This window comes from Tamandua tetradactyla, chromosome 11, assembly GCF_023851605.1.
Source record: "Tamandua tetradactyla isolate mTamTet1 chromosome 11, mTamTet1.pri, whole genome shotgun sequence".
Lineage (NCBI taxonomy): Eukaryota > Metazoa > Chordata > Mammalia > Pilosa > Myrmecophagidae > Tamandua > Tamandua tetradactyla.
The window spans coordinates 45,919,727-45,991,815 of NC_135337.1; the positions used below are offsets into that span (position 1 = coordinate 45,919,727).

The window sequence follows — 72,089 nt, forward strand, 5'->3', positions numbered from 1 at the left end:
TCCAGACCACAAGAAGAGGCCAATCTTCTAATTTTCCTACATTCTCTGCATAAAAGCTATATATATATGTGTGTGTGTGCCTATTATAAGGAGAGAGGAATGTTACTTTTGAATCATTTGCCTGATCCTTTGCAACTGATTTGCCATGTTGGATGTGCTTTCTTTGAAGGAGATTTTTGGTCTTCCTCATTTAGATATTTCTTAATCTTAATATAGATATTTCTCTCACATATAACCTTGAGAATTCTCTTTGAGAGAGAGATCATGAATGTACACCTGCTTTCTTTCATGAAACTTTTTTTCCAGAATTTTTCTTGCTTCCAATTCAGACAACTTCCAGTATCATACTTTAGTGGGTGGGATTTTTATTTACATCATATCCTTAGTTCCCTCTACCAGACAGAATAAAACTGGCTATTAAAGCTGGACTCCATCAGAACCGGCTCTTGATGCATGAATAGGAGCTTAAAGAATTTAGAAAATCTTCTTCTCTGTCAGTAATATTCATACTTTCCAAGATATTGTCTCACAAGAGACTCAGAAAAACTTAATGATTTTAGTAATTTATTTGTCAAAACCTGTAATGATTTTACTGCTTTAATTGGTATATCCATCTTTCTTAGAATTAAGCTTCTTGGTTTGGCCTTAAGAGAAGTATGTAGGGAAAAATTAGCCATATAATTTAATCTATAAAGGTTAATATATTTAATGTTTTAATATATTTAATCTACTTAATATGATACCAAATATATAAGGTTAATAGTTTCCAAATATTATCACATTATGATATAAAAGAATTGACAATGATACCCAACTCCCATTGTGTAAAATTTATATTTTTTGTAAAAATATTGATGCTTAAGCTATTAAGAAAACCTTATATAATTTAAATTTGATATCCCTCATGTAATAGAGAATCACCTCTGTAAAAACAAACTCCCTTCCATTATTATTATAGACTAGGGGATTACAGAATGATAGTCTTACAATGTCTTAAATATACTTAGCCATATAAAACTACAGATTTCTATCCCCTTTAAAAAAAAAATGACAAGACAAGATAATTAACACTTGCATGGCATTTTTCATTTTAAGAGTACTTTAGAAATATTAATTGCATAACCTCTACAACACCCCACTTTATGGCTACATAAACTAAAGGAGAGGTTAAGTGATTGTTGAAAAGTAAACATGTCCTGCATAAAATTTAGCAACATGCCCCTGATGTCCCTGCCTTGACCTTAGACTAATAATTGATCTCTTCTCCCTTCTTGTATAGGATCAGGAAAACTGAGCATGGCATTAACATAATACTCTACTGCCAGGCCATGGTAATTATCAATAGACTACCAACTGACTCATATTCAGAAAGCAACTCATAAAATGGAAGAAAGGGATGAAATGAAAAATCAGCCAGCAAGATAATAAACTAAAAATCTGAGACGTCCACATCTTACCTCCAATTTGTAAGTAGAAGAGAAATTCTGAATAGATATAAATTGTCCTCTCAACTTAGTGAAACAGAGTACAATGGCTAGTCAATAGTAAGGGGGGAGGAAGAGAATATGGGTGAGGATGATACAGAATCTGAAGACATCACAGATTTGATTATATACTAAACGACAGGCAAAGCTGACAACAGTATCTCAGTTTATGTCATTCTGCAGAGGGTTATTGAGTGGCCGTACATTTGGAATTCATGTAGATATTATCGTTCCTTTGATACTACCTGAGGACAGTTATTTGGCCAATACAGAGCTTTTATGCAGAATTTGAGCCCTGAATTTTATGAGTTACTTTATGTGATTAGCTCATTTAATAAAATTAATAGAAGCCCATGAGAGAGCGGTGTGATTTTTGTCATGTGGTATAGGTAGATGTGTAAAAATAAATCAAAGGGTTTTTTTTTTTTTTAACACTTTGAATAAGGTTTTTCAAAAACTTTCTTAAGGACCTTTCCAAAAATTCCCAGTTAATATCTCAACAGCATAAATATTGACAATATAAGGAAAAAGAGTGCTCTTATTCAGTTAATTACAAGAATAATCTCAGTGGTAATATATGATGAGATTCAAACAAAGTAGGGCAGATAGTAGAAACAATGTCATAGCTAGGAATTTTATAAGTTGAATGGTGTTGGATTGGTGGAAAATGTTTTAAATTTTTTAAATAAAGCATATTTTATGCAATTAGGAAGTTTCTCTTAAAATAAAAATCTAATAGCGTCTTTATTATTTTAATCATAAATCATGGGAAATATATATTCAACATGTTGGAATTGTATATTTTCTTGTATCTTTTGACGTTAAAATCTGAGAGGTATCAATCTTTTAATAGACTATATAGATGACACTGTTTCTACCTGTATAGTAAAGTACCCAGGGTAGTTATGGAAACAAATAAAATGCTAAGGGAAAAAATAATCATCATATTTTTTAGCTAACGTGAAAAAAGAATGCACAGAAATCAGAAACAATGTCAAACAGGAAATGAGGATTTTAAACAAACCCCTAAATAACTTGAGCTTCCACTTCAAAAATCTCTGCCACTGACGTAGAAGACAGTCTAGGGCCCATGAATGTGGGGCAGGCTAATAGGAGACTCCCATCCAAAAGGTGAAACCTAAGTGGATAATACTTACAAAGAGAAAATAAAAATAAACCCACCATTCAGAATGGAAAATAAAGAAAACCTGCCTACTCTGAAACTATGTAACCCATATTCATGCCCCAAATAGTGTTGTGTTTAAAATTCACAAAAAAATAAGTGGTTTGAATAGCCTTTAACTGGTCCTAGTTATTAGGGTACCAAGGCAACTCTTAGGAGTAAATTCAAATCCTCTGTGGAAAAAACACATTTAATTTATACTGAAATAATTTCTTCAAAAAGCAAAATCCAAGAAAATTGAACAGTGCACAATCAACAACACAAAATTAAAACAAGGGTGAAACCATTGGACTGGACATGGATATGTGCCACCCAGAAATTCCTGCAAGCAAGGTCATGTTGCCCATCTGCAACAAATGAGACCAGCTTCCAGCCGTCAACTATTTCAGGGGCCACCTCAGTTATAGAAAGCAGCTTGGCAGTCATGCCCTTCCTAAAGCAGCTTACATCTGGAGAAAAAGCAAGGCAGAAAGCATGGCCCAGGAGAACTCCAGTGGGCAGTATTTACTCCAGAGTAACTCATCATGTTGACTGACATTTTTGTTGAGCCTGCATTGCAGTTCAAGTTCTCCCTCAGCTTAATCTTGTGCCCACACTTCCATTCACAGATGTTTATTATTAATCAATACCTTCGATCTCAGCAACTCTTTCCAGAGAACCCAGTCTATAACAGCTACAGAAAATGGAACCACACCTTCAAACACTGTAGATGCTAAAGTTATCGAAGGCAGTATATGTAACAAACCTATTTATTAGTTTTTATAAGATAAAAGATAAGCTTAAAATATGAACACTATATGAAAATGACTAAACCTATTTGAAAAAGAACCAAAAGAGTTTCTAGAGGTGAGCATTATTATAATAAGATAAAAAATTCAGTTGATGGATTAAACTTAAGAGAGAATTATTGAATGGGAAGATAGATTTGAATAAATTATTCAGAATGCAAACTTGAGAAGCAAAAAGATTAATGATATAAGAAAAGAGGGTTGAAACATGGAAGAGAATGAGACATATGTCTAAATCAAATTTCAAAAAATTAAAATAGACAAAATATAAAGAGGTATTAATCAAAGAGACAAAGGCTGAGAAGTTTACCAGAATTATGAAACACAACTGTCCTCAGATACCAAAACCCCAAGAATTCTTGATCCTTTCTCAATAAAAAGAAATTCACATATTTGCATAACACAGTGGCACTATATAACACTAAGCAAAGTTAAAACCTTTGAAGAAAGCAGAAAAAAAGATAGAACAGCAATTAAATAAAAAATAGAATGAACAATAGTGTTATGACATGGGCTAATAGAAAATAAATGTCACCTAGGATATTATACATAGTGATGTTATCTTTAAGCAATAATTGATAAATAAAAGCATTTTAAAATAAACAAAAATCAAATAGAATTTACCAACAACAGATCCACACCAAAGAATATTGCAAACATATTTCAGATGTATTGGAAATTATTCCTGATGAATGATCTAAGAAAAGTGAGCAAAAACGTTGGTAAATATTGAAATTAAAAAATCTAAATCTAAAGACTTATTAGAGTAAAACGAAAGTATCAGTGATGATGTCTAAGATAATGTTGAATAGCATAAAAATTTGGAGAAGTTGGATTAGGTTTAACTTTGTGTTTCTTACATTGTTGGGAGTTGGATTAAAACCTTTTACTCTCTAGACCTCATTCTTAAGTTTACATATTAAAAGTGCTAGGATAAATCCCAAGAAACTAAGCGGAGTCCAGATAGTGAACTAAATGTTAAAGTACTAAAATCTTGAACAAAATATTGGAAAATCTAAAATGAATATTAAATAATGAAGTCTAATGAAGTATTTTTTAAAAAGCCTTTAAGCACATCATGAACAGGTGTGTTTACTCCAGAAAGCTAAGATGATCTTATATTAAAAATTGCTGAATATAATTCATCACTTTTATCATAAACTACTGTTCTTCTCATAAACTATTGGGCAAATTATTTCAGTAGTTGTAGAAATAGTGATCAATGATAAAAGCTGTCAACAGGTTCTAAAATACAAATACATAAAAAGTTAAGCGAAATATATGTTTTTTGGAATATAAGGTATAAAGGTATAATTTGAACAAAATATAACAAAAAGTTGGGGGGAAGAAGGAGTGTTATAGGGACAGTAGTATGAATATGTTATTGAAATTAAGTTGGCCTCAAATAAAATATGATTGTCATTGATTTAGGATGTTAAATTTAAGCCCTTCGATAATCACAAGAAAGTATCTGAAAATATTTACAGAGGAAATCAGAAGAGACTCAGAATGGAGCACTACAGAAAAAAATGAAAGCAGGCATTAATGGAAACAACTGGGACAAAAAAAGTGTTTACAATTACTAAGACTGGAGGCGGGGCAAGATGGTGGCTTGGTGAGGTGTGGAATTTAGTTTGTCCTACAGAGTAGCTAGTAAATAGCCACGAACAGTGTAGAACAATTGTTGGGGGAACATCCGTGACTGAACACAGAGCATACGACAATCTGGAGCAGATGGAACAGCTGAGACTCCACACAGAGCTGTAAGTACCTCAAACCGATGGAAGCAGTACCCCTCCTCCACAGACACAGGCAGGCTGGTTCAAGGAGAGGAAGGGAAACAGACCTAACTAACAGCAAAGGCTTAGCTCAACCAAGCTTCAATTATGGAATTAATTAACAAATTCTGACTACTGAAAATAGACCCCTAGCACAGATAAAACTGAAATAAGCAATAAGGGTACTAGGGTTCTTTTCCCCCACAGAGAGGGGGCGGGGCTGATAAAACAAACAAATAACAACAACAGAAAAAAAACAGAGGCTTTTTGAGTCAGACAGCACAAAATACTGGTAAAGGGCTGAACCTCAAGAAAAGGAAGACACCTGGAGCCTGGAGATACATAGACCCATCAACCAACCTAAGCTCTTGATTGACATACCTGAGAAGCAGAGATGTGGCTCTGAAAGGACTTTTTTTTTCTGCTCCTAAACAGCTCATTAGCTAGAACTGAAAGCACACTCAGGCTCCAGCACTGTCCAAGGCAAGGACAAATTAAGCTTGTCTGAGAGATAAAGTAATTAGTCAGGTTAAAGAAGTTAATTCCTTAGAAGGCATATCTTCCCAAGAGAAAGATGGGGCCCAGATCAAATGGAATCCCCTCTTTAAGGAATGCAGGCCCCAGGGACTGGAAATTTGAAGTAATTAAAGACATTCTACACCTCACATCTGTCTCAAAAATGCTCTCCACAGGGAGAGTCTGCTGAAGTTAAAGGCGTCACATCACTTTAAGCTGGTGGGAAGCCACAGGCAGACAAGTGCCACATGCTGGCCAGGATAAGAGGAGCACAGAGTCTAGAGGTTTCATAGTAAAGTCTATCAACTTACTGGGTCTCACCCTCAGGGAAAACTGATGTTGGTGACACTTTCTTCCTGAAACATGGGCCTGTAGCATCAGGGAAAATCTGACTGGGGTCTATAATATCTGAGGAGACCCTCCTTAGGAAAAGAAGGTTCCATACAGGCAGGACAAGAAACAGAAAAACAAGAAATGAAAAACTATGACCAATTAAACAGAACCTGTGCTAGAGGTCTAGAATAAGTTGAATTGAATGTCAAAGAAGAGATAGAAAGCAAAGCCACCCAGTAAGAAAAAACTCCAGAATAAACTAATTAAGGAAATCAAATGCCTAGACACCAGCAAAAAATGAGTCATACCAGAAAAATCAAAGATATGGTCCAGTCAAAGGCACAAATGAATGCTTCAAGTGAGATACAGGAGTTGAAATAACTAATTCAGGATATTTGAAAAAACATGGAAAAATCTCATCAAAAATCAAATCAACAAGTTGAGGGAGGATATAAAGAAGACATTGGGAGAGCAAGAAGAACTCAAAAGTTTGAAAAAAAACAGAACTTATGGGAATGAAAGGCACAATAAATGAGATGAAAAATCAATGGAGATCTACAACAATAGATTTGAAGAGGTAAGAGAAAGGATTAGTGAACTAGAGGATTGGACATCTGAAATTGGACACACAAAAGAAAATATAGGGAAAATAATGGAAAAATATGACCAGGATCTCAGGAAACTGAATGATAACATGAAACACATGAATATATGTGTTATGGGTGTCTCAAAAAGAGAACAGGGGAAAAAGGAGAAAGATTAATGGAGGAAACAATGACAGAAAATTTCTCATCTCTTATGAAAGACCCCTCTCTCACCTGGAAGAGCACATGGCGAACACAGCATTGTCTGCTAGCTTCTTCTCCTGGCTTCCTGTTTTATGAAGCTTCCTGGAAGGCATTTTCCTTCTTCCTCTCCAAAGGTCACTGGCTGGTAGATTTTCTGCTTCTCATGGCTATGTCAGTCTCTGCTCTCTCAGAATCTCTCATTCTCCAAAATGTTTCGTCTTTTATAGAACTCCAGTAAAACAATCGAGACCCACCCAAATGGGTGGAGACACATCTCCCCGAATCCAGCTTAAAAACCACTCTTGATTGGATTACATCTCTAGGGAGATGATTTAATTACATACAGTATTGAAAAGGGATTGTTCTGCCTTTATAAGATGGAATTTTGATTAAAACATGGCTCTTCAAGGGTATATACATCTTTTCAAACCAGCACAAACACTATGTATTAATAAAAGGAACAACTCAACAAGAAAACATTACGATCATAAATAATGATGCACTGAGCTAAAATGCTCCAAAGTGCATGAAACAAACACTGGGACACTGAAGGGAGAGACAGACACTTTCACCAAAATAGCTGGAGACTTCAAGTTCCCCACTCTCATCAATATATTGAACATCTAGACAGAGGATCAATAAAGAAACAGAGAATTTGAATAATATGATAAATGAACTAGACTTGACAGATATTTACAGAATATTACACCCCACAACAGCAAGATACACATTTTTCTCAAGTGTTCAATGATCATTCTCAAGGATAAACTAGGTCACAAGGATACTAGGTCACAAAGCAAGTATCAAAAAATTTAAAAAGATTGAAATCAAGTGAAATGATTTCTTGGATTATAATGCACTGAAGTTGAAAATCAATAACAGGCAGAGGCTCATAAAATTCACAAATATATGGAGGGTAAACAACACACTCTTAACCAATGAGTCAAGGAAGAAATTACAAGAGAAATCAGTAAATGTCTTGAGGCAAATGAAAATGAAAACACAACATATCAAAGTTTATGAGATGCAACAAAGACAGTGTTAAAAGGGAAATTTGTTGCTTTAAATGCTTATATTAAAAAAGAAGAAAGAACAAAAATTGAGGAATTGACTGTTCACTTGGAAAAACTAGAGAAAGAACAGAAAAAAGGACCCCAAAGCAAATATAAGGAAAAAAATAACAAAGATTAAAGCATAAATAAATGAAATTGAGAACATGAAAACAATTGAGAAATCAACAAAACCAGAAGTTGGTTCTTTGAGAAAATTAATGAAATCGATGGACCCTTAACTAGATTATGAAAAAAAAAAAGAGAGAATACAAATAAAATAAAATCAGAAATGGAAGAGGAGACATAACCACTCTCACTACAAATATAAAGGAGCTGATGAGAGGATACTATGGTCAACTATATGCTAATAAACTAGACAACACAGATAAAATGGATAACTTCCTAGAAAGGCACAAACAGCCAATATTGACTTGAGAAGAAATAGATGACCTCAACAAATCAATCACAAGTAAAGAGCTCGAATCAGTCATCAAGAAGCTCGCAAAAAAAGAAAAATCCAGGACTAGATGGCTTCACCTGTGAATTCCACCAAGCATTCTAGAAGAATATCAATCCTCAAACTCTTCAAAAAAATTGAAGAGGAGGGAAAATTACCTAACTCAGTCTGTGAAACCAATATCACCCTAATACCAAAGACAGACAAAGATACTATAAGAAAATCTCATAGTGAATATAGATGCAAAAATCCTCAACAAAATGCTTTAAATTGAATTCAGCAGCACAGTAAAAGAATTATACACCATGACCAAGTGAGATTTATTCCAGTTATGCAAGGATGTTTCAATATAAGAAAAGGTATTAGTGTAATTCACCATATCAACAAATAAAAGCAGAAAAACCACATGATCATCTCAATTGGTGCAGAAAAAGCATTTGACAATTCAACATCCTTTCTTGATGAAAACACTTCAAAGGCTAGGAATAGAAGAGAACTTCCTTAACATGAAAAAGGAAATAAATGAAAAACCCACAGGTAACTCATCCTCAATGGGGAAAGACTTGAAACTTTCCCTCTAAGATCAGGAACAAGACAAGGGTACCCACTGTCACCATTATTATTCAACATTGTGCTGGAAGTTCTAGCCAGAGCAATTAGACAGAAAAAAAAAAAAAAAACAGAAATGAAAGGCATTCATATTGGACAGAAAAATATAAAACTCTCGCTGTTTGCAGTTGACATGATACTATATGTTGAAAATCCCAAGAAATCTACAATAAACCTACTAGAGCTAATAAATGAGTACAACAAATTGCCAAAGTACAAAATCAATACCAAAAAGTTAGTAGTGTTCCTATACACTATTAATGAGCAATATGAGTAGAAATAAAGAAAAAAAATCCATTTACAATAGCAACCAAAAGAATCATATATTTGGGAATAAATTTAACTAAGGATACCAAAAACCTATACACAGAAAACTACAAAAAAAAAATTGTGAAAAGAACATGGAAGACTTAAATAAATGGAAGTGCATACTGTACTCATGAATTGGAAGACTGAATATAGTTAAGATATCAATTCTACCCAAACTGATTTATAGATTCAAACAATACCAATTAAAATCCCATCAACTTACTTTTCAGGAAAAGAAAAACCAACAGCCAAATTTATTTGGAAGGGAAGTGTGCCATAAATAGCTAAAAATATCTTGAGAAAGAAAAATGAAGCAAAAAAAAAAAAAAAAACTGTAACAACAATTTTAAAATATATTGTGAAGCCACAGTAGTCAAGACAGCATGGTACTGTCATAAAGATAGATATACTGACCATTGGAATCAAATTTTGAGTGTTCAGAAATAGATCCTCTCATCTATGGTCAAGTGATATTTGACAAGGCAATAAAGCTAGTTCACCCAGGACAGAGCAGCCTTTTCAATGAATGGTGCTTGGAGAACTGGATATCCATATGCAAAAGAATAAAAAGGACCCATATCTTACACCCTATACAAAAATAACTCAAAATGGATCAAAGACCTAAACATTAGAGCTAAGACCATAAACCTTTTAGGAGAAAATGTAGGAAAATATCTTATAAAACTTGTAATATGGGCGGACCACCGTGACTCAGCAAGCAGAGTTCTCGCCTGCCATGCCAGAGACCCAGGTTAGGTTCCTGGTGCCTACCCATGTTAAAAAAAAAAAAAAAAAAAAAAAACTTGTAATATGAGGTGGCTTCCTAGACCTTATGCCCAAAGCATGAGCATTGAAAAAGAAATAGATAAATGGGAACTCTTCAAAATTAAACACTTTTGTGCATCAAAGAACTTGGTCAAGAAAGTCAAATGGGAGTCTATGCAATGGGAGACAATATTTGGAAACCATGTATCAGATAAGGATTTAATACCCTGATATATAAAGAGATTCTTTAACTCAATAATAAAAAGACAAACAACCCAATTTAAAAATGGGCTAAGGACAGGAACAGACACATCTCAGAAGAGGAAATACAAATGGCTAAAAGGCACATGAAAAGATGCTCAACTTCAATGGCTATTATGGAAATACAAATAAAAAGCACAATGAGATAGCATCTGACATCCACTAAAATGTCCATTATCAAAAAAACAGGAAATAACAAGTACTAGAGAGGATGTGGAGAAAGAGGCACACTTATCCATTGTTGGTGGGAATGTAAAATGGTACAATCACTCTGAAAGGCAGTTTGGCAGTTCCTCAGAAAGCTAAGTTTAGAATTGCCATATGATCCACCAATCCCATTACTAGGTATATATTCAAAGGACCTGAGGGCAAGGACTCAAATGGATATTTGCACACCAATGTTTATAACAGCATTATTTATGATTCCCAAGAGATGGAAATAACCCAAATGTCCAACAACAGATGAGTGGCTAAACAAGATGTGATATATACAAAAATGATGGAATACTATGCAGCTGTAAGACAGAATAAAGTCATGAAGCATATAACAATATGGATAAATCTTGAGGACATTGTGCTGAGTGAAATTACCCAGAAGTAAAAGGACTAATACTCTATGGTCTCACTAATATGAACTAATATTAATGACTGAACTTTGAGAACTGAAGCTAAGAACACAGGTTATTAGGAGATGGAAATAGAGTAGAGATTGGGCAATTGGTGCTGAAGGAATATAGAATGTGCAACAGGTCTGATTGTAAAAATTCAGAAATTGATAGCACAATACTACTGAACTGTAGCACAATAATATAATGCATGGAATGAATCAGAATGTGACTATGATTCAGGGAGAAGGGCTGGGGGCACATATGAAACTAAAAAGAAAGATAGAGAATAAAGACTGAGACAGTGTAATTTAGGAATGCCTAGAGTGGACAATGATGGTGATTAAATGTACAAATAAAAAAGTTTTTGCAAGAAGGATAGTAAATGAATGTCAACATTGCAGTGTGCTGAAAATAGATGGCATATGAGAAAAAGTACAGTCAATGCAAACTAGGGTCTATAGTCAACAGTAACATTGTATTAAATGTCAACACACAGGGGACAAGAGGAAGGGTGTGGATTCTTTGTGGAAGAAAAGAAAATGTCTTCATATAGGTTATGGTGGCTAAGGCATGTCCATACACTTAGGTTGGAAAATTGGCATAGAGATACAAGCGCTAGAGAAAATGCAGAGAAAGAGATGTACCTTTCACTGAGAGGAGCAGACCCTTGGAGGGTAGTGTGGTGGTTCCACAGGAGGCTAGGGGTGAGGTTGCCATATGATCCTATAACACCATTGTCAGTATATACGTGGAGAAACTGAATGTAGGGGCATGAATGGACATTTACACACTGGTGTTTCTGGTGGCAGTGTTCATGATCCAAAATGGATGAGCTGGTCTAAGGGTAAAATGACTGAGGAATGGAAGGGGGAACAATGATGTATACATTCAATGGACCACTGAGCGGGCACAAGAAGGAATGAAGTTGTGAGGCAGGCAACTGAGGTGTAAGAACTTTAGGGATCGTATGTTGAATGAAATGTCAGGAACAAAAGGACAAATCTTATCATGCCTCAATCAATTGGACTAATTATAATACAAAAACTTGGTAAACTGATGTCAAGAACATGGGTTATTAGGTTGGGGCCTAAGTAAATAATCCTAGATTGCAAGCTCTTAGAGCAATCACATATATTCAGGAGTTGTAACTATCATTTCTAAATTCTGAGACACTGAGCTGTTTATATAAACCCTGGTTGTTCCCAGAAACTTCGGGTATTTATGTGACACCTGAGACTCAGAGTTAGAGCTCTGAAGCTATGAAAGTCAACACTATCCAATATAGGAACTGTTTACAAAGTTGAAAAAGTGATCATACTTTAAGTAGACCTATGAATCAAGCTGATCTGACTAAGGTAAATCAGATTACAGGGAAAAGGATGATATGATCCATATTTTAAAACTGCAACTTCTGTGCGAGACCAAAGGGAAAGGTGTTTATTTGGTGGAAAAATTCTGTTTTGGGTAGCTCATTACCTAATTTAACTTGTATGGTCAGTTTAGTTGAACACCATAAGCACATGGAATCTTGGATAGGGTGTGAGATCACGTTGGTTTGTCCAGGTTAGTGTATTGCCCCAATATATCCCAGACTAATTTGGGCAGCGAACAAAGAAGTATTTGCAAAGTCCCTTTGGGGGACTGGGAAGAAAGGAGGAAATATTCAACTTTCCCATTTGGAGAATTTCTGATATTCTCACAAGCAGTGGAGACAGTCAAATCAATAGGGTAAGCCCTCGATCTTGGTGTTTGCCCTTATGAAACTTATTACTGCAAAGTATAGGCTAAGCCTACTTAAAATTATGCCCAAGGGTCACCCCCTAGAGACCGTCTCTAAGCCAATTAGGCAAATGAACTCATTGCCTGCCCTCCCCCCCTATATGGGACATAACTCCCAGTGGTGTAAATCTCCCTGTCAATGTGGGTCACAACTCCTGGGATTTGCTGAGACCAAGCATCATGGGGTTGCAAAAGCCTTCTTTACCAAAAGGGAGAAGAGAGAAATGAGAAGTATTTGCAAAGTCCCCTTGAGGGACTGAGGAGAAAGGAGGAAATATTCAACTTCCCCATTTGCCAAATGTTTGATATTCTCATAAGAAGTGGAGACAACCAAATCAATAGGCTGAGCCTTGGATCTTGGGGTTCACCCCATGAAAGTTATTCCTGCAAAAGATATGCTAAGCTTACTTATAATTATACCTAAGAGTCACCCTGAGAGAACCTCTTTTGTTGCTTGGATGTGGCCTCTCTCTCTCTAAGTAAACTTGGCAGGTGAACATACAGCCCTCCTTCTGATGACATGACTCTCAAGATGAAAATCTCCCTTGGCAACATGGGACAGAAATCTTGGGATTTGCCAGAACCTGGCATCAAGGGATTGAGAAACCCTTCTTGATCAAAAGGTAGAAAAGAGAAATAAGACAAAATAAAATTTCAGTGGCTGAGAGATTTCAAACAGAGTCAATAAGTTTTTCTGGAGGTTATTCTTAGGCATTATATAGATATCCATTTTAGTTTATAGTGGATTGGAGTGGCTAGAGGGAAGTACCTGAAACTGTTGAGCTGTGTTCCAGTAGCCTTGATTCTTGAAGATGATTTTATAAAGATATAACTTTTACAGTGGGATTGTGGGATTGTGACAATCTTGTATCTGTTGCTCCTTTTATCCAGGGTATGGACAGATGAGTAAAAAATATGGATAAAGAATAAATAAATAATAGGGGGGACAAAGAATAAAATAAATTGGTAGATGGAAATACTAGCGGTCAATGAGAGGGTGGGGAAAGGGGTATGGGATGCATGAGGTTTTTTCTTTTTCTTGTAATTTATTTTTCTGGATTATGCGAATTTTCTAAAAATGATCATGATGATGAATACACAACTATGTGATGATATTGCAAGTCACTGATTGTATACATGTATGGAATGTATGTATGTGAAGATTTATCCATATTTTTTAAAAGTAAAAGCTATGTAAATGGTTCCCAAATTTTTTAATAGTGCAGCCTTATCAGTAAAAACTTTTTGAAAAGCACCCTCAATATGTTTATATTTTTAGTTTAGAAATTATATTCAATTACTCTTGTGACAATTTCTTATATAATAATAAAGCATCTGCAAAAATAAAAAAAAATTGTTTAGTAATTCAATAAACACACACACATACACACAAAGATTACAAACACAAGTAAATAGTGGCAAAGGAAATTCCGACATTATTAATAGTTATTTTAAATGTGACTGGATTAAAATATCTAGTCAATAGACAGAGAATAGCAGAATGGCTAAAATATCATTAACCAACCATATACTACTTAAAGTGGACTTACCTGAAATGTGAAGACCCAACAAATTTGAAAGAATATATCCATGCTAATGTAACCAAAAGAGAGCTTGGATAGCTATACTAATATCAGATAAAATAGGCTTTAAGTTAAAAACTGTTATGAGGGACAAAAAACACTATATACTGATAAATGGGTCAATTCAACAAGAAGAGATAATAATTGTAGATATATATGCATCTAACAGCATAATGCCAAAATATATGAAACAAATATTGACAGAGTTGACAGAAGAAATAGATAGTTCTACATTAATAATAGGGGACTTCAATGCAACACTTTCCATAATAGATGGAACATTTATACAGAAGATCAATAAGGATGCAGAAGACTCGAACAATGCTGTAAAACTAGTAGACATAGACATATATAGACTACTTCCTCCAAGAGCAACTGAATACATATTCTTTTCTAGTGCATGTGGGTCATTGTCCAGGAGAGGCCATATGTTAAATCACAAAACTAGTCTCAATATATTTTAAAATATTGAATTCATGCAATGTATCTTCTTTGACAACAGAGAAATGAAGCTAGAAGTCAATAACAGAAGAAGAACTGGAAAATTTCACAAATATTTCAAAATTAAACAACATATTTTTAAACAGTCAGTGGGTCAAAGAAGAAATGTCAAGGTAAAGTAGAAAAATTCTTGAGGTACATGAAAAAACAAACAACTCAAAATACCAAAACTTGGGAGAGGCAGCAAAGGTAGCCCTAAGAGGGAAATTTGTAAGCCCTAAGAGGGCCTTAACTTCACAACTGAAAGAACTAGATAAAGAAGAGGAAACTATACTCAAAGTAAGTAGAAGGAAGGAAATAACAAAGATTAGAATGGCAATAAATGAAATGGAGAATTAAAAAATAATAAAATCACAAATTGAAGAGATGGTACTTTGAAAAAAAGCAACAAAATTGAGAAATCTTTAGCTAGGCTGATGAAGAAAAAAATGCAAAGGATGCAAATAACTAAAGTCCAAAATGAATAAGGTCATTAAAAAAAGGATTATATGAGAACACTATGAACAAATGTAAGCCAACAAATAAGATTACCTGGATGAAATGGAAAAATTCCTGGAAACATGCAAACTATATACACTAATTGAAGAAGAAATATAAGGTCTTGACAGACCAATAACAAGTAAAGACATTGAGTCACTGACCAAAACCTCCCAACAAAGAAAGCTCAGGCCCAGATGGATTCACAGGAGAAATTTGCCAAGTATTCAATGAATAATTATCACCAATTCTGCTCAAACACTTCCAAAAAATTGCAAATAAGCAAACACTTCCTAACTCAATATTTATGGGGCCAACATCAGCCAAATACCAAAACCAGATAAGGATACAAAAAAAAAGTTGCAGACAAATATCCTTCATGACTATAGAAGAAACAACAGAAAAAATACTAGTAAATTGAATCAAACAGCACATTAAAAGAAATATGCACCACAATCAAGAGAGATTTATCCCAGGTTTGCAAGGACGTTTCAACATAAGAAAATTAATTACTGTAAAATAGTGCATCAATAGAAGAAATGGAAAAAAGAAGATGATCACCTCAATTGACACAGAAAATGCATTTACAAAATCCAGGACAACTTTTTGATGGATGCATTCAGAAAACTTGGACAAAAAGGAAATTTGCTCAACTTGATAAAGGGGATATATGGAAAACTCACAGCTACAATTTAATCAATGATGAAGGGCTAAAAGCTTTTCCTCTGAATCAGGAACAAGAAAGACATAGATAGATGCTCACTGTTATCATTGAAGGGGAGATCAATAAAAAATTCCATTAAAAATAGTGACATAAGAATCAAATATCTAGGAATAATTTTAGCCTGATATAATGGTCTAATATATGGAAAACTGCAAAACATTGCTACAAGAAATTAAATAAGTTCTAAATAAATGGGAAGTTCATGGATTGGAAGACTAAATATTCTTAAGATGTCCATTCTACCCAAAGTGATTGAAGTATTCTAATCAATTCCAATCAAAATTCAAACAGCCTTCTTTTTAGAAATGGAAAAGTCAATCATAAAATTTATTTGGAAGGGTAAGGGTCCATGAACAGCCAAAGCCATCTTGAAAAAGTAGAGTGAAGTTGAAAGACATGTGCATCTTGATTCTAAAATTTAGTATAAGCCACAACATTCAAAACAGCCTGGTACTGGCACAAGGACACACCTATAGGCCAAGAAATTGAATTGAGAATTCAGAAATAAACTTTCACACCTATTGCCAGCTGATTTTTTACACACTCAATGAGGAATGAATAGTCTTACCAATAAATGGTGCTAGGAAAAGTGAATATCCATATGCAAAAGAATGAAGGTGAACCCATACCTCACATATATACAAAAACTACCTCAAAATGGACCAGATATACCTAAAGATAACAAAAGTTATAAAGATCCCATAATAAAGGATAGGGAAGCATTTCAGGACCTTGTGTTAGACAACAGTTTCTTAGACTTATACCCAAAACAGGAAAAACAAAAGAAAGAGAAAGAATGGCTGTGACTTCACCAAAATTAAAAAATTTTGATCATTAATGTACTTCATCATGAAAGTAAGGACAATCTACAGAATGGGGGAAAATATTTGTAAATCACACATCTGACAAGGGTTTAATTTACAGAACATATAAAAAATCTTGCAACTCAACAACAAAAAAAATAAACAACCTGCCAACAACTCCATTACTTCCATATACAGAGAAACTACAGCAAATGACTGGCCTTCACCTTGGCTCCTGGAACCCATCACCCACCCTAGAAGCTGGCAGCTTCAGGTCTGCCTGATTCTCACGCAGCTGGCTTCTGTGGACTGGGAGGGAGAGAAAGTCCCTTCCCCCAGGTAAAGAGAGGGATGTGGCACAGTATTGATCCAACTGCTCGCTGACAAAAGTGACTTCTGTGTCCCACAACACTGAAACTTTCCATGCAGAAACCCAGGTGCTCATGGCTCCATTATTTCCACATACAAAGAAACTACAACTATTCAACTACTGGCGGATGAAGTTGATCTGATCATCTGGGTCCTGCAGCCTTGATCCCTTCTAGGCAGGAACCCAGGATGCCCAAAGTTCCATTTTTTCCACACAAAGAGTATCTATGGTGAGGGACTCAACTCCTTCATGGATCCTGGTACTCACCCCCCACCTTCAAGGCCAGCAACTTCTGATCAGCAGGGACCCTACAGATTGAGAGAATCAGGGCTACGGAGAATGAGTTGCCAAAGAGTGTCATGTGCAGGGAAGGCTGGGAAGGTGCAGTCTTGGAAAGCTACTTTTATGACCCACTTTCCCACTTTGAAACAGGTCTGCACTCCCACAGGGAGACCCCGGCCCTGTTTAGGCTGGGAAATATCGACTAACTAAGTTCCAAAAAAGCCCTTTAACATGAGCCCAATCAACAACAAAATCACAGACAGGATAGGGCAAGCAACTTTCAAAATAATCTTATCAAGATAATCAGATGCCAACATAAAAATTAAAAGACACGCTGAGAAACAAGAAGATATGGCCAAGCCAAATTATTAAATTTAAAAAGTCAGAAGAGATACAGAATTTGAAACAACTAGTCAAAGATTTTCAAACAAATCTGCTAAATAATTTCAACAAAGAGGCTAAGAGGTAAAGGATATTAAGATAAAACCACTTTGAAAGATAGGAATAGAAGGAAAATTCCTCAACATGATTAAGGTCATATATGAAAAACCCATGGCTAATATAACCAATGAGAGACTGAGAACTTTTCATCTAAGTTTGGGAACAAGACAAGGATGCCCACCGTCACCACTGTTATTCAACATTGCAGCAGAAGTTCTAGCTAAAGCAATTAGGCAAGAAGAAGAAATAAAAGGAATCCAAATTAGAAAGAAGTAAAATTTTATCTGCAGGTGACATGATCCTATATTTAGAAAGACTTGAAAAAACTATGACAAAGCTACTGGAGCTAACAAATGAGTTCTGCAAACTGAATATAAATGTACAAAAATCCATGTTTCTAAACAGTACTAATGAGCTATCCAAGGAGGTAAACAAGAAAAAAAATTCCATTTACAATAGCAACTAAAAGAATCAAATATCTAATAGTAAAGTTAACCAAGGCTATAAAGGTCTTGTACACAGAAAACTACAAAACACTGCTAAAAGAAATCAAAGAAGATCTGAACAGATGGAAATACATTCCATGTTCAGGGATTGGAAGGCTAAATGTTATTAAGATATTTATTCTGCCCAAATTCATCAGCAGATTCAATAAAATACCAATCAAAATTCCAGCAGACTACTTTGTTGAAATGGAAAACTTAATTATGAAATCTATTTGAAACAGAAAGAGGTTTCAAATAGCAAAAAAAAATCTTGAAAAAGAAGAATGAAGCAGGAGGACCCATACTTCCAGACTTTAAAGCATAATATATAAAGCCTCAGTGATCAAAACAGCATGATACTGCATAAAAATAGACAAACTGATCAATGGAATCAAATTGAGAGTCCATAAAGAGTCCCTCAGGTCTATGATCAATTGATTTTTGACAAAACTCCCAAGTCCCCTAAAATGGGACAGTACAGTCTCTTCAATAAATTGGGCTGGAAAAACTGGATATACATATCCAAAAGAATGAAAAAGGATGCCTATTTCACACCTCATACAAAAATTAACTCAAAATGGATCAAAGACCTAAACGTAAGAGTCAGTACCAAAAAATTCCTTGAAGAAAATGTAGGGAAATATCTTCAAGATTTGGTGATAGGTGATAGTTTCATAGACTTTACACCCAAAGCACAAGCAATGAAAGAAAAAATAGATAAATGGGACCTCCTCAAAATTTAACGCTTCTGTGCATCAAAGGACTTTGTCAAAAAGGGGAAAAGGCAGTTGACTCAATGGGAGAAAATACTGTAACCCACATATCAAGGGTTTGGTATCCAGAATATACAAAGAAATCCAACAACTCAACAATAAAAAGACAAATAACCCAATTTAAAAATGGCAAAAGATATGAATAGACATTTTTCCAATGAGGAAATACAAATAGCTAAAAAGTACATGAAAAAATGCTCATCTGCGCTAGCTATTAGGGAAATGCAAATCAAAATCACAATGAGATATCATTTCATACCTATCCTAATGGTTACTATTAAAGAAACAGGAAACTACAGTTGTTGGAGACGATGTGGAGAAATAGAAACACTTATTCCCTGCAAGTGGAAATGTAAAACGGCACATCCACTGTGGAAGGTGGTTTAGCACTTTCTCAGAAAACTAAGTATAGTTTCTCTGCAATCCAGCAATCCCGCTGCTTGGTATATACCTAGAAACAAGCAGACATTTGCACACCAATGTCCGTTGCAGCATTATTTACAATTGCCAAAATATGGGAACAAACCAAGTGTCCATCAAATGATAAATTGGTGAACAAAATGTGGTATGTACATATGATGGATTATATAATGGCAAGAAGGAATGAACTACTGAAGTATGCAGCAACATGGATGAACCTTGAGGACAGCATACTGAGTGAAATAGATCAGACACAAAAGGACAAATATTGTGTGATCTCACTAATGTGAACTAGGTATGCTATGTAAACTCATGGACGTAGAATCTAGAATATAGGTTATCTGAATTAGAATGAGGCCAGAGAATGTGGCATAGTAGCTTAAGATATGCGGAATTTTTAATGAGGTTGAATTTAAATGTGTAGAAATGGATAGAGGTGATGGTAGCACATTATTGCGAGTATAATTAACAGTGTTAAATTGTGTGTGAATGCGGTTGATAGTTTAAAGCCATATATGTCAACAGAAGGAAAGCCAGAGGTTAAAAACACGAGAATGTTTAACTCAGTAAATCTCATGTAGGCTGATGACAATTTTAACAATACAAATATAAAATACTTTTCCATGGGGTACAACAATGTATGAAACTATTACAAAGAGTTAATAATAGAATGTAAAATGGGGAAAGCACTCCTACTGCATTAGTTAACAATAATATTGTAATATTCTTACATTGACAGTAACAAATAACTACACCAATGCTAGGGATCAATGATGAGGTAGAGATAAGGGTACAGAAGGTTTTGTATCACCCCCCCCCCACCTTTCTTTTTGCTTCCTGGAGTAATGAACATATTTAAAACCTTTTTGTGGAATAAACACACAACTATGTGATGATACAGTTAGCCACTGATTATATACTTTGAATGGATTGTATGGTATGTGAATATATCAGTAAAATTGCATTAAAATGGGCAAAATTTTAATGAAATGTTGAATTAATTAATTTTAATAATTAAAATGAATGGGCATTTCTCCAAGGAAGATATAGAAAAAAGATAAACAAATTAAAGATGCTTAACATCATTAGTCATTAGGGGAAATGCAAATCAAAAACAACAACAAGATATCTGTTCACACCCACTAGAAAGACTGATAATTTTTTAAAATGTTACTAATGTTTAATTGAAACAATTAAGCAGTTTCTGTTTCAGGTGATGGAAAAGTTTTGGTAATGCATAGTAGTGATGGTAGTAATGGATAATGGAGATGGTGTGAACGTAAGTTAAGTCCACCAAGTTATATATTAGAATGTAATTAAAAGGGGAAATTTTAGGTGGTATGTATGTTTCTAGATTAAAAACTTAAAGCACAGGGCAGGTCACGGTGGCTCAGCAGGCAGAGTTCTTGCTTGCCATGCCAGAGACCCGGGTTCGATTCTCGATGCCTGCCCCTGAGGAAAAAAAAAAAAAAAAAAAACTTAAAACATCACAAAGAGCGAACTCTAATGTAAACCATGGGCTATGATTTATAGTATGTTTCTAATAATATTGTTTCATCAGTTCTAAGTAAGTTACCATACTAATGCAAAATGTTAATGATAGGGAAAACTCTGTGTATGAGGTGCAATACATGGAAACTCTATATTTTCTTCATGATTTTTCAGTAAATCCAAAACTACCCCAATGAACAAAATGCATTTAAAATATATGCTTCTCTGTGACATATTAAGGATAGATCCAACTAAATTAATTCACCCTACTCATGGGGAAAAAAATCCACCCTTCTTTCTCATGCTCCCCCATACAGATGCAGGAGGAACACACTCACTTCTCTAGTCCTAGTGTCAGGAGAAAATGACTGGGTGTAATATCAGGTAATGTTGGTAATAATGGTTAAGAGTATAAACAGTGTACTGGGTAGTACGGGGGTTAAATTCTTGTTTATTGACTTCCAAGCTATCTGACCACAAGCAAGTTGCTTAAGCTAAGCCTCAGTCTTTTTTTTAAAAATACGTAGTTAGAATGGCAGTAATACTACCATCAATACTGAGAGTTGCAGTGAGATTTAAATGAGATAATACATGTAATGTACATAGCATGGTGCCTTACGTATTCTAGTTGATAAATATTGGTTCAATAACATGTTTTGAAGATTGTCATTTCTTTTCCAATATTCAAAGCATTTATTTCCTTCATGACTATTCTTGCATTGCTTTTATTCTTTTTGCAAAATGATACAGGTTAACTTATAGGTTTGTCTTAGAGATGATACTGAGATTTTTTTTCAAAGAATAGTTTGAGAAACAAACAGCAATAATACCTCATTGGCAGAATGTGATATCATATTTCTGTGATTTCCTTATCTATAAATTAATGCATGCCAGTAAATTATCTCTAATTCCCTTATGGAATCAGATTGCCTCTTTCCTAAACTGGTCCAGCCCTATTTTTAATCTAACCAGGAAATTGGCAAAGGAAAAACACTCTAAAATTGATATGCATTTTTTGGCAGGAGGGAAGAAGATACTGAATATGAGAAAAATAGAGCAGTGATTTAGGTTAGGGTCATAGGTTTAAAGAAAAGAAAACCCAGAATTAACATGGATTGAGAACTCAGAAAGAGAATTGTCTTTCCAAGAAGGAAATCTAGGATGGCAAGATTAAAAAAAGAAAAAGCCTACGAGGGAAGAGAAAGAAAGTGAAGGAAGCTCAGTTTGTAGCCTCAAATGTATTCACAAAATAGAAGACAAAGTGTTTGGGGATGGAATTAGATAAAAGAAAAGGGGGGGAGGGTGGATAAAAAGATTGGAGAGATTTGAAACATTTGTGTGGAAAATAACACAGATAACAGTTTTGGAAAAACAGTGAAGACAGAACTAAGGTCAAAGAGCCTGAATTTATGCTGAATCTAATCACACGGGGCTGGTTCATTTTGTAAGGTAAGGTTGAGAAACCTAAACACAGAGACAGGAAAGCATCTGAGGTTTTCAGAGTTGAGGATTCCTGTTGTGTGACTAGCCAAAAGCCAGTGTGGTGAGAGATTTATTAAGCTCATCATGTGGATGACTCTACAATTGGATTTGCATAGGCTGCAATCCAATCCAACCCAGATTGGACCTGGGTTCAGCGGCATGATCATTCCAATAGAAACTGTTTACCCAGCTGATTCCGCTTCATGTATCATGACAACATGATGCTCTACTGGAGAATGCTATTGGAATCAGAGTCAGTTTTCCATTCTGCTGCATCAGTATCCTTTGCTGAGAACCCAAGTCAAATCATTGCAGTTGTGCTGCCTCACTGGTTTTTAGACCTATTTTGAAGCCTGCTATTATTTTTTATTAGTGAGTTATGTGTATATAATTATCCATGTATCCATATGTCTTCATGTAAATCTGCATCTACACCTATATCTACATTATAATCTACCATCTAATTTCTGTCTCTGTTTAGTGTGTGTATACGGTTTTCTAAGAAGTAAAATGATTTTACAATTTAATTGATTTTTCTTTCTACATACTATATCTTTTCTCATTAACTCTCTCATTGTTTACTCAAATGAGGAACAAGGAGCACCTCCAAAAGGAAAGCCACTTTGATTAATAAACTGTGCATTTGTAAATCCTAGGTTCCATTCAGGGGATAGAAACCACAGCAGTTATTGTAACAGAGATAATTCAATATACAGATTAATTGGTTGTTAATAATTGGAAATGCAAATGAAAAATAAATGTATCCCTGAAAGAACAATTTTAGAAAGTAGGCATTATTTCTAGGACTGGGGTGACAAACAAAAAGATTGGAATTATTAAAACATAGAGGCTAGCAGGAGGGACCCCCATAGTGCTTAAACATGTCCAAACTAAGACATCCAAGGAAGATACCTTGGGTCAAGAAGGCCAATGATGTTCAGTATTTCTCTCAGCTGGAAAGGCACATGGTGACACCTGCTAGCTTTCTCTCCTCATTTCATAAGGCTTCCCCATGGGTGTTTTCCTTCTGCACCAAAGTTCTCTGGTTGCATGGACTCTGTTGGTTCTGGTGACTCTGTTGATTCTGGTGGATCTAAAGCTTTTTCCAAAATTGTTCCCTCTTAAAGGGCTCCAGTAAGCAACCCCACCTTGCATGGGTGGAAACACAACTCATGGAAACCATCTAATCAAAAGTTACCATCCACAATTGGGTGGGTCACATCTTATGGGAACAATCAAAAGAATCCCATCCAGGGCGGGCCATGATGGCTCAGTGGCAGAGTTCTCACCTGCCATGCTGGAGACCCAGGTTCGGTTCCCTGTGCCTGCCCATGCCAAAAAAAAAAAAAAAAAAAAAAAAAGAATCCCATCCAGCAATACTGCATGAGGATTAAAGGGCATGGCTTTTCTGAGGTACACAACAGATCAAACCGACACAATATCTTAGTATCTTATTCAGTATAGGAAATACGAGAGACTGCATGTTTAATTAAGATTTCCCTTGAGAGAAATTTTCATGCTTTTTATTGATGATTTAGGTCTTCCAATTAACTACTACTCCAAACCTACTTTGACCAGCCACAAACTAGAATACTTTCTTGAGCTTCCATACTTCTTACTGGGTGCTTTCCCTAAGGAACCTATTCATACCACAGCTGATTAAAATTCGTTGAGCCCAGCAAGCCAACAACCAAGGAAATAGGTAAGCTCCAAAGGACAAAACATTTTCCCAACCCCCACCCTTGCCAATATAGGCACATAATTCCATAGGACAAATATCAAACTATCTGCAAACATCTGGAAAATGGTGGGTAAGTTAATGCAAATCCCTTGACCTGCTGAACTTCTCCCAAGTTTACATTTCTCCACAACTTCACCATTGAGGGCTAGCATGTATTTTAATTGTTGATTCTTGCATACATGTGAAAATGGCATTTATTGATAGGTTCATTGGCAATTTGAATTCCCACTTCTGTGAATTCCCTGTTCATGCCCTTTGACCAATCCTGATCTACCCCTTCATATGGTGAATATCATGTCTTATTTCCTTCCAGGAAAGATCCACTTAGAATCCTGTAATGCTCAATTATAACTTGGCCAGTTAATACATTTGATTACCTTTCGCCAACAATAGTATGTGACCTAAAACATATGGTTGGAAACAGTTCTACCAAATTTTTATTGGGAGAAAACTTGAGGTTAAAAGATGATTTCCATTTGGCTTATTCTATAGGGTTAATCAAAGAAGAGAAAAAAACTAGCCAAATCCATTTATAGTCTCAAACTTGTTTTGTTGAATGACAGTCATTTAAAAAGTGGGAGGTCAGGAAATAGGGAGTGAGCATTTCCATAGCTCTCTTATAAGGAACCAGCTTTTTATTTAATGACTAGTTTTAACTCAGTTAAAAGTGACCATTTCTACATTAAATCCTCTGTGCTCATCAATATTGATCTCTATAATTGATATTCTAGTTGATAATTAGGGCAATAAAGTTCACAACTATGAAGCAAAGGTCTCCCAGATTCTATAAGTAACAATATAAGATTTTGTAAAAATCCACTGCACCCTGGTTGGAAATTTTTTCTCCATTCTCAATACAGAAACAAAATAAGGAAATGCTGTACTTAAACTTGTGAGCAGCTAAACTGATCAACCTATCTGGAGGCTCAGTAAAACTTGCCTGAAAATTAATCAACATTAAAAAGGTAATGAAATAATATTGCAGTTAATTCAGAAGAAATGATATGGATGTTTATTAAATTCAAACAGCTTAATAAAATTACTTTTTAAAGTGTTATTGAGTCACAGTGGAAAATTTTGAGACTGCTAGGTCTAACAATAATTGCATATATTATCATGGTCATTTATGACAGGCTTCTATGAAAGTGAGAGAAATTAGAAAATCTCAGTTATTATTGATAACCAGGTAACAAAATACCTTTTTTATCTATTTAAAATTCCTCCTTATTTTATAATGCACAGATATACTTTCTTCTTGGATATTGAAACTCTACCTGCTCTAAAACATTTGGTCAGTCAGTTTAAGTTAAATAACAATCATGAGAAGAATGGTAACTGCCAAATACTTAAGACTTTGTCTTGAACAGAAGGTCCCAATCCTTACCAGACTATTTAATTAATTCTTTAAGTCTACTTCCCTCAGGATAAACACAAGGTGTAGTTTATGTTACCTTCAAAATGAGAATATTTACTACCTTCAAAAATAAACTCACTGGTTTTCTGGATATGCCCTCAGAATGCTTCTTCAACTTGTTTGTCTCTCATTTTTATGTCTTGGAGCCAGTACATTACAGGAAAAAGTTTTACATTAGCAGTCATTCTATACTCTTTTATCTCACAAAGTTAACAACTATGCAAGATTCTTCAAAGCCTTCATTGGTGCCTTGCTCACATTTGGTTCCATAGATGCTTGCCAAAATCATGGGCAATTGCTGTTGAATTATAATCACAGATGCTTGGAATAATAGCATCAATGTCTGTGATGTTGTCATCTTCCTGAGGGTCAGCTTCTGCAACAGGCAGGAAGCAAGAAAGAACTGCCTTTAGGCCAAAATGTGGATCTCAGCATAGGACCTTAAATTTTTATGCTTCATCAATTCCTGTATTACAATGTTGTTGTCAGAAGCAAAAGGAAAAGAATCTCTGGGCTGATCAAAGTCTAATTTTAAGCAGTTTTAAAATGGGCTTATGCTATGGCTCCTCTTCTTTTTAACTCACATCTAAATAAATTGACTCTGTTTTTAGATGACTTGGATATAAGCCCACCTGCCATAACAGAAAGGAAGAAAAGCCTCTTTTGCTATTGTGTTGACATGGTTTTATATCATGAGCTAGGAGCAAACTGAAGAAGCAATAAAATCTTTTGGCTGATTACTGTCAGACAGAACAGCTTAACATCGACTCTACTGAATCTAAAATTGTTGTCTTTGGCAGGAGTTCTCAGGCATTAAAATGGACGGTGCTAAATAACTCCATCCATGTCAATTCTTTCTATTACTTAGAAGTATACACTGTAGCCAGCATATCCTGGAAGGCCAATCAACCTGTAGCACCACTCAACATAAGGAAGAATTCTGATCTAATACTGGATTTCACTTATAGGAAGACATCCTATGCTATCAAAATATTTTAGATCAACACAAATTGTTTTATGCATAGAACTCCATGCTAGTTGAATTGTTGCCCAAGCTAGTGTAGTAAAAGCTCTTCCTTTGGAAAAGCATCAATGATTCCAATTCAGAGGAGGGATAATCCTCCTTCTGTAAGGGTAGGCATCAGATTCCTAATGCACACAACAGAATGCCAGTCTCAGTGTCTGAATTTTTAGTATCTCTTGGGTATGGATCTTTTGATAAACAACAATGCAAATTTGGTCACTTAATATGGAATTTAGTATTTGGTGCTCTAAGTAAGGTTACTAGAATCTGAACTCGATTAGCTTAACTTCCTCTAATAATGCTTTCATTGTGTTGTGGTTTAGTGTTTTGTACTTGGTTTTTATTGAAAGCCAGCATAAAGAATAGTCAAATACATGTGCAAAAAATGACTGATCTTTGACGAAACCATTGTTGAGGATGATGTCTCAATCATCACTCAATGTCACTTTGATAAGACTCACTTGATAAACCCCTCCTTGAGTTTAATACTAGGCAAGAAAGAATCTCAGCAAATTATTGTATACACTTCTGTTGAAAGAAAATGGGAACCATATTATACTTCCTGCTAGAAAGCTCAGCACTGAAGCGTTAGAATACAGCAAGTAGGTTTCTGGTTTCCTGAAAAAATTAGTTTCCCCCCTTCTCTAGAGGGGGTTTCTAATTTCTGATTTTAATTTTATCAATTATATTTCATATGCATGTTTATATAAATTGCTTCCAAACTTTTTGGAAGTAGCCAAATGTTATTAATAATTTATTATAATTATTCATGTAAAAAAATAAATAGTAAATCACTTCCATCTGGGACTTCCTTTCCTCAATTATGAAATATCAGTGGAGGATCTCTCCCCTACCTACCTCATAAAATCGTTAAGAGATCTAAAGAAGATTTTAAAATAGGGGAGCCTCTGTTGACCATAATTTTATGATTTTAATAACCATTCTTTTGAGTATGCAAGCAGTTGTCTTTTCTTGCTACCCTCGGTGTTGAGCCTCATAGTCATCCAAATTGTTCTGAAAGTCACTTAGCTTTGTGAATTTACTCCTCCATCCCCCCTCCCACACCACCACTCCAGCCTTTTCACCAACGTACGGTCCTTACTTACCTTTTGTAAATATCTCTTTTGGCATGCTTCTGATTAGAACTATTTCATACTTTTCATTTTTTATGACATTTTTTATCAGTTGATTTGGTTGTCCATAATGCTCTTCCTCTTCCTTATTTGGTCCAAGCTTAGTTTAATGTTCAGAAGTCACAAAAATAAACACTTCCTGGACAGGTTGGTTGCACAATGCCTGCTACCACACTCATGGGACTGCCTCTGCCTGCCCTGTCTCTTATTGCCTTTTTAGCTCCCCAAATCCTACCCATATTTCAAAGCTTAAGTCCTGACATGCCAGAGAGTTTCAATTACTGTTCTCAATCTCACCAATACCATCCTTCTTCCAAATAAATTGTATAGCATTTATTATCTGAAACTTGCAGTATTGTGCTTAAATAAGTTTGTGTGTGTCCTGGTATTTCTACAAAAATACCTAATGCAAGTACAGTAAATGAAGTACAGAAAACTTAGCTGTCTATTGTAACTGATTCTGGGGAACTGCAATCATCCTTCAGTTTTACGGTTTGCTGCACCTTCATGTCTTTATTCTTTATAAGAGTGAATGTACTGTCTTCTTCAGCAATATATCCCCAGTATGTAGTTATCATAGAGTAGGCATTCAATAAATATCTATTTGATAATGAAGGCCGTCAAGAGCTCCATACTCCCTAGATCAGTAGTTCTCGATTCTTAGTGGACATAATGATAACTTCTGCATGTTAAAAACTCAGAATCCAGAATGCCAAGTGTGAAGTTCTTGGTTTGGTGATTGAGATGTGCAGTGTAGGGGCCTATGAATATGATTAAATATATCCCCAGAGATTCTGATAGAATGAGTTCAAAGATGAAGAAAGCATGCCCTAGAAAATAGAATTCAATTCTTCTCCTAGGTGTTCAAAACCTTATGCATTCTGTCTCTCGCCTACTTCTTAAAACTTACTTTACAGCATCCCCTTTCCATACAGTATACACTAAATAAACTGAAGTACATATGTGCAAGACTGATTTAGCACTAAACCAGTTAGAACCTCAAATTCCTCATCTGCTTATCACTAGCCCCTACTGAGTTTTCACAAACAGATTTTTACCTTTAAAGACCCAACCAAAAGTTACCTCTTCCAGAAAGCCTTCTCTTATTCCCAAGTTGACACCAAGCAGTTTCCTCACCAATGACCTTGTCTGAGTCTCTACTTAGTGCCTGTAATAATTTGGAAGCTGCTGGAATGTGATATACCAGAACTGGAAAGGCTTCTATCAAAGGGCAATTTAATAAGCTGCAAGTTTGCAGTTCTAAGGACATGAAAATGTCCAAGTTAAGTCAAGTCTATAAAGATGTCCATATTAAGACATCCAGGGAAAAAAAACCTTTGTTCAAGAAGGCAGATGATGTTCAGGATTCCTCTCTCAGCTGGAAAGGCACATGGTGACATGTGCTAGCTTTCTCTCCAGACTTCTTTAATGGCTTCCCCAGGGCTCTGTCTATTCTGTTGGCTCTGCTGGTTCTGGTGGCTCTGTTATTTTTGAGGCTTCTGTCATTTCTTCTTTTAAAGGAATCTGATAAACTAATTAAGACATGCCTGGTATGTGTGGAGTCACATCTCCACCTTCTCAAATGGCACACCCACAATTGAACAAGTCACATCTCCATGGAGCTAATCTAATCAAAAGCTTCTGTATACAAGATTGAATCAGGATTAAAACATGGCTTTTCTGGGGTACATAATACTTTCAAACTAGCACAGTACCATTGTTGTTAAAGCACCAGATTGTTTCCTTCCATTTTAGACTTTTAGTTCCCTGAATACAGGTTTCACATCTAGTTCATTTTTAATTCCTTGCATTTCTCATCATTGTTCATTAAGGAAAGTATTTGCTCAGTAAATACTGAGTCAATTAATAAAAAGCAAACAAGTGGTCCCTGATGTTCTTGCACAGCTTCCTTTTACAACATTACCTCTCGCTCCCTTCTTTGCCCCAGACACCCATACTTTGTCCCTGATGATTTGGGGTAAGAAGCGGTTAAGTGTTAACATCCCAAGCCCCTTATTTCAATAACATGTTTAATGTTGTTATATAACAACTGACGAGGCGCTCCTCAATGGGAGATCTGTTTTCAGTTATCTCCAACAAGGAAGTGTTTTTTCCACCCCAGGAATCAAATCACTTCTTCCTCTCACCTCAGTGTGGAAGAAGGAATACAGACAACAGGGAGCAGGCTGGAGAGAAAGAGCCGCAGGGCCAACTCCGAGACAAAAAACAGCTTCCCACTTAACAAGTAATGCAGGCAGCCAGCATTTTTCTGAGCCTTTCGGAAAGGAACAAAAGTTCCTTACAGACAGAATTTAAAGTTAACTTTGAGTATGTGCAGTGCAAAGACTAAGAACCAAGAACCAAATGGCACCCGGGGACGAGGTCAGGAATGGCAGGGAAAACAATCAGCAGAATAATTCAGAAGTCAGGTCAGACCAGAGGCTTCAGCTTTGCTTATTAGGAGTCGTCATTAGATGCTCAGAGAGGAGAAATTAGAAGTCAACACCAGAACGTCACAGAATGTATTTTTATGTGATTACGTATATTTATGTTTAAATAATATATGGATTAAAATGTACTGTTCTCATTAAAAACCTCTTTAGAGGTTTTAGTAAGTCCAGAGCTATAGGATCCCAGGATATAAAACAGGACAGAGAGGACATTATGGAAATATCATAATTAAGCTTCTGATTGCCCAGAAAGAGCACTATTAAGTGAGTAGCGTCCTTAGAGATTGGTGTCCAAAGGATGCTGAATCACATCTGGTGGTGCTGCACGTCGCCCTTGCTTAGCTGCATTTTTGACCATGGTGTCCCTAATGAATCTTAAGCCTACCAAAGGATGATAAATTTGAATTGATTTTTTTTTTCCTTTGTATTTGGTACATTATCACTCAGCTTCTCATTTCCCTGATAAGATAATTCTAATTCTTTTCTATTCTGTAAAGTAAAATTAGAGCAATAAAACTAATGAAAAAGCAACTCTCCTTTGGTCCACACTGCATAGGTATCTCAACTACTTTTAACTTACTAACATATAGACACAATTGTTCTGACACCTCCTTTCCAACAGTTCTTCCCATTAGTGTAAGAATTGCTTGTATTTGAGATCTATTATATCGACAGAGTATAACCTTCCAAAATTAATATTAACCGTGTATCGCTCCTTTTTTCCAAGTGCTAACTCACTGAACTAGAATATTTAATGAAACACTCACCCTGACACTGCTACCTGCCTTTTTCACTTTGAGCCAATAATGAACCATAAACTTTTTTTTTTTAACCTCCGTTAGATTCATGGGCTTTGGCAGCCGCTGTTAGAAACTTATTGTGAGCGTAGGTAGCTTTAACATTCTTGCTGCCCTGTGTTAGCTTTCAATATTTGGAACTGAGACAAGTGCCTGGCATATTTCCCCAATGCAACTGCTAAGAATTTTCTTTTATAGTCACACACTCAAAGCCTTGTTGATAAATAACGCTAGAGCTCAAAAACCCCTGATCCAAAATAATCTACACTATGACAAAAGGAAGGCTGCAGAGTCATTGAGATATTAAATATGAAAGACCTTTCAGAATTCTTTACAGCATTCTATAGGGGAGATGAATAGTAAGTTCTATCTTTATGGTAAATGGTGCATAAATGATGGTAAAGGTGTATAAAGAGAACATATGAAAACTCACATCTAGAGCATAAATTGGGTGAGAGCCAGCTTTTCTAAGGATGAACGGTTCTGCTCACTTGTTCAGAGCCTATCTGCCAGTGATGGATACAAAAGTGAAATATTTTAGAATACTGTTTGTTTCAGGGAAAGACACTGGCTCCTTAACAGAGCTTCTGTTTTTATGTGCTGAATATCTTTTTGCTGTATCAACGGAAGGAGCACTCAGTCAACCACCTCTCTGGGGTACATGCTTTTGCATATGATAACTGAACTGGGTTATGGCCAAAGGCAGTACTTTCCCCTCCCCCAGTCCCCATGCCTTTTTGTGCCAGGAAATGACAATTCCAGGCAATTATATACACAGTAATAAAAATGATAATGTGATTAGAGCAATTATATCAACCAAGCAAAAACTAGGCCTCCTAGTCCTTTCTGTTCATGTTTTTTTCCTGTTTCCAATGGGCCCTTAATTGAAGATGCAGAATTGTTACTTCTTCAGAGACAGAAAGGCCCTCTTTGATGGAACACACTGTAGATTTTCTGTTCATTGGAACTGGGACAATACAAAGCAGAGAGAGAAATGACTTGGAAACAGTATAACCTGCACAGAGTTGGCACATGCTAAAAAAGTCATTCACCTGTTTGTCTTTTCTTTCCCCTGCAATGCATGTGGGGTTTTTGTAATTTTTTTTTTTTTTTTGCTTGTCAATACTCCATAATATACAATTTTGTTTGCTGTTTGTAATTTTCTGCTGCAGCGGTTTCAAAGTTTTAGAAAATCGATTATTGCAAGGATAAGAAGATATATATTTGAGCTGGCCTATTTGAAAGTAACATTAAGTTTTACTTCACATAATTCTGTCTCACAAAATCTTTCAGCCACCTAGAGTGGCAAAATGCATTGGCCTGGCCTCAACAGAACTCCATGTTCCTTAATCTGGTTTGTCTGTTTGGTTTGATCTAGGTCTAAGGCAATTTGCATTTTTTAAAAATTCAACAGTCATTCTAAATTGTTCTCCATATGGTATGGTGCCAAGGAAAAATCAACAAGTTATTGCCCTTATGACTTAAGAGGGAACAGTGCTTTATTTTATTAAATGTAAGACAAAATTGAATAGAGTTTCCAATAATAACTCTCAAAGTTGGGATTAAGTAACTGAAGAGATAAAACAATGATAAGGTCAAGAAAGAGGATATTTAAACATCTGTAGGCTTTTTTTCTAGCTTTTTTTCCTTTTTTAAACTTAAGCTTTTAAGTATTGAAAGTTCATGTTCAGTGCCTTGATCAGAGATGATAAATGAACTACCGAATTGGAAGAAGATGCTGCTATTATTTTAACCAGTAAACTAACTCAGGGTTAATCTGGGAGTTATTTAACCTATTGAAAGTGTTTTAAGTGAACATATGGTTTCTATTGTGAAATCAAGGCACAGCTTTAACTATGAATATAGATAATTACCCTTTGGACTTTAAACATTTATATGTGTCACATTGTGTCAGAGCATTTTTCATGGTCAATAGGTTGAAAGGTTATAAAGTTGAAAATGAAAATCAGTGTCTTTGAACAAAACTATATAGGAGCACAAATAATATAATTCACTACTGCTCTCTCTTGGAAAGAGTTAGTAATAACACTTAGAAAACAATCCTTACATCAACAATAGCATATGCATGTGTTAACTGAAAAACATGATCTCAGTTAAAAGATCTAATCTTTAGGTTCAGAAACTCAGCCTGTGAATATGTATTTATGAATGTCTCAATGATTATTTCATCAACTGAATTATAAATGACATTTCTTTCTTAGTATAATGGGAAGAAAGGGAAAACATTTTAAAACCATATGAAAAGTTCATGTAAAATGTGTCTACTGCAACTCTGATTTGAGCATTTAATGGAAATGCCATTTTTGAACTGAAATTGAACTTGTAAAGCAGGGTGCATTGTTCTAGACCTCATACAAATTTTGTAAACTGAACAATATTTCAGGCCTGAAGAAGTAATGCCTTAAAATAGAAGTGGAAAGTATTGCAAATGCTTACAGGCCTTCAGAGTGGAGGCCTTAGAGCTGCAATAGAACATGCGCTGTTGTAACATAGTAATGGTAAAATTTCAAATGAATGGGAGAAAGGAAGACAGAGGGACTTTTGGTAAATGTCTATTTTTTTTTTACATGGGCAGGCACCAGGAATCGAACCCGGGTCCTCGGGCATGGCAGGCAAGCACTCTTACCTGCTGAGCCACCGTGGCCTGCCCAAGTGTCTATTTTTTAATCAAAGACAATTTAAACTGACTAAATAGGAATGAATTGCTTTATAAACACTACTGAATTGGGAGAACATATCTATAAACAAAAACCATATTTTCAAAGTAATATTTCTATTTGTAGTTTATTCTTCAGAATTACAGTGCCCATTATGTACTGGGTAGTGATAATACCCAGTGCATAATGTTTTTTTATTACATTACATTTGTAATAGGAAAGTGGACTTATGACAAACGAGAAAAGGCTAAGATGGTTGCTCTTATCTCTTAAGTAATACATTTCTTGGGACAAAGACTGTATTTTGCATGCCTTTGGTTTTATTTGAAAGGGAAAGCACATAAATTGTTTGATACATGAGTTTTGTTGTTCAAATTGTTTGGAACCACTGAGATCAGGTTTATTTGTCTTTCAGGATCGTATAGTCAGTTTTTAAAATGATGTTACTCCGGTGTGAAGGATTTTGCAAAATAAAAGATTATGGCACAATTTAGACATGATTTCTGTAATGTTAAGCTGGCAAGCAATTCAAGGATAAGCACAGACTCTTCTGATAAACACATCAGCCTTCATCTTATAGTAAACACCATGTTAGCGTCTAAGTGTTTATAGCCAATTGTACGTATGTGTTATTTCCCACTTTTAATATTAAATTATAGGAATCCTGACTTTGTTATAATTATAGTTAGAGTCCCTCCCAGAACTAGGACCATTCTTCCTTTATGAAAACCATGGCCCTTGCCAGAAGGAGTCCACTTTAAACAACTTAAACTGAAGACACTATATAGTCTCTGAATAATTACCAAAATAGTTCTTTAAACCCACCTATAGTGAGAAGTTACATGCCAGAAGCATGCTTCTGCTTGTAAGTAAGGTCACCATTAAATCAGCCTTTAAGAATGGAAGCAATGGAGAGAGAGGAGCCAGATCAAGGACTGGAAACAGGTTCTCATACAATGGTGTCTGTAGTAAGTGAATGAAGGGGCAGTCAATAAGAAACCGATGGTTTTCAAAAGGATGGTTTTCTTCTCTGAGCCAAAAATCTTTTGCCCTGCCTCTCTTGTAAAAAACATAATACCCATTCGTCACAGGCAAATGCACACGGAGAAGATAGTGTATTTTGAGACCGAATTTTTTTGTCAATTTTTTTAAATTTTTGACTCTTGACTTTTTAAATAGAACTGCATAGTTAATAATTTGCGAGTCATTCAGCTAATACAGTGTTGAACTATTCTATGTGAAAATGTTTGTGATATTAAAATTATTGTTTTTAAATGAAAAAAATAAATAATTGTGGATGCTTTGTGTAATATCAGATCTTTACAACTACTCTACTCAATTATTTTGTGGCAATCTTTTCAAAAAGTTTTATAATTTTTTTGGCATTTTCTATTATGCTTATAAATCCTTTTCCCCAATCCACTTTCAGCATCCTTCATCTGCTATAATAATATTAATGCTTTATAAATTAAAGGGTTTAGAGAGAATGCATCTAAAATTAATATTATAGTCTATGATAATATGCATAGAACACTTCTAAACGTAGCAAATATTTTCACACTTTTTAACCTGAAAAAATATTGACCTGAAATATTTGAAGTATTTTACCCCAATAGTTCTCAATTTCCACTCATTAAAGAACAAGAGAATGAAGAGAACATTAAGGGCTTGTGACTAAGGCAGAGGGAAAAATTTTCAAGGTTGTTAAGCATTTGAATTATCATGAGAAAAAAATCATTTATTTGTTCATCTTTTCAATTATTTGTTTATCTTTTCAATTATTTGTTTATTAATCCCTACTTTGAAGGGTCATTATGAGGATTAAATGATTGCATATGCAGCAACGTTCTTAGAATAGCTCCTGAAACATGATTTGTGCACAATACATCTTAACTGTCATTATTTAACTACCTGTTCACATATTTAACGAAGATTAACAGAGTGCTTACTGTGGTATTCAACTCCAAGCTAGGCCAAACTGGCTGCCCTCATAGATTTTATAATCTAGAAAATATTGTAAATTTTCCTCAACAGATATTTTTTTAAGACAGGATCGCGACTTCTGGAGTAGCTCAGGAGTAACCATACAGAATAATGGTGGAATACATTTAACGGCCTCTTCAAGATTCTTTCATTTTCAAGAGTCTTCAGGAGTTGTAACAAACCACTTCCAAAAGTAAAGCCATATATTTCACCTTCCATCCAAGGCCTCGTCGATACTCAACAAAACTTGGAATTCCACATTGTACTGGTTAAACAAACTAGGACTGAAAGTTCGCTAGGCGAACATTCCAGAAGTTTGTCTCAAGCAGTAGTCTAAATATTGTATTCTGTATCTACTTCTGAGAGACAGTAAGTCGGTTAATGAGGTCATTTCCATAAAGTTTATAATCTTCTTGGAAATGCATTGAGGTACCAATATCAGATATCATAAGAAAGATTCTTGTGTTTTAAGATCTGTTTATAAGGCAGACCCCATTATCTAAGCTGAGAGACCAAGTTACCTGACACCCCCAGTGCTTGTTCTCCTGGAGAGGAAAACGACAAAAGCCGACTTTCAAAATAGTCCTTATTACTACTTTAATTAATATTGAAACATATATTATGAATTCATTAAACACTAACTAAACTTAAGGAAATTCCTGAAAAAGGTTTACACCTGTGAAAACACATAAAGCACCCGTGACTGTGATTCACACTCAGCATTTTATTTTACCACATTTAATAACATTTGCTGCACTCACTGTATCACATCATAATCTGCCTGCAGCTTGTCACACAAGGCCGAGGATAAGAATAAAGAAATGGTAGCATGTTAAGTGCATTTAAAAAACAAAACAAAACCTGGTGTGTACTTTAATTTTCAGAACAAAACCTTTTCTGGTTTACTTAAAAGTTCTGGATATTAGCACAATAACATTAGAATCATTTCTACAGAAAAAGAAATGAATGGCACTGATGTTCTATTAGCACTAAAATATTATTGCTCTTTCTTTCTTTTGAAATACAGTTGCGGTGATTGTGATCAGAGGCGATACTCCAAGAGGCATGGCTAATTTCAAAATTGGACCACTGGAGGCATTTTCCTATGAAACGTATTATGACCATGAGTAAGCATCCATTTCTTTCAATATATTTTCTTTTCCAAATATATCAGAGATTCACAGGAAGTGACGCATATCAATAAAATCATGATGTCAGCCTATCGTACCTCTGAAACTAATGCTCACTTCCTCTCCAATATATTTCTCTTACATCTTTGACAGCAGGTGATTCTGCTGTACAACTGGAGGAAGTAGCGATGCTTCTCTCTAGAACCCCCACTCCATGAACTCTTAGCACAGAAAGAAAGACGTAGAAATAATATGAGGTCATCTTGATAATCAAATCTCTGATTTTACTGATGAGAGGAAAAGTACACAACTTAGGTTAAGAAATTGCTAAATTCTGAAAGAATGCATAATTTGAAAAATATTTGGTGGTCTAACATTTCGTTAAGATGGGAAGGTGATGAGTTGAATCACTTGCTCAGGTTTACACCCCAATGATGACGTTTACCAACTGTGTAGCCTTAGACAAATGACTTCACCTCTCTGATCTTCAATCACCTCATATGTAAAAAGGGAATAACATTCATAATGGAATGGCTATTACATGTAACCATCCATTAAGCCTGCATGGAATTATTATGCCTAATTTATAGGAATAATACTATCAGTGCTTAGCAGAGTACATGGTAAATATCTAGTGCTTGTCTGAATGCTATTTTTTTTCTTAGCCCATAAATTTAAAAAGTGTTTGCATGTATTATCTACTTAAGCTAAATAAAATAAAACAGTAAAAGATTTTATTCAAAATAGCCTGAAATTATTTTACAGCATCAGATCCAAACTCTACGGTGTGTTTTACTTGTCTCAAAAGACATCTTTTGCATCAATCACTACTTTTACTCATTTGGATTTCTTGCCCAGTTACCTTAGTTGAAATTGAAAAAGTAAGTGTTCACGAGTCTGTTAAATTAAAATCGGGAATGCAGCCATGTAAACTGGTCTGCAAATTGTGTGAAACACATTGCCATTTTCCCTCAGAAAAGTGTTCACCCTACAAAGGATTGTGGACCATCTTATTAACTGTTTCCAAAGTGAGTGGAAACAACAGGGTTCACACCAAGTATGGATGCTAAATTATGGAGGCAAAATGTTTTAATTTTTGTTGTTATTATAAAAGAGGGGAGACTCTACCAAAAAAATGCATAGCCAGTACCTAAATGTCCAATTTGTTTTTATTATTACCAGAAATGTGCATATAAACTAATTTTGCAGGTGGGCTTATTGCACCTGTTTTTCAAATGACAGTCCTTAATGAACTGTCTTACTCAGAAATATGTGCAGTCATAAATATGTATATCATGTGTCAATTTCAAGATGACTGGCCATGTCCTGCTCAAATATAAGAGTACAAGCACCAGTTTTCCCTCACATGTTTGTTAGTATATGCTCGTGGTATGTCAGAGTTTAACTACACTGAGGAAAAATAGTCTGTTTATTCTTTTTTAATCTTTACAAATTCATCTTCTTTTTTCCTTGCTCTCACTGAGAATTCTACAGGAAACAGGTGAACAGGATAAATGTATATCCATTGCAATGTCCACCCTTCAGTACCTAGACTTGATGAGCTATGGACTTCAACTCTTTTAAATTCCCTTTTATTTGTGGTCTCATCGATTTATTTTTTACAGTTTTTTCCTCAACATCACACAAATAGACATTCAGGTATACCTACTCTCCAGACAGCCAGCCTAGTATGTTTTGACTACAGTAAATTTACCTGGTAAGAAGTTTGGCGGTGAACTTGTTTTTCTTTAGTAAGTTAAGATTTTCTAATTGACAATGAATTTGATATTCTTCCTCAGAAATTTAAATTCTTGAGATGTACTTCTTCATGCTGTGAAGAAATGTATTTTTAGAAATGTGTGCCACTTAATTCTTGTTAATTTTCTATAACAGATGGCATAGGTATTTGATTTATGCACTCACCTTCATGTGGTCTGCTGACTACAAGCTTTTTAAAAAAAATTTAGGACATTTTTTTTTTCATTACTGAAACCTTGTCTTTTCCACTACACGAAATATTATTTCTAAGGAGAAAGAAATGTAAGAGAAATTTTCACGTTATTGAAATTGAGCACGATTTGGTGATTAATTGCATTGTTCTGCCTGATGTTCAGAGCTCATTGCAGCAGTGTGAATTCAATGGAACAGGAATCTAAACCAGGTGTGGGTTATTAAAGTGGCAGTACCCAATTTGAAATTATCAAAGGATGTGTATAAAAGTTGATATGCCTAACTGTGTTCTTCTAGACAGAAACGTATGAAGCTTGCTAAGGAAAATCACTCCCATCCATCATGTGACAAAAGAACTCAAAACTCTTCTTCCTTGGGTTAGAGCAAGAACAATTAGTTCTATCCCTAGTGTACACCAATAGCTTCAAAACTTTCATTGTGTTGACATAAGACTATAGTTTAAAGTTTTGCATTTATAGAATAATTTATTTCTCACCTTACATAGGAAGTGTTTGCCTTTATGTGGAAGAAATAAGAAGGTATAGGCTTAAAGAGTATAGAGTATAGGAGCTGTCTCTATAATAAATTCAGCCCAAGCTCTGAAAATGATCTTAAAACTTTATTCTAGACAGATTGGCTTAAGGATAAGCCAATTCCTTAGAAAGATGAAAGCATGCTCAAAAAATCAATCAAAAGTAAAATTTGTTTCATTAAGTCTTTCCTATCTTTCGGTAGTTCCGCTATAGCAAATCAAGGATTTTTCTCCTGAGATGGAGCTGGGGATTCCATGAATACAAGTGACTATGAGTTCAAGTTTAGAGTCATTCTCATAGGCAGCCAGTAGTAATTTCTGTCTCTTACTGTTAGACCAACAGTGTTTGACACATGACAGAAAACTAAAATAAATGGATATAATGGAGAGTCTAGGGGAAAAAATGTTACTTTGCAGAGTTTTATAGTTTTTAAAGCACTTTGGCATCCATAATCCAATCCTTTATGACCTCTCTTTGAGCTGAGTAAAATGATCCCCATTCTACAATTAAAGACATTGAAGTTTAAAGAGAATGAATTTCTTACCAAAGTCCTAGATCTAGTAAGTGATAGAACCTGGAATGGAACCTTCATCTTATGAATTTTTCCACAACTTCTACATAGACTGTTCATAAATGGTTCAAACAACCTTGTTCAAAGATGCATAATTCTTTGAGTGTGTAACTGGTATATTTTCCACCTTCCTGTTCTTCTCATCTTCCTGTATTGAAAGGCAGTACAGGGTCAAATCATATTTTACTGTGATCTCTCAGCAATGGAAGAATGGCAAAAGAGAACAAGTAGTGTCTTTACAGTAATAGGAATGATTGAGGGAGAAAAAATAAAGCTTGACTTCAATAAACTTGAAAGTGCAAATAAGACTTGGAATTTGTGCAAATTCAAGTTGGTTCTTCCTGTTCATTAGAAGAATTTTTATCAACAGTGAGAAATTTGTGTTTGTTAAAATGAGAAGTACTGGTTGATAGAAAAGAATTGAGGTTTTAATTTGCCTTAATTTATTAGATGTGTCCATATCACAGAAGACTGACTCAATAGTCTCAATAGAAAAGGAATAAGATGGGAAGAATACAGAATAATGTTGGAGAAAAGGAGCTCTTCAGAGGAAAGCTGATTTGTTGATTTGAGGACATATCATTAACAATAAACACATTTGTTAAGCATCTATTTTGTGCATAGCAGAATAACATTAGTTATACCATATGAGATATCTGGTTTCCCCAAAATGATTCAATATTATCAACTTCATATGGCTAATAAAGTGGAAGCAGAGGCCATGTATCACAGCCTCTGGCTAACTGAATCTGAGAGCAGATATGGGTGAATATTTCAGCCCTACCCCTTTGCAAGCTATGCAAATCAGGTAATTTTTTAAACTTTTGAACCTTTAGTCTCTCTTTTCTATATAATAGATGTAGTGGTAGTACCTATACTACTGGTTGTTTGGAGAATAAATAACTTTATACTTATAATCTTGTAAATATACATTATAACTTATGTTTATAATTTAGCACCATGACTGACAGATACCAATGATTCATAAAGTGCTATTTGCTGTTATTATAAGTCCATATACACTAAAGATTATGTAGAGCAGTTTGGAGAGAAAAAAATAAGCGCTAAATTGGGTTCTTGTCATTATAAATGCAGAGAAATAATCCGATAATCTGATAAATCTGCTGTCAAAGTGCTGTGCAAATAAATTTAGCTAATAGAAGATGTATATTGAACACAAATTTTGCATTAAGCCTGGTTCTATGTGCCTTATAACTAGTATAAACTTTTATAAAACAACTAAATTCATAATAGTTGTAATTATCCTCATAAGGTAATTGCTATTATCATCTCCGTTTTAAAGATAAGAAAAGAAAGGTGGAGAGAAGTAAAGTGTTCAAGGTTATATACAGCTACTAAGTACTAAATCGGGGAAAGAGCCCGGAGTTTATGTTCTTAACCACTACCCATACGATGACTTGTGATCCGAAGCTACTTCCTGCAGGGAATAGGGAATAATAGGGAATCCGGAATTGTTTAAACAATGCTCTCATGTCTGGGAGGGAAGTAGGCTTCAGCAGCAGACAGAAGGAGGTCATCTACTTAAAATTCCAATTTTATCACATCAGTCACTGGAAGAAGAAATATAGCATTTGCTCAGTTATAATCTGACTAAACCAGCAGAGGAGAAAAAATGAGAATGTCTGAAAATACTGTGTACACTATGATGGCATTATAAAAGTCTGTGGATGGCAAGAAATATTTATATTTCTTTCCATGAAACAATAAATTGCATGAAAACTTTGATGTTGGAATTTAGCTACAAAATAGATTTCATACTGTAGCAAAATCTATCTGCTCCATCATTTGTAATTCATCCGGACTTGCAATAATTTATGGTTCATTTATTTTACATAGAAAACTTACACTAAAATGATAGTTGAAATATAAAGAGTTGTTCAAATATAGGAAACTGGCAAAGTTCTATTGAGTTCTAAAATAATTCCTGATTTTCCAGTCATAATTTATTCCATTTACCCTCATTATCCTTAATTTATTCTACCAACAAGAGGTCATAAAGCCATGTCATGATCCTGTACATATGAACACTTTTAATAGGGACTGAATATAAATTGAGAAAAGTTGTAATGTAAATTAGTGCATTTTGCTGCTACTTTGTTTTATACTGAAACTTTTGGCTAGGTCAGAAAATTAGCAACGCTTATAGAAATGATTTATTTTTTATGTAACATATTTAATTTTTGTCCTTTTCCTATTTAGCTGTGTCAGAAAAAGTTTATTTGGTCCCACACACCTTAACCAAACTATGCTTTGGTATGCTCCAAGGAGCATTAGGTGAGTTTAATAAAGAAGTCTTTTGAGCTTTTGAATCTTATATTTAGTCATACACAGAGCTGCCATTTGTGACTCTTATGTAACTTCATGTCTGCAGCTATTTATATTCATATTACATGTGTATTAAGTAGTGCTTTTTTTTCCCCCTTTGGTTATTTTGTCTTGTTACTCCTTAGATTGGCTTCCATTATTTCTACCTTTCCATTTCTCAACTTTCCTAAATATCCTCGGTCTCTTCATACCATCAAGCCTTTGCAGATTCTGCTCTCTCTGCTTGCACTGTCCTGTTGTCTAATTCTCAGCCTGATATACCCTCCTGTATCTTCAAGAGTCTGCTCAAATAACATGTATTCTAATTAGCAAGAATTGCAGCTGTTCTCTCTCTGTTTTCTCATAGGATTCTATTCATGTTGTTCATTACTTCTCATGTTTATCTATTCTCCTTATTAAACCATGAGTTGCTTGAAAGCTTAAACCTCATTTATGTTAGCTCAGTGTGTGGCACATAACAAACACACGTTTTCTGAGCAATAATTAATAAAGCTCATTATTATTTCAGGCAGTTTTTGGAACTATTCACTACTCATTACTCTTCAAGGCAATTCAATGACTGACATACTATTATTGTCCCCATTTTCAGATAAGTAAACTGGTTGGTTAACTAAATTACCCAAAGTCACAGAGTGAACAATTGCAAAGCCAGGTTTTTCAGTTCTAATAGTCTAATTCTGAGTTAATGAGGAAATGAATGTATAACTTCATAATTTAATTGCATGTTTGAGCCCTTCTTATGCATGCATGAGGAATATAATTGCCCTATTCATTTATTGAACACACATTACATGCTAGACACAGAAGATACAGTACATGCCTTTAAAAGCTCAAAAAAAGAAAATAGATTTAGATGTTAATAAATATTATTCATATACTAGATGCAATATGAACACAGCAAGTGGGCAGTTCTACATAATTTGGCAAAGTAAAAGCTTTATTGTTGATATGTGAGCATAATTATACTCACATGAAAATCTGGCAAAGGAATTGTAAAAGCAGAAATTACAGACCAACAGCTCTCATGAACAAAGAGGCAAAAGTTAAAAAAAAAAATTGAATCCCACAATACGTAAAAATAATAAAATGACATTACCCAGTGACCAAGTGAATTTTATTCCAGGAACACAAGGTTAGTTTAACATTTAAATATTAATCAGTGTAGTTCACCATATTAGCAAACTAAACATATAACCGTAGACAGTTATCTATATTTAGATATAGATATAGATAAAGAATACACATTTGATAAAATTCAACATCTAATCCTAACAAAATCGCTCAGCAAACTATGAATAGAAAAGAACTTTCTCACCATGATAAAGGTTGTCTACAAAAACCTACAACTAACATCATATTTTTAGTGGAAGTCTGAATGTTTTCTCATTAAAGTCAGGCAAAGATGTCTGATCTCATCACTGCTAATCAATATCATAATGGAGGTTCTAGCCAGTTCTATATGGCTGTAAAAAGAAATAACAGGTACCCAATTTGGGAAAGAAACAATGCAACTATCTTTATTTACAAAGATAATCCTTTAGGTATACAAATCTATGGGAAAAAAAATAAAAGTAAAACTACCAGAATTAGAAAGGGAGACCAGCAACATGGAAGGACACAATGTCAAAATAGAATAATCAATTATAATTTTATTAATTGCAACAAACAAGCATTAAAATAGAATTTACAATAGAATAAAATTATATAAGACTTAGCAATAATCTTGAAAGTTCGATAAGGCCTGTACACTGAAATCTATAAAAAATTGATGAAAGGAATTAAAGAAGACCTAACTCAAAGGAAGAATAAATCCATGTATTTGAATACCCAATGAGATGTCAATCCTCCCCAAATTAATCTATAGCTCTGATGTAGTAGGAATTTTGTAGAAATGGAAAGCGAATTCTAAACCCAAACGGCGAAATAAAAAATACTTAGAAACCTCCCCCCCCCCCCAAAAAAAAACACTTTGGAAAAAATAAAGTTGGGCTAACACTATTTTATTTTAACACTACCTTATTATAAAACCAAGTTGGTACTGCCATCAAAATAAAGAGGTATGGGTGGGCCACAGTGGCTCAGCAGGCAAGAATGCTTGCCTGCCATGTCAGAGGACCCAGGTTCAATTCCCGGTACATGCCCATGTAAATAAATAAATAAATAAAGAGGTATTGGTACCAATAGAGATCTCTATATTATAACAGAAGGTCTTTATATGGACTCATTTATGAGCAACTTATTTCACAGAGGTACAAAGGCAATTTGCAGATGTATGGGGCAAGACAGGATAGTCTTTTCAACAAACATTGCTGAAAAAATTCCATATTCATATATAAAAAGAAGAGTTTGATTCATACCTTTAAACATATTTAAGAATTAACTCAAAATGGATCGGAGCTCTAAATGTAAATCCTAAAACTATAAAACTTTTAGAGGACAATTTAAGAGAAAATCTTTGTGAGAGCAGAGTAAGCAAAGACTTTTTAGACTTGATACCAAAAGTAAGCTCCATAAAGGAAAAAAAATGGGCTTCATTAAATTAAAAACTCTACTACTGTATGGTAGTGTGAAGAGAATAAAAAGAAAAGCCGCAGATTGGAAAACATATTTGCAAATCCCTTATGTGATGAAAATATACCCAAAATACACAAAGAACTCCTAAAACTCAATAAGAACTTAAATAACCAAATGAACAAATTATTTAAATACACTCTTCACCAAAGAAGATATATAGAAAGAAAGTAATCACATGAAAAGATGCCCAGCATGATTAGTCATTAGAGAAATGAAAAATGAAAGCACAATTTGGTACCACTACATACTTATTAGAATGAGTATAATTGAAAAGCCTGAGAATACCAAATGTTGGTGAAGCTTTCTATGAACTGGAATTCTCGCACACCACTGGTGGAATATAAAATGACACAATTGCTTTGGTAGGTTTGGCAATTTTTTAAAAAAAATTAATGATATACATGATGATGAATATGCAACTATGTGATGATATTGTGAATTACTGATTATATTTGTAGACTGGAATGATCAAAAGTTATGAATGTTTGTGTTTGTTTGGTGTTTTTTGATATTTAAAAAAAATTAAAATATATATATTTTCAAAAAAAAAAAGTTAATGATATATTTCTCCTACGTCCCAGCCATTCCACTCTTAAGTATTTACCTAAAGAAAATGAAAGCAGATGTCCATAAAGGACATATATACAAGTACTCATAGTAGTTTTATGTTTTAGTAGCCCAAATCCAGAAATAGCCCAAATGTACACCAATAAACAGTGGTATTCCGATGCAATGGAAAACCACTTAGCAATATAAACAAATGAACTACTGACATATGCAACTACATGGATGCATTTTATAAATGTGCTGAGTGAAGGAAACAACCAAAAAGGATTACACACTATATGATCTTTTTATATAAAATATTAGGTATCACAAGCTAATCTATAGTGATAAAACTCTGATCAGTAATTGCCTGGAGACAAAATGGGTGGGATCAGAAAGAGTTGGGCTGTAGAATTAGAGGGAGCCTAAGGAATTTTTTTTTATTTTCTTGATTATGGTAATGGACCAATGAATATATACATACGTCAATACTTACCAAATTTTACCCTTTGAATAACATACATTTTTTTATGACACATAACACAAAAAAACTGTATTAAGGGAGTGGAAAGTTAATCCACAGAGCAGGGGATGATATCAGTAATACATATATCTTATAGTTAATTCATATCTAGAATATATAAAATATCACTAATTTAGTGAGAAAAATATGGATAATATTTTTTCATAATAATGATGAATAACTGATGCTTAATAAAATAAAATATTCAAACAACCAATAAATACATGAAAATTTTCTCAAATACACTGGTCACCAGGGAAGCTCAAGTTAAAGGTGTAATGTAATACGAAAACACACCATCATTATGGTTAAAATTAAATCAACAGAAAATATTGTCACCAGGGATATGGAACAACTAGAACTCTCATACAGTTCTCGTAAGAGTGTAGATTCATACAATCACTTTGGGAAACTGGCAGTGTCTAAAACTAAGCATATAATGTCCTATAACCAAGCAATTCTATTCTTAACTCCAAGCTGGAAGCTAACCCAATGCCCATCTACAGTAGAATAAATACACGGGTTGTGATATAGTCACACAATAGAATACTTTACAGCTATGAGAATGAGATATAACTGCAAGCAACAAAAGTCTGAATTTCACAAGCATGATATTAAAGAAACCAGACATCAGAGTCCATACTGAATGATTCCACTTACATAATTGGGTGCATGTAAAACCAATTCCACTTACATAACTGGGTGCATGTAAAACCAATCTATGGTGTTATAAGTCAACAGAACAATTAAACATGCATAATGAGGTGGTGCTATGCCAGGAAGGCACATTTGTGGCCTTTAACATACTGACATGTTTTTGGTCTCAGAGCAGTTCTATTTATGAGAGAATTCTTCATGTTATACTCTTACTTTTCTGCATGTATGCTTTCTTTTAATAAAAAGTTGAAGTACTCAAGAACATTTTTTTTCTATCTTCTACCAAATAATTATCAGAAAATCATAGGCCCACACAATTGGAAAGGATTTTGTGCATAAAGTTTCTAGACATTCATTCATTACTACAATTAAGAAATTTTAATTATTCAATGCAAGATTGGTGGCTACATATTTTTTGACACTTTATATGTCTCATATTGAGGCACAATTATATTGAATTAAAATTTGTATTCAGTAAATACAGAGATCTTAAGAGAATATTTTTATGAATTTTAACAAGTGCAACCATTCCAAGCAGTGTATATAACATTTCCATCACTCAAGAAAGTTCCCTCATACTCCTACCCATATCAACCATTGTTCTCATTTCCCTGGTCAAAGTCTACTCCATTGTATTGGTGCTAAATAATCATCTGCCTCATTTATAATATGTTTATGCATTTTCAGTTGATAGGCATTAAGATATCATAAAGTTTGAGATTATTGTGAATAAAGCAAACAAAACACACATTTTTTTTTTTCAGTAGACTTATGTTTGTTTTCTTTTGGGTAAATGCCTAGGAGTAGAAGTGATGATGGCTCATAAGATATGTGAATGATTAATTTTCTAAGAAATTGTCATTTTTCCAAAGTGCTTGTAACATTTTATATTGCACCAGCAATGTGTGAGTTTTGATTATTCCTGATGCTTGACAACATTTGCTGATGCTAGTCTCTAAATTTTAGCTATTCTAGTACATGTTTAGCAGCATGTCACTATAATTCTAATTTGCTTTTCTCTGATGATGGATGATGAATATTTTTCTCATATTTTTAATAGACATTTGCTTATTCAAATTTTTGGTACATATCTAGTCAAGCCTTTTTCCATTTTTTTATTGGACTGATTACCATGTTATTATTGATATGTAGGAGTTCTTTATATATTTTGGATTCAAATTCATGATCATTATGATTATTTTTTACAAATCTATGGCTTGCCTTTTCATCTTTTCATGATGCCTTTGGGGAGCAGAAGAAGACTTGATGGATCCCAATTTTACAATTTTCTTATGGTTTTCCTTTTGTGTGGGTTGTCTAAGAAATCTTCAACTACCAGCAGGACACGTTCCCCTATCTTTCTCTTTTATACACTTTATTATTCCTCCTGCTCATTCAGGTATCAGTATCAAATTAATGTTTTCATGTGGTTTGAGAAAAAGTTACAGTTTGCTATTTATTTGTTTCAGTACCATTTTTTGGAAGGCATTCCATTCTCCAATGAATTATCTTGAAACTTTTGAAAAAATCAATTAATCATGTAAGCTTAGATCTATTTCTGAAAAAATTTGCTGCTCAATAGACAAGTTGTCCTATCTAAATAAGAAGCACAAAGGTATTTTGTGGTGGTTTAAAGCTCTATGTACCCTAGAAAACCATGTTCTTAAATATAATTCATTCCTGATGAGGCTACTTCAGTTTAGGTTTGACCCACCTCACTTGGGTTGAGTCTTAATCTTGTTATGGGAGTCCTTTATAAACAGAATGCATATAGAGAGAGAGAATGGAAGCAAGAAGCTTAAAGCAATGAAACCTGGAAGAGAAGGGATAGACCAGCAGATGCCACCCTGCGTCTTGTCAGAGGAGACAAGGATTGCTGGAAGCTGATCTTCAGGAAGAAAGCATTGCCTTGATGATGCCTTAATTTGGACATGTTCTCAGCCCCAAACCCTAAGCTAATAAATTCCCATTGTTTAAGTCAAATCATTTCATCGCATTTGCTTCAGCAGCCTAGGAAACTAAAAGATATTTCAACCAAGGTTAGGAACAAAACCAGAACGTCACTATTGAAACTATTATTGAACACATGTTGAAAATGTGGTGTATATTGATAGCTATTCACTAAACTATTCCACTTAACCAGCAAACACTTACAAACCCTAGAGGCAACCAATGTGTTAATATTTTTCTGCACTAGAGTAGTTTTGTCTTTCTCTAGAATTTCATCTTAATATAAAAATTCAATGAATACTAATTTACTCAGAAATGCATGATTCATACATATTTCTCATCCATGCTGCACTTATTATTTGTCAGTTCCTTTGTGCTGATAAGTAGTACTCCATTATATGAATCTACCACAGTTTCTTTTTTAAATTCCATTTAAAGATCATTATAAGATCTTTTTTTTCTTTATGATGTAAAGTAAAATAATTTGTAAGATTGTCTATATGTGTGGGACTCTATCTATTGACTTACTTTGCACCTCAGTCTTTCACTTTGTAAATTTATATTTTCCTCTTCCTAAGAATATTTTCTGTGTTTATGTCTATATTGTTCATGTCCCATTGCCTCATTTCTTCTTAAGTTACACTTACAAAATAAAATCCAATTAAATTTCATTTCTTTCTCTTCCAAAACTTTCATCTTTCCTTCATCAAATTCACTTTTGGCCATTTTCTCTGAGCTGTTAGAGAACATCTCACATTTATCTTCCACGGCACCAATGATTTCCCCTCGTATAATTTCCTTCTTTTTTAATGTTTCTGATTCTTGCAAAATTCTGCTCATGATTTTGCTACTTTTTGTCATTTTTCTGCATCTCTTGCTTTTATCATACACTATTTTGCTCTTTTAATCTCAGCACAGCCTAAACTCTTGCATTTCTCCTTATCAGACACCATGTCTTTGTGCATTCTATTAACTACATTCATCATCATGCACTGCTCAGAGTGATCTTTATAAATACAAAACTAATCATATCACTCCCTTGATTAACATTGTTAAATGGCTTCCAGTTGCACTCAGGAAAAAAAAAAAAAAAGCCCGGGGGGAGGTGGAGCAAGGAAACAAAAAACAAAATATCTTAGACTAGTAATTCTCCCTTTTCTTAAATACTTTTGCCTATGTTGTTTTATTATGAAACCTGCCTTCCTTTAGACAGAGCTTCACAACAGCTTGTCAACATTTTTAAAAAGTTATTTAATGGCTTGCCCATTGAACTGTTACAAGTAAAATACTCCTAGATTATTCTCAAAGTATTTTATGACGCTGAGATTCTATTGACTAAAAAAAATTCTAAATATATTAAAGTACAAACTTACACTGCTCTCATAGTATTTATATATTTGCTTTTATGTTCGCTTGTGTTCTCACAGGTGAGGTTATATATAATAAATTAAATAGACTGGCAGCCACTGATATTCTTCAGTAATTGAGATTGCAAAAACATAACAATAAACCCATACTTCAAGAATGTATCCAATAATTTAGGAATAGTAATCTCACTTTCCCCTGTACACGTTACCTGTTACTGTTAAATTGTACCATTGGTATGAAAGAAATTATTATTAAGTTAATGAGTGTTATACTCCTGTCACTGCATTGGAATCTGATATATGCTATTTCATTGTCTCACCATAACAATACGTTATGGCTGGCCATTTATTATGGCCATTTATTAATGGAAAAAACAGGATCAGAAAATTTACTAACATACCTATAACAGAAGAAGTAGAAAATAGGCTCATAACTGTTTGACATCAAAGCCTATTGTTCTGCCAGATTTTGTAAGTAAATAGTTTTGTATGGAATATTATATGACCTTTATAATTTGCTTATTTAAATAAGTGTTCTGTGAACTACTAAACGTATTACATTGTAGTCCTAATCTTAATTGCCAAGAACTAGCATTTATTGCAAACATATTATGTGCCAGGCATACACTAATTCATTTAATCTCCACAACAGCCCTATGAAGATGGTTGCTAAAGTTTACAACCAAGGAAAAGGAGAACCCAAAAGAGAGAGTAAATGATTTGCATGAGAGGACAACAATTTACATTGTATAATTTATAAGTAAACACAAACTAATTTGGATGTAGAGCTCTTGTTCTTAGTCAGTAGGCTACCTAATTATTTCAACATCAACTTATTCTGAATATATACATGGTAATAGGCAACAATTGCAATGCAAAATCTGTAAGCAAGCTAAATAATTAAAATAGAAAATCAACTAAATTCACCTGAAGGCCTCTGCTGGTCCTTAAATAGGCTTAGTCTAATTTATCAAAGTAGTAACCATCTTAACATTCAGAATAACTACCAGTTTAGCAGTCAGAATAATTACTAGGTTTTGGCCTTTCAAAATGAAGATGGATGAAAAAAAGAAAGTACTCTTTCACTTTCTTTTTCCCATCAGTGTATTTATTAGACTATGAAAACAAAATAGACAAACACTTTGTTAAAACAGAAGATAATATAATAAACTGATTACCAAGAAGAGATTAGTTTGGGAAATTGACTCTAATAAATGGAACTATTTCCCTTTTAAAAAAATCTTTTCTTCCTTTATGGCACTTATTTATTTTGTAACTTGATTTTTTTTTTAGGAATAATTTTACAACTCAGAATTATCATTACCATGTGAAAAACAAAAAGCATATCGACAATAAAAATAGCATTTTGAGTACATCTGTTTCAATGATATATTTTAAAGAATTAAAATGCTGGTTTGTGTGTGGCTTTAAGAAGGTACTCTCCCCTACTCAAAATTTGCTTGTGAATCAGGGGAGATAGGAGTCGCCATGGCAAGTACACATTTTTTAATTGAATAGCAAACTAATTGGCACATAAAATCTGTAAACCTTGGTGGCACAGATGTGCTTTTCCTGGGGGCTACAATTAAACATATCCCTTTACTGGAATATTTTACCAATTCTGGAGGGAGGGGTTGCTTAGACAGTAGTTCCACATCTCCTGCCTCCGCTGGAAGTCCCTTTTCCTCAGCTATCCAGGGTCTCACCTCTCTTCATTGATGGAGCTGCAGCTTTCCTAGTGGAACAACACATAGTTTTATATAAGCAGGTGTCATTAAGTTGTTAAAGTTATTCAAATCCGTACGCTGATTTCTAACAAATATTTGGAATATTTATATCTAAAACATCATGGGCAAGCAATATTAAATATGACAAGTAATTCCTCATATTCCCACTTTAGAGTTTCTCATAAAAGCAAGGATTACTATATAAAGTGATTACAATTGAATACCTTCTGATTTTACTAGAGAAAAATCATTAGCTGTACGTAAAACCATGCTGTTCTCAAAGAATATGCTTATTTATTTAGTCTTTTGTCCTCAGCTTTATCTCCTTACTTATATCCCCTCATCACTCCAGCAAATTACGACTTTCCATATTTTTCATTGACACAGCAGTATAAGCATTTTTTCCTTTTTTTCTTTTCCCCTCCTCTTGCATATTATGAATTTGCATTACCTTATTCATCCTTCGCTTCAAAAAGGAAGGTCCTTTCGTGGCATTTAGCAGGTGATATAGCAATTTGCAGGATTGCTCACTGCCTCCCGTTTCCATTTTGAATATTATTCTTTTTCTGGTTTTACTTTAATCACAATAAAGCATGCAGAGAGGAGAGACACTTGGATTCATATCCAAGTTATTTTTGGAAGCACATTGACAAATTTTCAAGTAGACATTGTATTTTACAAAGAATGCTGTTCTGAGATCACTGTGGCTTGAACAATAAGAAAATTCAAGACTACCCGCAGCAAGCACAACAGGATATCCGTAAGTAACAACGCCTACTTATCAACTACAGGGAGCGTAACAGACCTGTTTCTGACTGTGACAAATGGTGAGAAGAATTTTTAGAAAGGCTGTATGAGAGAGAATGAACACAAGAGATAACTCTGGAAAAGGTTTGGTGTGGTGAGCTAAGATGCTTCCTGGTGCAAATCAGGGACGATTTAGAAGAGTGACTGATTGTTTTCAGCATCTGCCTTGACTTTTGTTCTGTGGTCTTGCAGAGTTCATCCACCTTTGTTTTCTCATTTTGATTTCAGGGTTCATTTTTTTAATGATATTTACTTCTTACGGTGAATGTGGATCCATCTTGAAGGAACCTACCTTGTGCACTCACAGACATTTTTAATGCCTTGGAACAAAAAGATATTATTACACACATCAAGAGACTAAACAAATATGTTTTTACAGATTTTGAATAAAATATAAACAGCTGTTGAGAGAAGCATGACAGAGTAACAGTTGTTACCAATCCATTAATAAGCTGAACACAAATTCTGCCCTGTTCACTATGTGTGTAACCCACATTCCTCTATGGAGAAAACAGTCAGATTTGAATGTGTAAAAAATGGATTCAACAGCAAATCAGAATAAATGTAGAGAAAGGAAGTGGTAGATCAAGTCTCAATTTATTACGTAATTTTCTTAAAAAGCAAGTAATCAATATTTTCAAGCTATGTAATGAGCTGTGCTAACAGTAATAGCTTGCTTTTATTGGCTACCTTTCAAAGGACTGTCAGTGAAACGATGAAACACTCCAAGAAACTCTTTCCCCCTGTTTTTTCATATTTCTCTTACTGGTTAAATACAGTCTTACTTCCTAATCAAAGTATGCCGTCTTTCTAGACGTTTGCTTTTTTAAAACAGAAAAGATGTTTCTCATTTCTCCTTATAATTCAATTCTCTTAACTTATGTTACTTAAATACTCCTAGTGACATAATTTCCCAAACTCCTCAAGGTCTCTTTAAGGTGATGTCTGCAATCTATACTGGTGGAAACAAGTGAGACAGTATGGAATTCTTTGTGAACTCCTTATTCAATTGCAAGATACAGAAGGCAAACAGACAGATTACGTTTCACTTTGCATCAGAGAACCACAATGCAGCAAAAGCATTTCAACAGAGCAACCTGACTACTCTCAGCCATATTTGTATTGATGTCACATAATAGAATAGAGGCTATTGAAAGCTGGCTCAGAAACAACATAAACTCAAAAGTAGTTGGAGCATGCAGGTTAGTGCCATCTGGTTTTTGAATAAAAAGAATACAGGAAACAAAAGTGTGTAGCGGCAGTGGAAGGTCCATTCCTTTGGAGTTGCTGAAAATAAGGCAGTCCTTTTCTTGGGAATTGAATCGTGAGCCCCACAAAAAGGCATTTTCAATTCCCAACTCCTGGTCCTGTAGATGTGAGCCCATTTCTAAATAAGACATTTGAAGAGGTTATTAATTTAGTGCAATCTAACTGAGTGAGGATGGGCCTTAATCCAATAGGGTTGAAGACCTTAAAAGCAAAGGAAATTGGACATGGAAGAGGAAGCCATGAGAAGAGCATGAAACCAGAAGTCAGCAGAACCCAGCATCCAGAGGAGAAAGAGGACATCGCCATGTGCATCGCCATATGACCGAAAAGCCCAGGACGAAGAATGGCCTGCAGCCAGCTCCAGAATACCGCAGGCTTTGGGGAGAAAGCACTGTCTTGCTGGTATCTGGATTTTGGACATCCTTATAACCATGAGCCAATAAATCCCCAAATTCCTGTTGTTTAAGCCAACCCATTGTATCATATTTGTTTTAACAGCTAGTAAACTAAAACACCCTTCTTCGTGAAAATTTTGGAATGCAGCTCTCCTATCTCTATGGGAACAATGTTCATTGTAGCTACACTATGCTTGATGGATTTTTTAAGGAAGAGTTTGAGAACTATTGACCAATATTTTATTCTACCCCAAAAAGCCACTTCTAGGTATTGTCTTATGCATGAAATATAATGTAGACATAAAGAACCCTAATGAATGAAGAAAATCCATAGAATTCAAAGGGAAAAAAAGATCACAGATACTTATTTATTTAAATTAGTATTGAAACTGATTTAAAAAGAGTTATTAAAGGCAATACACTGTAGATTATGAAAATGTTATATGGATATGGTGTGAAAGATCTTAAGAAACATTTCTCTACATATTGAACAGAAAACAAATTATTAGTGTCCTTAAAAAAGTTCATATTTTCTCATATACTACTTTTATCTCAGTTCTTTCCTCTACCATCTGATATTCCTCAGGCTTACATTTTCCCAATGTTTTTAATCATCTCATAGGAAAAAAAATAACAAAATATCTTTCAAAGAGAAAATGTCTTGCCTAAAGAGTAAATAAATGGCACTATTTTGTAAATAAAATGAACCTGTGGTGTGTTCAGGGGTGACCTAGCACATAATATAGGAAAAAACATATTTAATATGCTCATTAGTGATATTTATTATCACACTTATGCAAGGAAAGAATGATGATTCAGGAACAACATTTTAATCAAGTGAAATGCCCCCTAGAGAGCTTTATTTTCCCCAGGAAGTCCAAACATGAACTACGTTCACATCTGAACAATGGTATTTCTAAATAAAGTAATTAATAGGCATATGCATTCTGACTATCTAGACATCAAAGGGCAAAAACATTTCACCAAAATCAGACAATAAAAAACATAGAATAATGAAGGGTAGCTATTGTTCTATCAAATCTGCCTGATATATTTTTAAAGTGTAGTTATTAACTATTATACCAAAAGTCAGTATTTGCTTTACCTCAATGATTTCCATTTCAAATTTTCTCAGATTAGATATCAAGGATCATTTTTTCCTTAATTGTTATGTTCCATAACTACCCTGGATTAGAACTCAACCTGCATTCTCTCAGTTTCTTCTGGCTGGTGATAAAGATCTATAATTACAAGTAAGCCAAAGATTTTCTTGATGATCTCTACTGGCAGAACACAATTTCCTCTGACCTTTCCTTAAAACATTATTTTGCTATGCCAACTGTCAATGTTCCTTATGTCAGTAAAGCAAAAGTCAAGGCAAGGAGGAATAGAAATATCCAGATTGTTTCTCACTCTCCCACACAGCACAGCCAAGCCACAAAACCTTCATCGTGTCCTAGAGCAAAACATGTCTTTACTTAGTAGCTTTGCTCTGAGACCTTAGACCAGCTCAGAGTCAAATTCTAGATCAGAGGCCACCCATTTACAAAGTCAGTAAAAAATTTGGAGCGAAATGATTTTGATTACAAGCATACCTCATTTTATTGAGTTTCACTTTATTGAGCTTTGCAGATAGGCATATTTTACAAACTGAAGGTTTGCGGCAACCTTGCATCAAGTAAGTTTATCAGCACCATTTTTCCAACAGCATGTGCTGACATTGTGTCTCCATGTCATGTTTTAATTAAGGTATGTAAACATTGTTGTTTTAGACATAATGCTATTGTATACTAATAGACTACATTATGGCATAAAACTAAATTTAAATGCACTGGGAAACCAAAAAATTAGTGTAGCTTGCTTTATTGAAGTATTCACTTTATTACAGTGATCTGAAACTGAACCTGCAATAACTTGAGGTATGGGTGTGTTTATCAGTAAACCTTTATCACAATGTCCCCTTAGTTAATAAAGTCTCTTACCTTTGTACAAAAGAGGCAGTATAGGGTGGTGGCTAAAATCATGGCTTCTGCAGCCAGGTTGCCAGGGTCCATTGCTTGATTCTGCCACTCAGCAGCTGTGGGATCTGGATCAAGTAGAAAAAACTCTTACGCCTAATTTTCTGTAAAATCAGGGTTGATTAGTAATTACATCATGGGTCATTTTAAGGATTGGGTTAAAACAGATAAGGGCTTAGAACAATGCCTTGCACTATATGAGAGGCATATAAAAATAGTAATTAGTAGTAGTAGTAGTAGCAGTACTTGTTATTATCTTTAGCAAACTTTGATATTTAGCTCACTCAACATGCATTCCAACATCTTTCTAATTCCCTTTCCATTACTATATAGGCTGGAAACTTAAAAGAAAGCATTCCATTGTCTCCCTTACAGCTGCTGCGGGCATGTAATTAGTTCCTTCTGATCAAATGCACCTGTACTAGGTGCAGCTAGTCAAATGGAAATCAAATGGATGGTGAAATGTTGGCATCGAATCAAGTCATAGCTTCCTGTCATGGTCAGGTTCATGCGTCAACCTGGTCAAGTGGTGGTAACTTGTCTGGTTGGGCAAGTGGTGGCCTGTCTGTTGCTATGAGGACATTTCATAGAATTAAATCATGAGCATGTCGAATGCATCCACAGCTGATTCCATTTGTAATCAGCCAAGGGGCGTGTCTTCTGCAATGAGTGATGTTTAATGTAATCACTGGAAGCTTTTAAGGAGGATTCAGAAGAGACAGGCTCTCTTCCTGCTTCAGCCAATGAGCCTCTCCTGTAGAGTTCATCCAGACCCTCCATCGGAATCGTCAGCTTCATAGCCTGCCCTGCGGATTTTGGATGCTATGTTGCCACGGTTTCGTGAGGCATTTTTATAAATTTTATATTTACGAATATTTCCTGTTGATTCTGTTTCTCTAGACAACCCTAACTACTTCCTAAGGGTGGATATCAACCTCGTGACTCTTTCCCCTAGCCCTGTGGTGTTTTGGGGCATTATTATTTTTCTGCACTGTGAAATCCAACCTGATTTTCTGCCCTTTCTTAATAGTCTGTACATTTTCAACTATACTAAATCTATTTTTGCTTAAACCCACTAGAATGTACATTGAAATCTGTAATTTAGAATCCTGGCTGTCCTGATATACCCCAGAGTAATTTGGGCAGAGAATAAAAAAGTATTTGCAAATTCCCACTGGGGGACTGAGGAGAAAGGAGGATATATTAAACTTCCCCATCTGAGGAATTCTTGATATTCTCTCAAGCAATAGGAATAAACAATTCAATAGTCTGAGTCCTCTATCTTTGTGCTTGCCCTATGAAATTTGTTCCTGCAAAGGAGAAGCTAAGCCTACTGATAATTATACCTAATGGTCACCCCAGAGAACCTCTTTTGTTGCTCAGATGTGGCCTCTCTCTCTCTAAGCCAACTCAGCAGGTGGACTCTACTGCCTTCTCCCCTATTTAGAACATGACTTCCAGGGGTACAAATATTCCTGGCAACATAAGGCAGGAATCCCAGGATGAGCCAGGACCTGCCATCATGGGATTGAGAAAACCTTCTTGACCAAAAGGGGGGAGAGAGAAAAATGAGTCAAAATAAAGCTTCTGTGGCTGAGAGATTTCAAGCACAGTCGAGCGGTTATCCTGGAGGTTATTCATGCATTCTATATTTATGCATTTTTAGTTTAAGGTGTATTGCAGTGACTAGAGGGAAGTACCTGTAACTGTTGAGCTGTGTGCCAGTAACCTTGGTTCTTGAAGACAATTGAATAACTATATAGCTTTTACAATGTGACCATGTCGTTGTGAAAACCTTATGTCTGGTGCTCCTTTTATCCAGAGTATGGACAGATGAGTGAAAAAATAAGGACAAAAATAAATAATAAGGAGGATCAGTGTAAAATAAATTGAGTAGGCTGTAATACTAGTGGTCAATGAGAGGGAGGGGTAAAAGGTATGGGATGTATGACTTTTTCTTTTTTCTTTCTTTTTCTGGAGTGATGCAAATGTTCTAAAAATGATCTTTGTGTTCAATAAACAACTATGTGATGATATTGTGAGGCATTGATTGTATAGTATGGATGGACTGCCTGAGTGAAGATTTCTCAGTAAAAACATTTTTAAAAAAAGAACCCTGGCTGTCATGCAATATCACTCATGGTTTCCTATGTGGTCCTATCTTGTAAGTGTGACTACAGTGTGGCAAGATTGTCCCTCTCATATAAAGAAGTGTAAGTAATCTCGTTCGTGTGACAAAATCCTGCTCAGTACAGCTGCCAAATGGATAAATCCCTATGTGATTTCTGCAATCCTTTATGCTACTCTTACCTTCAGCATTCCAGAGAATTAGGGACATTTGCTCCAATGATTACAGCACATCCATGGTTCTGTGCCTGCACTTTGTGCCATCTCAAATACCTTCTTTTCACTTTACACCAAATCAGCTTGCTCAGCAAGTACATGCAAATGTCCAATCTTGTATCATTGGAGAGCAAAGGAATATTAGGATAAACAATGTAGACAGATTTGGTAAATTTCAGGAGTATAAATAGTACCAAACCTCCCAAAACTTCTGATCCCATTTCTAACTTCAACATTCTTTGAACAGCCCTTCAGCACCTGCATTAATTTGCTGTTAACTTAATCACTAAGGAGTCAAGGTGATTTCCAAGGGATCATGAGTCAAACTGTATGGCTAGATAGAGGCAGAGTTCAGAACAGACCACAGGTCTTTAATGTTCTTGTCAAGCACTCCTTACTGCCAGTATTAACCAGACCAGAAGTAGTAATAAAATAACTCATATTGTCCTCAGACCAGGAACACTCTGGCAAGGGGAAAGAATGCCACATGAGTCAAGACTCCTTATGTTACAAAGGGACTAAATTATAATTTTAAAAATGTGTTTAAGATACTTTACATGATCATTGTCTGCTGAGAATTGCAATAACTCTCATCATAACACTGTAGATAGTAATGTAAGTGGCCGCTGCCATTCTGGTTGATCCCAAAACTGAATCACAATAATTCATTAAAATACATTCAATCATAACAGCGTGGAAACAATAATAGGACCTAATATGTTAGCATGCATTAGAGTGATAGCAATTATATTTAATATCAATTGATCTTTCAGAGTGTTTTATTTGTGATTTCTAATGTAAAATTAGAAAGGTAAACTGTCGGTACCTCAACTGCAGCTGGGCACTTAAAAAATAAATTGTTGCTATGAATCTCCAAGAGTCGTTTGCCATTCTGTCTGCAATGCCCTTCCTTGATTGCAACCTCTCCTTCTCCTCCCTTTACAATTTCTCCCACTCTTCAAGTGGAAGATATTTTCTGCCCCAATTAGTTGTTCCGCACCATCCCAACTGGATATGCTTGTTCCCAGAGACTTTATTCACTTAACAATATCACAATATATTTTCTATTTAATTGTGCTTCTTCTATAAGAGCATTAGCTGGACCCAAGGGGACAAATATCAAATCTCCTGTTTCTGTTCTCGAGTTCCTCACTATGTCTATGGTTTTTCCACAGTGAGAGTGAATGTTTGATAAATAAAGAGGGCCATTATTAGCTCAATTGCCTGCAGGGGTTGTGCAGTCAACATGAAGATGGACACCAAGGGTGATAAAAGGATGTAGGTGTTAGCTGTTTTAGTGTACACAAAAATGAGGCTACCTAGTCACCTTCCCTTGAAAATGCTATGTGGACTTATTAAAGGCAAACAAAACATGTCAGGGGCCATGTTAGGCCCAATGCCTGCCAGGTCGTGTCTTTGAGTAAGGCACCACTCAGCCTCCTTCTCCACAGTATACATCTATTCAGAAAATTAAGGCCCTTTTCTGGGGTGTGGAGTTCGTTTTGCTTTCCTGTCTGACTTCATAAGAGGAATGGGTATGTAGAGGGGGGAGGCAGAGTTATACTCATTAATCATTAATTAATAGTGTGATTCTTACTAAAACCAAGAGAAATGTAACATTATTATAGATACATGTCTTGCAAATGATTTCTCCTACTTTGTTTCAGTTAAACCTTAAAACAATAAGGAAGTAAGGCTAAGCATATATAGAAATACCAGCAATGACCAATAGAATTTGTGCACTTCAAGGAGGAAATGTGTGGAGGTGGTTTTCTTTGGCTTGGCAAAGTTTTATAGAGTGTCTGCCAACCACCTTCCTCTTCGAATGGACATATGTAAATTTTTCAACCTAGGAAGGGAGTCATCATTTTAGTCTAGGGATTACTCTTTGCTGAAAGATCACACTGGGGAGTCTCCCCAAAATCTAACTTGCTGAGGAGATAAGGGAGAGGATCACAACCCACGACTAAGGTGACTGTGAGTGTGAACATGCTCTGGGGCTCCAATCTTATTGAGAGGGAGAAAGAATCTTCTTGAGGTTCTGCTGTAGTGAAACAGCAACACGGGATATAAGTTATACTTAATGTGAAAAGATGAGAGGTGGGAAGAAAGCAAGGAGAGGAGAGGAGAGTATGTCATTACTATTCACAAAATTTCCACCAGTAGTCATAACAGTTTCATCACTCAAAATGTAAATCATTTCATTATTTTGGTTTGCTAGCTCTTGACAATTATATACCTGTCAATCCTCAAAACTGAACTGAGAAGCAGTGAAAGAGTGTAAGGAAAGCGAATATTCCTCTGAACAATGGATCTGTCACTGCCTGCTTAGGTGACCTTGACAATGTGATTAAACCTTTCATAGACCAACTACAAAACGATATCCAAATATTTCAGTTCTGGATGTCCTGACATGTACAATTTTGTTTGTTTTCTTCCATTGGAATGAGTTGCAAAAAAATGCAGAGGAAAGTTTTCCTAATATCTATGGGTGCTATGATCTCCTAAATATTTTTGAGTGTCACAGACCACAGCTACTTAGGGATTTATATTTGTAACTATAATTGAATTCTTATATTGAAAGAAAACTAGCTGTATGTCAATACAATTTTATGATGAAGTACCCTAAATGTCATACTCAAGGAAAACATCACAGATGTCTTAAAAAGGAAAGGAGGGGCAGGCCACAGTAGCTCAGCAGGCAGAGTTCTCATCTTCTATGCCAGAGACCCGGGTTTGATTTCCAGTGCCTACCCGTGCAATATATATATATATATATATATATATATATATATATAAAGTACAGTGTTATACTTAAAAAAAAAAAAAAGAGGAGGACAATTTAATTATGTTTAATCTTGCCCATAAAACATTTTTCTCCAATAAATGCTCACTGAACAATGAGAAACCAGGCAAAAAATACTGTGAAGTAGGTATATATGTTTTTAAACATAGTGCAATAAAGAAAGGGCATTTTGATAATTTAGAAAAAATAACTCAACTACTTATGGAACAGAGGTTTTGAAATGTTTTTGGAGAAAATCAAGATTACTCAGATCATTAGTCTAATTTACTGGCTAATTCCTAAACTTTCTATTCTCCATTCCTGAAAAATCAGTTGCTGAAGTGATTGGTAGCATCTTACACCAGTATTTAAAAGGGATATACACTCACAAATAATTCATTATAACCTTGATGCTTGAGGCTTGGAGTGGAGAATAAAATATAACTCTTAAAGGATATAGTTCAAAGAATAAAATTGGTTGTGCAGATTTATATTAATGATACTCCAGGGTCAAATATCTGATACTTTTCAGAGCAAACAGTAAAAAATTTGACCCCAAAAGGGATTTGATCATTAAACACTTTTTCTCCAGATCACTGCTTTTCTTTCCTTTAGGAAAAGTTGATCCCATGAGCAGATAAGTAGAGGAAGAAAAAGAGGTTGGAAAAGTAGTAGAAAAGAAAGGAGAAAATAAGAGAAGCAAGGAGAACAAGAGAGAAAAGAGAAGGAAAGTGCTCCAGTATAAACTGGACTGAAAGAAGGAGGGAGGAAATTCATAGCGGGACACAAAGTCATGAGGTAAAAGAAATAGCCAAATATGGCCAAAAAAGAGAGTGTGAAGTGGAAATTAATTGCACTGTCATGTAGATAAAAAATATGATGCTATTTTTGCCATATATATGAAAACCTCAAGGCATTCAAGAAAAGTTCTTACATGAAGATTACCCTTAGTTAGCTCCCAAACACAACCCCTACATTAAAATCATGTTTTTGTTTTATTTTGGTTTCTTTTGGCAAATCCTTTATTGGAGAATGGGAACAAGGTTAAGTGGCAGGAAAGTTTGTGATGTGTAGTGAAAGGGAGGAATCCATTTAAAAATTGTGCTCACACTGTGTATGCATGTTTGTATTTATGTTGAGCTGGAGGGGAGAGAGTAATATGTTGCATTTTTAAGTGCTCTATTCCAGTTAAGTAAAATATGATATCTTGGAAGTAGAGCCCTTTGAAATAACTGCTTTATTATATCAAAACTGAACTATAATCCATTTGGTCCATACCTGAAAAAGAACAAGGATGGAAAATGATAAAATTTTACATCAATCGTATGGATAATTATTTGATTTTTCTTTTCAGTAACTGATGTTCCTCTAGCCACAATCTTGCTCATTTCTGTATAATGCATGTCTCACCTGCTGAGGAAGGATGTCTCAATACTCGAACCATAAATTCAAGGACTTCCTTGTGGAGCCCTTTTCTAAAACTTTCCTTGAATCAAGTTACATTTTGTTTCCAAAACCTCTAAAAAGCTGTTTACCTGCTTTGAACCTTCTCTTTATTGTTTACACCTTTAATCTAGTCAACTGAGTATATAAAGACACTTTCTTCTATTGATATATATATATATATACATACATATATACATGCTAATAATTTATATTAACATATATATATACATATATAGCCACACACACATATATAAATGGATTTGTTTGGCTTAATAAAATGATAATGTTCATACTTTGAGGTCAAATCACTTCTAGCCCATCAAGTTCATGATCTCTGAACTGCTTTCTCCATAATGGTTACATCAAATGTCTGCTGGAAGACAATGATTTGGGTATCAAGATCTAATAACTGATTTACTTCTCATAATGCTTTGAGCTTAGAGCTTGACTCACATACATTTATTTGCAAGTCCAACCAATTATATAGGGTTTCTGTCCCCATGATTCCAATAAAACTGTATTTGTAAAGGGCAATAATGATAGCTATATTTGCAAATCCAATTGGCATATCTCCAATCTTTTCTGAATGCTCAGCAACATTTGATACAATCACTTTTGATCCTTGAAACCATCAGTCCATTCTATTTCTAATGTACTTCCTATAATACAGAGAATGGAAAGCTGAAACTTATGTTTCATAGACTACCTGGATGCTGGGATTAAAAATAGGATCTGGTACGGACTAAATGTACAAATTAAAACATGTTTTTGCATGAGGAAGAACAAAGGAATGTCAAGATTGCAGGGTGTTGAAAATAGATGGTAATTCATATTTTAAAACTTTAACTCATGTGTGAGACTAAAGCAAAAAATATTTATTTGGTACAAAATGTGTATTTTGACTAGTGCATCTCCTAATATAACTTATATGGGCAGTTTAATTAGACAGTTTAATCGAACACCATAAGTACATGGAACCTTCAGTAGGGCATGAGATTTTGTAGGTTTGTCCAGAGTGATGCCCCAATAAATCCCAGAGTGATTTGAACAGTGAATAAAAAGTTATTTGCAAAGTCCCCTTGGGAGTCTGGTGAGAAAGTGGGAAAATTTGACTTCCCCATTTGGAGAAGGCCTGATATTCTCACAAGCAGTGAGGACACAAAATCAATAGGCCGAACCTCAAAGGATAGCCTAAGCCTACTAAAAATTAGGCCTAAAAGTCACCCCTAGAGAACCTCTTTTGTTGCTCAGATGTGGCCTCTCTCTCTCAGCCAACACAGCAAGCAAACTCACTACCTTCCCCCTCTCTACATGGGACGTGACTTCCAGGGGTGTAAACCTCCCTGGTAATGTGGGACAGAAGTCTTAGAACGAGCTGGGACTCAGCATCAAGGGATTGAGAAAACCTTCTCAACCAAAGGAAGGAAGAGCGAAATGAGACGAAATAAAGTATCAGTGACTCAGAGATTTCAAATAGAGTTGAGAGGTTATCCTGGATGTTATTCTTACGCATTTTGCAGATATCACCTTTTTAGTTTAAGGTGTATTAGAGAGACTAGAGGGAACTGCCTGAAACTGTAGAGCTGTGTTCCAGTAGCCATGTTTCTTTGAGATGATTGTATAATGATATAGCTTTCGAAATGTGACTGTGTGATTGTGAAAACCTTGTTCTGATGCTCCTTTTATCTATGCTTTAGACACCTGAGCAAAAAGTATGGATTAAAAATAAATAAATAATAGGGGGAACAAATGTTAAAATAAATTGGTTAGAGGGAAATATTAGTGGTCAATGAGAGGGAGAGGTAAGGGATATGGTATGTATGAATTTTTTCTTTTTTCTTTCTATTTCTTTTTCTGGAGTGATGTAAATGTCCTGAGAAATGATCATGGTGATGAACATATAAATGATGATATTGAGAGCCATTGATTGCTCACCAAGTATGGAATGTTCATATGTTAAGAATGTTCATGTTTGTATGTTGATTGGTTTTATTAATTAAAAAATACACACATTAAAAAAAGACAAAAAAGTAGGATCTGGGTTTAACAAATCAATTTTCTCTCATGTGAATGTAGAGGCAAAACTGATGTGAGTGCAGAACTGCTGCCTTTGATTCTTCTGACAGGCCAGCATGATTCCCTGAAAGTCTGCTCTTCTCTGCAGAAGCATCTGCAGAGTTCTCAGCGGCCTGTCATCAGACACTGGCATGTCAGGAGTGGTGTCTCCATCTCATTTTTGCAGATCAGAGCACAGAGTTCTGATTGTGGAGCTGGTAGCAGTTGGGGCACTTCCTTAAAGTGTCAATAGCAGTGTGATTCCACAGCTACTGTTTTCCTATCATAAATGAGGTAGTAGCATCATGGTGGCCTGGTTCTGTCTTGTAGCTTAAGAATCATTTCTGAAATTTCAAACTTGGGGCTCTCTTCAGCCTTCCAAATAATTCCTAATGCTCTTAATAATAGCTTTCCCATCTATACAAGCTAAAGTAGATTCTGTTCTCTACAATTAACCCTGGCAATAACACCTCTTCTCTGTTCTTTTAAAACATCTGAATTGTTTCTAATATGAAGATTTTACTTTTGAGCTGTTCTTTGTATAATCAAATGTCCTTCTTCCAGTTTTGTCTTGTAACAAACACCTTCTATTTTCAGGCCTCAGCTGAAATAACATTCCTTCAAGAAGCCCTACCCAGGCTACCTTACCAAAATATTCTACCATCCTATATATTCCCTCATTGCAAATATAAAATCTAAGATAATATTTATTTGTTGATCATCTCTATTCTTTCATCATAATTTAAGTTCAACAAGGCAGGGGTTTTTGTCGCCTTTTTCCCAACAGATCCTAAAATAACACTTAGCATATGGTTGGCATTGAATAAATGCTTGCTGAATGATAAAGAATGAACAATGAAAGGTTTGGGTATATGTTTCCTGTGTTAAGAACAAAAAGACTGAAGTTGCATAGATATTCTTTATCTCATGATTATTTTTCTTATCTTTTATTTGCATGTATATATGAAAATACACATAAATACATATGAAATATCTAGGAATTATGATTGCCCTTCTTTTCAGATCTCTTTTCCAAAACAGATCTTAGAGATGATGGGTGTTCTAGTTTGCTAGCTGCCAGAATGCAATACCCCAGAAACGAATAGCTTTTAAAAAAGGGAATTTACTAAGTTGCTAGTACACAGTTACAAGGCCGAGAAAATGTCCCAATTAAACAAGTGTATAAAAATGTTCACTCATAGGCATCCAGGGAAAGATATCTTGATTTAAGAAGGCCGATGAAGTTTAGGGTTTCTCTCTCAAGTGGAAGGGCACATGGCAAACACAGTCAATTTCGCTCTCAAGTGAGAAGACACATGGTGAACACGGTCAGGGTTCCTCTCTCATCTGGAAGAGCACATGGCAAACACAACATCGTCTGCTACCTTCTTCTCCTGGCTTCCTGTTTTATGAAGCTCTCTGGGAGGCATTTTCCTTCTTCATCTCCAAAGGTCACTGGCTAGTGGACTCTGCTTCTCATGGCTATGTCATTCTCTGCTCTCTCATCCTCCAAAATGTTTTCTCTTTTATAGCTCTTCAGAAACTAATCAAGACCCACCCAAATGGGTGGAGACACGCCTCCAGCTAATCCAATTTAGCAACCACTCTTGATTAGATCACATCTCCGGGGAAATGATCTAATTACAGTTTCAAACATACAGTATTGAATAGGGATTAGAAGAAATGGCTGCCTTTACAAAATGGGATTAGGATTAAAACATGGCTTTTCTAGGGTACCTACATCATTTCAAACCAGTACAATAGGAAAAACTCTTTTACTTATCAAACACTCTCTTTAGCTTTCACCCTCTGGATCCAAACTTTCAGATGCCAAAAATTAATCTTTTAATAAACTTTATTTTATAACAGTTTTTTATTTGCATAAAATTTGCAGAGATAGTTCAAAGTGTTTCCATATATCTCCCCACCTGATTCTTAATAATTAACATCTTACGATAGAATGGTGCATTTTTATAATTAATGAACCAATATCAATGCATTATTATTAACTAATATCCATGTTTTATTAAGACTTCTTCAGTCTTTACCTAATATCCTTTGTTACAGAATCCCACCTAGAACACTATATTCTATTTAGTACTCAAGTCTCCTTAGATATCACTTGGCTGTGACTATTTCTCAGAAACTTGATTCTGATAATCTTGACAGTTTTTTTTTTTTTTTTTTTTTAAGGAAAGACAGAGAGAAGGAAGGAAGGATAGAAGGAAGGAAGGAAGGAAGAAAGGGAAACATTTTTTTTAAACATTTTCTTGTTTTATTGTATTCTGTTTCTCAATCTTGACAGTTTTGAGGAGTATTGATTGGATAGTTCTTCATTTTGTAGCATGTCCTCATTACTCCTCATTTTTTGCTCCTTATTAAACTGGAATAAGTTCTCTTTTTGAGGGAGAATCAACAGAAGAAAATGCCATTTCTATCACTTTATATCAAGGACGCATACTCTCAAAATGGCATCACTACTAATGGTAATCCTAACCACCTAGCTGGGGTATATGTTTGTTCAGTTTTTCTACTATAAAGCTACTCTTTCCACTCTTTCCAAACTGTCCTCTTTAAAAGGAGGAGGTCTCTGTGTTTAGCCCACAATTAAAAAGTGAGGAATTACGTTCTACTTCCTTAAGGCTTAACTTTCTACATATATTATTTGGATCTGTATGGAAGGTTTGTCTGTTATTCCCCAGTTATTTATTTACTCAATCACTTATTTATATATGCATTGATGAATATAAATTTTATACTTTGGATTATAATCCAATACTACTTCTTTTCTTTTCCTCAAATTGTTTTCAGCTCTGGTCACTAGGAGCTCTTTCAGTTGGCTCTTTGTCCCTTTGACATATTCTCGGTGTTGTGAATTTTCTTTTACTACTTCCTTACTTTCTGTCACTACAAGAATCTCCAGACTTATCTTGTTTATTTCCTGTCCTAGTCCTAGAATCAGCCATTTCTCTCTCTAAGGAGTCCTGGTTCCTTTTTTTTTTTTTTTTGAGAATAGTAATAGAAAGCCAGAAGTGGATATTAAGTTTGCTCATGGCTACTGGGGGTCTCATTCTTTCTAGATCTTCTCAGCTGACAGAGCAAAGAAATATGTGTGTATGCTAGCCAATTTATATACCTATCTGTAGGTATCTCCACATGTTACTGTCTGTATCTATATTATTTGTATTAAGTTCATACTGACGTCTCCACCTCTACTCCATTACCACATGGACCGTTCTCGCTCCCTCTAATCTCCCACTTTAAAAATAAGAATTGTGGCTTCTACCATCCAATACCCTTTTATTAAATTATTCAGTTCCATAATACATTTATACAAGTATCAGAATTGTTAACCTCTAGCCATCTGGGAAACCAGTTTACTTAGTTTCTTTTGCCTTTAGTCTTGCAGATCCTGCTCATTTCCTAAGTTATTTAAGTCATGATCCTTTTCCCCCACCCATATCAATGAAACTTCCTTCATGCAGCTGTAAGATAATTCAATTTTTTCCACATTCTGCATTCCACCTCCAACCTTCTAAATGATATTTTTAAGATGGGCATATAAGGTTCACTTTTGTGTTGTAAAGTACTATGGGTTTTGCCAGATACATAGTGTCATGTACCTATGATCATAGTATAATAGAAAATAGTTTTACCCCCAAAATTCCCTGTGTTTCACCTATTCGGCCCTATCCCCTAATCCCAAAGCCCTGGCAACCACTGATTATTTGTTCTGTCTCTACAGTTTTGCCTTTTTCAGAATGCTCTACAAGGGGAATCATACAATATGCAGCTTTTTCAAGCTGACTTCTTTCACTTAGAAATATGCATTTAAAATTCAGCCAGGCCTTTCAAATCTTGACAGCTCATTTGTCTCCAGCACAAAATAATATTCCATTATATGGATATACCAGAATAGAGTTGTTTATCCTACCTACTGAAGGACATTTTGGTTGATGTCAGTTCTTGTCAAAATTAGGAAAAAGCTGCTCTAAACATTCGTGTGAATGTTTTTGTGTGGACAAGGGTTCCACCAAAACAACCCTCAGTGATGAGAGAAAAACCCTCCTTACCTTATCAAAAAAGCTCTGTAGATTTTACCTTCTGCACTCAAACTATTAGGTGACAGAATTTACTTGATGTATTTTTCCTCAACAACACATGGAGCATAAAACCTTTTTAAACAGAAACAGAGTCTTGGTTTCTCCATGGTCCTCCATGTCTTGTCTTTGACTATAATCCATATTGTTCTCATCTTCCCATATGCTAGTTATTTCTTTTAAAGAAAGAAAGAAAGAAAAAACACTACTTCCTCAAGCAGAGAATTTTTCCTGACAATGTGACTGTCGCTTATTGCTCTTGAGTTGAAGACAGCTGCTACATATGACTCCACAAGGAGCTTGACTAATTGCAAAGGACATGTAGAAAGCATGAAGGGCAATATTGTTGTCTTGATAATTTTTGCTCAAAGATTTTTTTTCTTTACATAGCTAAAGAAACTATTGCTACCAAACTGGTTTCATAAAACCATTCATTGCAACACATATGGTTCCCTTGTTAAGACACTGTTCACCCACACAAACACTCACTAGTTTATTCCTTGCCAAAAGTCTGTGGGTGTTTTAGCTGTCATGTACCTGGCAATGTACCATAAGACTTCACTCTATAAATGGAAAGTCATTTAACATTTTTGGAGATTAAAAGCTAGTTGAAAGATAGTAGAGCAAAACCAGAAATGTAGTTATATACTTAGTGAATTTTTTTGTTCATTTATTACATAATCTTCAAAATAAATAAGTAGATGGAAGAGATGTGGTTGGCACATCATTGATATTCACATAGTCCGCATTAGGAAAACTGAAACCTCAGAGTCAAAGTTTGTATCTATATGATTCAGAAATAAAATGAAGACAAAAGAATCTGAAATCTTCTTACATAGAAAGGTGAAATAGAAGTAAACGTAGGTACATTTGAAAACAAAGAAAACCTCATCTATATTGTATAAAGTGGGAAACTATGAAAGCTATTGATCAAAGTTTCACAGAGCAGCACATGTAGATGATTCCGCAATAGTTGGACATAATTTGCTGATGAATTATATCATTATAAAATCAATTCTCATTTAGTTTTCTGCCTTTTGATAAGATAATTCCTCTTGTGACAACTTCATTTCTGAAGTCATACTTGCATGAATGGACATCATAAAATGGACAGTTAGGCAAAATGGAGAGTTAAGACAATTATCTAGACAATTTGAACTGAAGATATCTACTTTCACTCACTTTTGAAAATATTTTCAGATACAGTGAAAAGACTTCAGTACCTTCCGCATTTTTCAGAATGCAATATGTCTTTCAGAAAGCTTTTTTTTTTCTGATAACCTCATGATGGCAATGGACACTACTACTCCAAAGTATTCCCTGAGCATCCTGAATGTCCTAGCACATTTCACTATGGCAACTGCCTACTCACCAGTCTATAACTCCCCCTGAACAGTACATCCTCATAATAGGCATTAATATATATCTGTTGTTTCAATGAGCTCATGATTTTGAGTTGGAGAGACATGAACTTATATAAAGAATACCCTTGTCATTTATTGTGAAACCTTAAAAACTTATTTAAGTTCTATTAGACTCTGTTTCTTCATATTTAAAATGGGCATTATGGTGTCTAATTGTCTTTGGATGATTTTAAGGAGTGCACATGGTATGGTGATTTGGAGCTATATATATCCCAGAAGAACCTGCTCTCAAACTTAACACATTCCTGTAGGTGTGAACCTATTATAAGTAGGACCTGGCGATGAGGTTACTTCAGTTAAGACATGGCCTAACTCAATTAGGATGGTTCTTAATCCTATTAATCCTGTGCAGTCCTTCATAAGTGAAATGAAATTCAAACAGACAGGAAAATCCACAAGGAGAAGCCAGAAGCTGAAATTTAATGGAACCCAGGAAAGAACAGAGAGGTCAGGAGAGCTGGCCATATGCCTTGCCATGTAACAAGCTAAGAAGCAAGGACCAGCAACCAGCTCCAGAATGCCATAGACTTTAATTTGGACTTTATTCCAGATTCAAAAGTGTGAGCTAAGAAATTTGTACTGTTTAGACCAACCAATTGTATGGTATTTGCTTGACCCGCCAAGGGCACTAATACACAAGGTAGTATACAAAACCCAAAAGGACTGTGTTTGGCACATAGTAGGTGCTCAGTACATTTAGTTTATACTATTTTTTTCTAATGTGATATCTTTATATTACCTAATTAAATATTCAAAGGAATGAGCACTTCTATTGACAACCTTATTGAGAAAGGTGAAAGAGATTGCAGAACTCCACATAGCCTATCCTAAAACATTATGGTTTTGCCTTCCTGTCACTAGCTCTTACCTATATGTAAAGTCACTGCCTTTCAGAGGTCTGTTGGTGCTCAGATTCCTTGCTTAGATAATTCAATTGACTTTGTCGCTCTTTGCATATCAGTGAGGGATTTGACATGCAGAGAAGTGGAGAGCTCTATTTCACACTATAAAGCCTTAAGGCAAACCATTTCACTTGTCTGAGTTTCAGCTTCTCTCATCTACAAAATAAAGAACCCAAATGCGGCTTTGAAGAGCTGTTTTGTCCATTCTTACCACAAGTGTTTATTTGACTCTCCTCAATTAGCTGGAAAAGGAAGCCAGAATCTCAGTTGTCCTGGAGTTTAGAAATTAAAATAACATTTGATCATGCCGTTATTTAATAAGTGTAACTATAATGCACCAGTGATAAATGCATATACAGATAGGTATAGAGACATATAACATGTAATGTATAGAGCCTAATCTCAGATGTGGAGGTCAATATGAACAAGAGGGCTTTATATGTCAAAACCGCATAAATTTAATATATAATTATTATCATTATTAATAATGGTAATAATATATAATTATTATCATTATTCTCAGTAAGCCCTCTTATTTTTACTTCTACACTTTTATCTCCCATAAAAATTTCTTAGTCCTGTATCCTAGGCTTCACTTTCTCTGCCTAGCTGAAACATATATTAATATTCATCAAAGAATAAGATCCCTTTAATATGAGATGAAATAAGAAGCTGTATCATTCAATGGTAGCACTAGTTTGTATGTAATGCTGAAAAAGTTCCTCTCTTGCGGTAGATAATTCCTACATGACAAACTGCTTCCACTAAGGTAATACCTTCTCCTTGGTTTCCCTGGATAGTGAATTAGTGTCCAGCAATTTCTCCTCTTTCTCAGCCTTGAAAACCAGCTTCCATTTTCCTGTCCTCTTACAGATTTGCTCAGGGTCAAATTGCAGCACCACTTAAGTT

General features: G+C 35.0%; 1 long non-coding RNA gene across 1 annotated transcript; it reads right to left on the reverse strand.

Annotated features, from left to right (window-relative positions):
* Positions 1 to 20,679: 20,679 nt before the first annotated feature.
* LOC143649503 (uncharacterized) lies at positions 20,680 to 52,307 on the reverse strand. Its single transcript, XR_013159061.1, has 3 exons — positions 52,088 to 52,307; positions 51,526 to 51,644; positions 20,680 to 21,021 (listed from the first exon to the last, which is right to left on the reverse strand). It is a non-coding gene; the product is annotated as an uncharacterized LOC143649503 (long non-coding RNA).
* Between the last annotated feature and the right edge of the window lie 19,782 nt (positions 52,308 to 72,089).